General features: G+C 43.4%; 1 protein-coding gene across 5 annotated transcripts; it reads right to left on the reverse strand.

The window, feature by feature from the left end:
* Positions 1 to 462: 462 nt before the first annotated feature.
* On the reverse strand, positions 463 to 59,556 carry TCERG1 (transcription elongation regulator 1). Of its 5 annotated transcripts, none has more exons than XM_038740670.1 (22): positions 59,492 to 59,556; positions 47,635 to 47,860; positions 46,166 to 46,318; positions 45,000 to 45,279; positions 38,833 to 39,075; positions 34,090 to 34,152; positions 31,830 to 32,030; positions 27,715 to 27,827; positions 26,120 to 26,208; positions 22,517 to 22,677; positions 19,649 to 19,705; positions 19,419 to 19,485; positions 17,766 to 17,898; positions 16,793 to 16,882; positions 15,117 to 15,235; positions 11,208 to 11,358; positions 6,626 to 6,790; positions 4,955 to 5,137; positions 4,281 to 4,460; positions 3,482 to 3,565; positions 3,024 to 3,124; positions 463 to 1,651 (listed from the first exon to the last, which is right to left on the reverse strand). In XM_038740670.1, exons 1-22 carry the CDS (start codon positions 59,548 to 59,550, stop codon positions 1,450 to 1,452), a joined length of 3,120 nt encoding a protein of 1,039 aa, XP_038596598.1. In that variant the 5' UTR covers positions 59,551 to 59,556; the 3' UTR covers positions 463 to 1,449. The 5 variants fall into 5 exon arrangements, with proteins under 5 accessions (XP_038596598.1, XP_038596597.1, XP_038596595.1 ...); XM_038740669.1 differs by having other exon boundaries at positions 19,419 to 19,515; positions 22,460 to 22,677; XM_038740667.1 differs by having other exon boundaries at positions 19,419 to 19,515; positions 59,492 to 59,550.
* Between the last annotated feature and the right edge of the window lie 12,533 nt (positions 59,557 to 72,089).

Here is a 72,089-nt window from a genome sequence, read left to right on the forward strand (position 1 = left end):
TGCCCCACTGTTCAAAGCCAGGAACCCCTAAAAGAGGAAAGGGCATGCGGGAAGAGCTGAGCAGGGCTGAAGGGAGGAAACTGCCAGCCTCGGTCATATTGAGAATTATTAGCTTCTGGAAAAGGAAAAAAAACCCAGAAAGTGGGAGATCCTATCAGGAGAATAAGGTGCAGAGGGTGGAGAACTGAGTCCTGATGGGTGGAAGAGATGGGATAAATAGCAGGTAGGGTGAGTGGCCAGCAAAATGACAACAAGATGGTGACAAGAATGAGGATGCGCAGATGTAAAAAGGATTCTGCAGCACTCTCGGCTGAGTTCTTACAGGGGGCGGGGAAGCAATAAGGTGAATGCTGGAATCCCAGACGGCATGTTTTAAAAGCCCCTCTTTTTTTCCCCGTGGTAAACCATCCCTTATTACAGTCCCGCCCCGGAAAGAGCGGTACCAATAATTCTAAAGGCAACTTCGTTTGTGCAAGGTTTCATTTTCTACGAGTTTTAAAACAATTTTTACATGGTATTTAACATTAAGCATGTACAATCCACATATAAAAAGGGTCGGTTTATTGTAGTTCAAATACGGAAACTGAACAATTCCAACATGTCAAGATTAAACTTAGAAGCACAAGTTTAACATTCAAACAGGAGTATAGTTTACAAGGGTAACCCTGGAGGGTGATTTGCCGTCTAATCCAGAAATAGATAAGAGATCACTTTATGGTAAATAAAAATGTGTTTATACAACCATCCTCTTCCGGTAAGCATAGTTAAGTGACTGCAAGTCCAACTCTGAGAAGACTGACCAGACAAACCTCCACTTGGGCAAAGCAACGAGATGGGGCCTAAAAATCAGAAGGGATAATCAAACACCGCTGTGAACCGATTCCCAATTCACCTAAGTCAGACTCTGGGGATGTAGGACGAACACATTCACCGCCGCTTCTCGCGGGTGACACTTATAACTGTTTTCTCTTAACCCGATTATTATTGTTTTTTTTAAAAGGGAGTAAGTAGGTTTGTTTCCGAATGATTGAGCCATTTGTTAATTTCAATCACCAGCCCATTCCCAAGTCCCGCGTCTGTAACACTGCTAGGAAGAACGTTACCCCCCCCCCACGAGAAGAATTAAACGTGGAAAAAAAAATAATAATAATCTCTGACCTCCACATTTCATAGAAAGATGGTCTTTAGTTCTGAAACACTAGATGTGCTAGAGACGGTCTAGGTGGTTGAGTACGTATGTCAGTCATGCCACACAAAGAAAAGCCTAAGTATTTCCGAAGTGTTCTTTACTCGGCGGCTGTTGTTCGCGACGACGCCCGCTCCGGCCTCTGCTCCTCGGCTGGTTTCGCCGTCGGTTGGCTACCGCGGACGTGTCTGGAGAAACCTGACCGATGGCTCATGCAAGCACGCTGGGTTTTTCGCCACCCTGGGGCAGAGAGCCCCGGGGAGCTACTTTGTGGAGCGTCTCGTGGGCTCCGAAGCCGTGGGCGGGGGCGGCGGCCCTCTGCGGTCAAGGTCGTCCACATAGGCCACGATGAGTTTGCGCCTCTCTTCCGGCACACAGTCCAGTACCAGGTACCGCTTGTCGTTCTGCAGGATCTTCTCCACGTCCTTCAGGTGCTGATCCGATTCCTGGATTAGCTTTTTGGATCTGCAATGCGAATGGGAAACCCGGGCATCACTGACCGTTAAAGGCTGGCGAGCCTTGCAAAACGAGCTGGTGACTTCAGCCTAGCTCCTAATTTGTCTTTCCGTGGTTTTAAAAAAAAATTAAAAAAAAAAAAAAAATCAATCGATAAATAAATAAATTTAAAAAAAAAAAGAAAAAAATCTCATCACGGTCGTCACCTTTGTTGTTCCTCTCGGCAAAGACTCCAAGGAGTGAGAGGGCCTCAGAGGTTAAATTACCATCCCACCCCTACTGGTGGTTCCTCCAGATAAGCCTGAGGGGTGGGTGGGTGGGTAAATCTTGCCCGTGCTGTACCTGTTCTGTGGATGAACAGAGGACTTCAGTCTGCGGGGCTGCCAATCCCAGCATCTTTCCCAAGCTCTCACTTTCACATCATTCACTAAATTAACTATAAAAATGTAGAAAAAAGTCTTACTTCACATCTAATTTGAAAACCCAAGCTGATGCAAAACATTAAGCGGACCCTGACCAAAAACTCAAAGCCAAATCAAAGGACAGAACTCCTTAAAAAAAACCAAAAACAACAATGACAACAACGACAAAGAAAAAAACCCACCCCATCCTCAGCCGGGCCAGTCCTCCTGTGCCTGGGCACTCGACTCAGACATCCCAGGGTTTTAAGTAGCAGGGGACCAGAAGCAGAGGGCAAAATATGCTCCTCCATTCACTGGCTTGAATCATTTTTTAAACTGTTATTAAACTGGCTGTGATAATAAAAAAAAGTTCACTCTCCACATGTGCAAGACAAACCAAGTAGTGGCTTTTACACTCTTAAAATAGACTATACATCCATCTTTTTACGCTCAGAGTACTTTGTTTCCCCCCACCAAAAAAATAAGCCCTGTATGTATGGTCTTGTTGTTTTAAGGGTCTTGAATGGTTCAACCTTATTAAATGAAGAAGGAAAAGCCACTACCTACAATCATTGTTTGATTACATTAAAAAAATATATTATTTTTCCACTGGGATAGGATGTACCAGAAGCTTTATCAGGATTAAAAAAAAAACTGATAAAAATAAAGTACCTTAAAAACTACTGGGAAAGAAAAGATCCGAGCCCTTTCTTGGGGGAAAATTCCAAACTTCCCCGCTCCCTCAAAATAAGACAACGAAACAAAAAAAACCAAAACAAAACAAAAAGAGAAAAAAAAAACCCAACACCCACACCTCTGTGCTCGCCAAGATGGGGGAGAAGGCTCACTGCGGCTAGTAATTCCCCTGAACATCGGTAGATTAATTTCTCAGCCCACGTGTGATTGAAACAACAGATAAGGCCACTGGGATTAGGAGAGATAAGATGGATCACGAATGAGAATGATATTCCTGCACCCACCTGTATGTTATAAATTTGGTCTCTTTCAAAAGCGTTCTGAAGTCAGCTTTGGCAGTGATGTACTTGTCTCTTATGTATTCTTCGAATTCCCTTTGCTTTTTCTGCAGAAACAGAAGCACGGATATGAAAACACACACCTCTGGGCTTCAGAATTCTCCCGAGCGCTTAATGGGGTTAAGGGCTTTGTACGCCACGGCGATGCAAATCAGAGAGAGAAAAGAAAGACACAATCGTTTCTGGGAGCATCGAATGGGAAGCAAAATCCAGCCCGCGTAAACATTCAGATGTCACGCGTGGGCATTAGCAACTGGCTTCGGCAGAAGTTTCTGCAGCTTTGAACATCAGTGGCCGTGACAGTAATCGTCCCTTGTTACCATGGAGAACAAAGATCAGCGCTTGTCAGATGCTGAGAAATAGCCAAAGCCAAGCATTAAACATCACTCCCACAGGCCTCTTACCCTATCGCTGGAGGAGAACTTGATGCATCGAGGGTCTTCCTTGATTATTTTTTTGACTTCTTTCCATGTCGACGTTAGGGTAATCTTCCCAAAGAGACAAATGAACAGACATATAAGTGTGGCTTACTGCTATTTGAGGGCTCAAAGTGCAGCACAGATGGTACATAATATTACACACTGACCTGAGAGTTCCTGTAATGGCCCAAGCGTAACAGGACTAGTTAGGGGCAGGGAGACAGCGTTAATGCAATTTCTTTTTGTTGGCTTGCCACAACTGTAATTTTCATGGCCATACTTTCAAGGTGGCCTAAGGCATTTCACTGCAAACCCTGCATTTACATGGGCAAACATAACTTCTGAATAAACCATTCACCAAAAAGAGAAAAAGTTAGGCAGGAGCAAAACCTGGACAACAAAGCACACAAGTCCAGAAAAATGTGCCATGGAATTGATTCAAAAATGGACAGAAATGGAGCCGTCAAATCCCAACAGCAGGCTATTAATGACTGTATTAGAAAGGAGCAGATGCCGAAAACCACTGTGGGAATTATTTTATGTTAGCTGAGGAAAAAAAATGAGGAAGATTTTGCTCAAAAAAAAAAAAAAAAAAGAAAGAGGGGGAAGGGAGGGCAAACCCCAGAAAAGTGAAATAAGAAGCACTTTGGGAAGGGACAATGAATCTAAAGGCCGAGATCCACAAAACCAAACATATTCAGGTTTTTTGTTGTTTTTTAAATGTTACACTGCTGCCTAGTGAAATCGCTTAAAAGGGAAAGACATAAAAGCCTCTCTCTCTTACCGCTGAAGTTTCATCCAGAAGTTGCCTAAAGTGCTCCCTCTTCTTTTTGGTAAGTGCTTCGATGTGTTCGTTAAAAAGCTTCTCTTTCTCCTCCCTCTCAAGCAGGGAGCCGGATTCCCATCGATGATCTTTTCGGAGCGTCCTCCGCGTATCGGACCAGGAAACATCTGAAGAACGGACCTAAGGGAGGAGGTTTCATGAAGCACCGAGTCACTTGGGATTGTTTTCAAATATTCCGTCAGTGAGAGACTAGGAATATCGGTACTAGTAAAGTCAGACCCAGGGTGGTGAACGTTCCAGAATACTGCTTCCTGAAATTCACATCGTGTCTGGGACATTCCCCCCACCCCACTCAACTGCCTTTCAGTTGAATAAAGGCATTTATTCATTGCCTTTAAAACATTACTGCTTTCTTCACAGCTCCCCGTACGCTCCCCGAGAAGACACAGAGCTGAGAAGCAGACCTTAGTGTCTTGAAGGTAACAAATTAGCCAATCTTAGCCACACTAGAGTCAAGTTTTCTAAACTTAGAAATCAGAGTTGCCAGTGGAGGCTCTAATAACTCTCACTGCTCAAACGTAAAAGAGAATTACCAAGCACCTTCCAAATGGGCAAATGCGTTAACGAGTAAATTAATGTAGAGGAAGAAGAAGAAAAACCAATATAATAAACACCATATCAGACAGGAGAGCCTTGAAATTCTGGATGGCTTCTTCACGTTTGTGCTGCTCTCTTTCTCTGTCGATTTCTTTCGTTTGCTCAGACCGAGCTTTCTGCACCTCCCTTTCTCGTTCTCGTAGGCTTGCCTCGATGCGAGCTTGCCTTTCCAGCTCCTTTTCTTTCTCAGAGTCTAAATTCTGGGGGGGGGGGGGGGGGGGGGGGGGGGAGAAAGAAAAAAAATCAATTGAATTTTCCTTCTTCCAATCCTATTCCTGACTTTCCAAAAGTCACTGCCCATGTTACGTTAAAAATCTTAACTGAGCAAACCCATCCAAAATATGTACTTGGTAAGAATCTTTGGACTTTAACTCAGCTGGGAAGAGAACATCAGACCCAGTTTTATACAATTCTGAGTATTATCCGTCAGATGTACATCCATAAATATTATCCTACCAATCACTCACGGGTATTTATTGAGCACAGCGCACTGTTCTATGCTTATATGAACTTATCATGTAGTACCTGGACAATAGCTTCTTTCAGAACAAATATGTCCCTCAAAATTAGCGCGTTGTCAGAACATGGGCATTTCACTGTGCCACAGTGAATACCCTCAACAATGTGACCCCAAACACAGCGGCTCAGTGGAGAGAAGCAGCGTGGCTCAGTGAAAGAGCACGGCTTTGGAGTCAGAGGTCATGGGTTCAAATCCCGGCTCCGCCAATTGTCAGCTGTGTGACTGTGGGCAACTCACTTCACTTCTCTGAGCCTCAGTTCCCTCATCTGTAAAATGGGGATGAAGATTGTGAGCCCCACGTGGGACCTGATCACCTTGTATCCCCCAGCGCTTAGAACAGTGCTTTGCACATAGTAAGCGCTTAACAAATGCCATCATCATCATTATTATTATTATTATTATTATAGGAGGAGCATGGAGAACACTAGAAGCCCTGAAAACCGCTCTCCACAAAGGAGCTGAGGGCAAGTTTTGAAACGGTTAGGTGGACCACATCTAGTCTTGCGCTGGGCTCCCCAACATCTGAGACAGGTCTAATGAGGAATCTCCCTCATTGTCCCCTCCAGGAACTGAAAAATCTAGTAACATACAGAGGAACCAGAAAAAACAGGAAAAACAGTTGCAGGGTGGACTACGACTAGTGAAGGCTGCAGCCTTCTGGACTGCTCTATACTCCATCTTCTGTCCCTCCCTTTCTCTAATTTCTTCCAGGCACCCTTCTTTTTCACCCCTTTCCTCCAACATCTTCTTTCTCCTTTTCCCCTACACAAGGAAGCAAAGGGATATTAAAGAGGGCAACCATCACCCAATTCCTCCAAATACCCTGTTGCCACAGAATATCACTATTGCGACCACTGGCCTGACCCAGTAGAGACTTTTTTTAAAAAATATTCCGCAAAAGAAATGAGTAAAGGTAAAGAGAATGCAAAATATGTAAGGAAAAAGCTCTTATTAAGAAGTTCTACAACTTTCACACTACCCTGAATGCTTTTCGACTGTACTTTTTACGATGAGCATTTCTATATTTGCTCTATGGTGTATACCCCATGAAATGAGGAAGACAAAACAAAATGACTAGACAGCTATGCATGAAAAATCTCATTCTTCTTCATCTAAGGATACGCAGTGTTTCAAACAACAGTCACCAAGATGCAAAAACGAACTGTACCTTGACTATCTTCTCAACATATTGTTTAAAAAGGTCCTCCCTCATTGATGAACTGTCCACGGCTTTGTAACGAGGGTCACTTTCAACTTTGTCCTTTACTTTGCTCCAGCGAGACTGACTATCCAAATGATGATTAGACAGTAGTTCAAAGAAGTCCGATTTGATCTACATTTAACATAGGGAATGGGATAAAAGACAATAATAACACTATGAGAAATTAATTTCCAAAGCCTAAATGTTTGCTACTTGAAAAGAAAATGCTAACTTACCTCAGAGAAGAGAGCTACTGAAAAATGTTACAATACCCTAGGCTACAACACTAGATTAAATTTTAGGGATGGGGGAATCTAATTTCCATTTTTGAGAGTAATTTATAAGACCAACCAGATCTTAATGATGCCAAGGGTATGCCAAATTCAGGATGAATAGCATACTCCAAGTAAATAATTAATCTCTGCATTTAAGGAATATGAAGGTTATTTCTTGCATTGTCTTGAATTTAACACACAGAATGGCTAGACTTCCAGAAGTGTATAAGGTTTTTGGTTTTTTTTTTAATTTAGGACAGAATTTATCTACATTTTGGAGCTCTGGGTGAACGGGAAAATATTCCATTCAGGCACTAAGTGACCAATTTAAACTGGGGAAATGAATCGGGAAGCTAAAAGTACTCTAAGATTAGATAAACGTAAGAGCTCAAGGTCAGTTCTGTCATAGTGTTTTGAGGACAGCTATTCAATAAGATTATTTTGGGCTGCAAATTGGATTTTGGGGTGGGGGGATGAATATACTCAAAAGCAGTGCCAATGTATACTGGCATATTTGATATATGTTGCAATAAAATAATACGGGCATTTATACGCTGGTCCCAAAACAGAACACCAATACTTAAAATGTTTCTTCTGGAGTCCTGTGCTATTTACTATCCAGAAGGAGGTCTTACTTTTGTAATTAGATCCCAAATCGACAAGATTTAGGAGTTAATATAGAACATGAAAACTGAAGGCCCAAGTTTACAACTTATTGTCAGGGCCAACTACTGTGGGCAAGAAGCCTTCAGAGTGAAGGGGAGGGATGAGACATTTTCAAGTGTCTATAGGAACTTGAGTTTCCTCAACCTGGAAACCTCTGCTACGGGAAAAGTGGGAAGAGTCCTGTCGGCACCATGGTCTCCATTAGGTAAAGGGCAGAATGACTGACAGAAGGTACTCGCCTCCCCTAGGGATTAACCATGCAGCCATTCCCGGCATTCCCAGACCCCACTGGCCCCAAATCAGGTCTCATCCATTACACAACTGGAAAGAAGTGTGTGGGTGCAGATATACATTGGGCATTTTCTCTTCCCCATCCCAGTCACCTCAACCCCATCCCTTTCCCTCAATTTCCACAAAACGGATTTCTTTCTAAGCAAGTCTGTGCCTTTCTGAACTTAAATGAAAACTTAAAAATAACACTATGTTTGTGCAATAGAGTGAAACAGAATAGAATCAATCAGCTGTAGGTTTCACCACGACTGAACTTGACTCTTCAGAACGTTAGGTCAGTACAAACCATTAAGAAAGTCCCGTCCCCCCTCCATCCTCCCTTAAACACCCAAGAAAGATTAAGAAACCACATGCTGTCAGTGTGTAGCAAATCACTACTTTGCATCTAATCTACCTTATGGGTGTCTTGACAGTGAGTACTCAACCTTGAATTTATACTTCATAACATGAAAACTATCTTTCCAAAATTAAGTAAAACATGCAAGCATTTTTGAACGTGAATCTTTCTAAGCCATAGGATTTTGAATTCGCCCAACCTAAAGCAGTTATCGAATATCAAAGAGAAGCCTATAAAGTAAGGGTTATTTTTTTTTTAACCAGGCAGCGAGTAAATGTGAATAGAAAATGTCGTACGACAAATACCCAGCAATGGATGTGAAAGGCGGTGATTAGTCATATGGAAAAAAAAAATACCACAGGTCTGACCAACAGCTGGAGTTCAAGAGCAGCGCCTTGAAATCCCCATGTTTCACACCTGTTACACCATTCCTACATTCTTCCCCTTCCTTTCACAGTAACTAAGGTCTTTGACCCAGGAGATCCATATTCTCAGCTTCTGACTGTATTGTCACTATCAGCAGCAAGGCTGAAAAATCCAGAGCACCGAAATTTTGCTCACAAAAACCGAGATGCTATGTAGGCATGATATAATGATAAAACCTCTGCTGCTTCAACACCAACCTACAGTTTCCACTTGATTATGTCAAGGGATCAGAATCTTCCAAACAAGGCTTAAGAACCCACTCCCTGGCCAGTTTGGTCCCTTTCCTTATTGGTGACAATTTCAGGGTAGCTTTCAAGGCAGCATGGACGCAGTGAGGCAACTGCTTTGAAAATAATTTAATTAAACCAAGCACCCATTACTCTTTTGAAAGCTCACTCCCCAAAGGAGAAACTGGCTTTCAAAAACTATGAGAATTGGATTTGAACTTAGTTGTTTCTGAGCTGGCTGTACCTTTCTGGCAGCTGAATGTCCCTTAAAACCAGCCACCTCGTAACTGGTATCCGGCCACAATCTGCTGGATTCATCGTAAAAGGGGCTACCTTTTCAATATATTACTACTTTGAAGGTTAAAGTATATACATAGAAGCGGTTAAAAAATAGTTTTCAGCTATCATGTCAGGCATCTTAATGCGACAGATGGCCCAAGAGGTTTAAGATGAAGCAAAGCTAAGGGCCCACCCAAATCATGTTGTGCATTCGGATCATGTCAGCGCTATCCGTCTCATTCAAAAATTCGCATTGTTTTCTCCAAAGAAGAGGGAAGAGCGATGTTACAAAAAATTCTCAGCCAAAGCAGCTAAGAATAATGGCATACTGACCAAGAAAGTCTCAAAAAAAAAAAACAGAAAATGAAATGAGTTTTAATTTTAGCCCTTACTTTACAGATTTCTGTGAGGAATCCAGTTTATAAATTGACGTTTCCTTTTTAATATTGGCTGAGAAAGCTTCACTTCATAATTTGTTGCCTTATTTTTTTTTTTTTAAGTTTAATAAGAATTGCAATTTTGAGCCGCAAAAGAAAATAAGGCTTAAAACCGTTTCGGTGTATTTAGATGTAATGTCTTTTTTGAATTTTGTTTTTCCAGTTCACACATTCTGGGCACAACTCTCATCACTTCACAAGGAAAAAAACTATAAAAATGTAAAGTACCGGAACTGCGGGAGGCTAAAGTCACCACACAGAGAGATACCAATTCTTTCCTCACTAGGGAATCCCACAATACTCTGCGTGTCAGTGATTGACAGCTGTCAGACTGAACTGATTGACAGGCCGCACAGCACAAAACTGTAAAGTCTATCCACTTGTTATAAAACAGAATACATAAAATGGTTATACAAGGTTTTTTAGAAAAAGAACATCAGTTTCAAAATGCAGAGAAACAGTCAAATTATCTATGAACGAATCATGCAGCATCAAAATCTTAAGTATTTCACTTTCCTTTCAATATTAATGAGAGCTAAGCTGCCAGAAATTTAAGAGTTCCATAGGCATGATAAAAAAATTTGTTATATAAATATTTAGGTAGCATTTAATTTTACATCATTCCTCTGAGGAGCATAATCATCTATGGAAAATGACAACTGAAAAGTCACTTTGACGGAAATCCAATATAGCAGCCAATTAGGAAGATTCAAGCATTTGTGATGAGAGTCAAACCTCTCACACTGCCGGTTTAATTATGAGTGTCTGACTATTTGCGCTGTCTCATACAGTCCGCGTCCAAGAAAGATTTTCTTCTTAGAAGGGCAATGGATTTTCCTGTCATTCTTTCTTAGAAAGAAACATACAGAATAAATGTCTGTGGTTGAAAATGCCAAGAATGATTAGGCTCCCGAGGTCACTTTCCTTCAATCGCACAGCATACAGGGACATTAAGGAGAGTGGCCGCGGCTTTCGACGGTAGTAATATCGAGGCCACCTCCCTTCCAGCTTGCCTCCTCAGTGGTGGGCTCTTGCTCTGTTCCTGCCATTACTGCCAAATGACATTTGGAACTCATTAATCTTTCATAGCTGACCTTTAATTCTGACAAGCAGTAATTCATATGGAAGATATGTTTATTGAAAGATTAGACGGTTGGCTAAAAATGCTACCTCTGAGGGGCAAACCAAGGTTTTAAGAATCCCTTTGCCCCTTAACGCCGGACTTCGGAAAGACTTCTGAAATTGGGATTGCTTCTACTGAGGACGCGGGTTTGGAGAGGCCAGTTTTAGGTTTCCTAAGCAAATGGGGTGGTCTTTGCATCACCTTTCAAAAACGGCACTTTCCCCTTATAAAAGCTGGGTAGCCTTTCAGATAAAAGCAGTACAACATGGCTGGAAGATGGAGCTAGTCAGTAAAACAATGAACGTGGGGAAAGTGACGACGCGCACTGGCAGACGCTCAAGATTAGCCGTGATTGTAAATACAAGGGGCACCGTTGGCCAGACTAAACTACAAGTGGGGAAGTAGAAACCCAGCACCGGCTTTTAAGTCCCCACCCAAGCAAGCAACCAAGCTCACCGCTCGCACCACCGGAACAAAAACCACCTTACCTTCTCACCTCTGGTCTTCGAGTCTTCTTTCTCTTTCTTTCTGGCAGCTGTGACAAACTCATTAAACAAGGCTTCGCGATCTTTCATCTTTTCAATTGCTTTGAATCTCGAGTCTTTAGCATGTTTGGCTGCAAATTCACTAAAAGTAGCTCTGTAACAAAATGGCAAGTGTGCTAATTTGGTAGAGCGGATTTTGCTAGTAGGAGGTGTAGCTGAAAACCCCATCGAGCCTGTGGTACCATATGCCTGAAAATCCGGGGCCTCAGCAAAGCCTAACAAGAAGTAAATCAGTGAACACTGAGCTACAGAAAGAAGAAGTAATCAATGAAAAATGGGGTTAGAGAAGTCTTATTCTCCAGAGTAATAAGGAGGGGAGGGAATCAAAGCACACCGTGGCAGCTACCAGCCTGCAACATTCAGTACAGTGACAGAAAAGGGAATGCCCTAAAATGAAATGTCATTTTGGTCACTTTAATATAGTTAGGAAAATGTGAAATAGCCCAAAGCCTTCATCTAGCAGCCAAAAACACCTCAGGAATCATGAACAATAACCATCCCATCCTGGTAATAGTCATGGGAAATTCAACTAACATTAGCCTAATGAAAGTAATCAATTGCAATTCCTATTATTAGCCAATTCAAATATAGTAATATTAATAATGATGTTGCTACTGATAATAATTCATTTTTGATAAGTGATTACTCTGTGCCAAGCACTGTACTAAGCGATGAAGTGGATACCAAATAATCAGGTTCCAAATGGGGCCCACAGTCTAAATAGGAGGAAGAACGGGTATTGAATCTCCATTTTGCAGGTGCGGGAACTGAGGCACAAAGAAGTTAAGTGACTTGCCCAAGGTCACATAATAGAAATATGATGGAGCCAGGATTAGAATCCAGGTCTTCTGACTCCTAGGCCTGTGCTCTTTCCATTAGGCCACACTGCATTTTATGTTACCCCAGGCAACACAAAAAACTTCATAGTTTTTTCTGCCTGATATCAAGAATTTAAATTTTCAAATCTGAATGGATCATAAACCCCCTCCGTTATCTTCCGGTCTTTGTTCAAAACCAAATCAGATTCTTATCTTTTGTGGGGACTTTCTCCACGAGATATAAAAACCAAATTCCACACTCCAACCTGTCGGTCCCAGGAATAGGGTACAATCCTTAAGATGCTTTAATAACCATATTTCAGTAAGTTTTCAATACACCAAAAAATAGCTGTTTCAGAGAATCCTCACCTTCCAGCACTGTAGGGCAAGTTAAAAACAAAAGATGTGGCTCCTGCTCGGAAAGATTAGAAAATGAATGACAAGCATTACTAGATTTAAAAATACACTACCGAGGACAAAGTCATTCGCACCGAGTGGGGAAAGAGAACTCAAGATATCTAAATGCTTTAACTTGAGACATGCCATTTTCAAAACGAAGGACCATTTCTCCCAGTAGACTTTATCCTTTCGTCACCTCGCCAAAAAAGTTACTCTTCAGGAGATAAGAAAAGTATTACTAACCTTTAAGTCTAAAAAGGATTTGCATCAGGGTAAGTGGCTAAGGCAGCGGGGATATTTCTACGATTTCACTGATAATACATGAACACACGAAGGATGTCCAGAGCCACCAGATGCAAAGGAAGCGTCTTCCTTGTACTCTTTTCCAGGCCCGGCCCAGCCTGGCTGAATCTATTACTCTGAATGGGCTGGTGCCGGGAGGGAAGGTCAATACTACTCAGTCAATCATATTTATTACGCGCCTACTGTGTGCAGAGTACTGTACTAAACTCTTGGGAGCAACAATATAACAGACACATTCCCAACGAGCTTATAGTCTAGAGGGGGAGGCAGACATTAATATATGTAGATAAATTACAGATATGTATCTAAATGCTGTGGAGCTGGGGGATGAATAAAGGGAGCAATTCAGGACAACACAGAAGGGATTACCACAGATCATCAAGTAGAGGCCCAAGTTTAAGATCTAACCCAGTTCATCTACGGCCCAATGGACCCTGTAAAATTTCAGACCATTACAACTTCTGACCTAGAAATTAAAAACTAAAAATTGAAAAAAGTCCAAGCAAAGCTGATGTTTTGAGACGAACACAGCCCCTTTAAATTGTCCTTCTACGATAAAAAAAATACAAAAACTCTTCGCCCACATCCTGTCCTGCAACTTCCCTTGATTTGGAAGATTGGGTGTCCAAGAATGCACCGTGAGGTTCCCATCTGGAAAACTGCACGTCAGAATCAGTCCCAACTCAGCTGGGTTTTTCCTTGGGATCCCAAGACTGTTCAGGGCCCAAGAAGGAAGGTCTACTGGGATGATCCATTCCAGCGGGCCTGTTTGGATTCTGACCGTCTCCAGCATGGCCCCTTCAAAGCTGCTGCTGCCCCGCATCATCAGAGGAGCTGAGGCAGTGTCGGAGAAACGGCAGACCAACGACTAGCGCGTGGTTTATTTCTGGTCTTGCTGTTTTCAAAGATCCCACAGAGGAGCAAGGTTCTTGCTGGTTTCTGGCCACTGCTTTTCTCCCAGCAACACCATTCCATACAGTCTCCTGCCCTATCCTTCTAAAGACCCTGAAACAATCAGTGGGCCCCAAATGTAGGGACTCGGATGGGGCTGGGACTGTGGGAAGCTCTAGGGCTGGGGGAGAAGGAGAAGCCTCCGGCAATGGTGCCAAAGAGAAAAGTCTGTCCTGACAACCTTTTAATTGCCTGTCTCCCCCTCTACACTGTAAGCTCACTGTGGGCGGGGAACATGTCTACCGTAAACTCTGTTATACTGTACTCTCAGGTGCACTTAGTACAGCGCTCTCCAGCCAGTAAACACTCAGTAAAACGACTGACTGACTGATTGGCGGACCAGCTGAGAGTAGCGAAAGGGACTCCACTGTCCCAGCTCCTAGGGTCTCCATTACCACCCCTGGAAATCCCTTTTTAAGGCTGAGGCACTTTAAGCTAGCAAGCTCCTCTCGACTCGCTCCCTGGTCGCCTGCCCCGACCAAATCCACCCAGGCTAAGTCCATTCCTCACCACTCCAGGCCTCCTCTGGTGCTACTAAGATTTTTGGCCTTTCCACCTGTCTTAAGCAGCAGGGACATTGATAATAATGATGGTGTTTGTTAAGTGCTTACTATTTGCCAAGCGCTGTACTAAGCGCTGGGGTAGATACAAGGTTATCAGTCTGGATGCAGTCCCAGTCCCACATGGGGGCTCACTTCTTAATCCCCATGTTACAGAGGAGGCAACTGAGGCACAGAAAAGTGAAGTGACTTGCCCAAGGTCACACAGCAGATAAGAGGTATTATCAGGATTAGAACCCAGGCCCTTCTGGCTTCCAGGCCCGAGCTCTATCCACTAGGCCACAGATTACTTTGTCAGCAGGTTCGGCTGTGGGTGGTTAGGATCATTAACACGGCAGAGGAAAGGAGACCGTCAAGCTGATCTGTAAACTGTCTTCAGAGAATAGCCCAGGTTGCTAATCTCTCTTTCTGCCCTCACTAAACTTAACTTAGATCGGACAAATGCATTCCTCAAAACAAATTGTTTCCCGCACCAAAATTTAAAGTGAATAGACCATGCCCCTAATTTTAAGAGTAATTTTTATTACTCTTTTTATTTTTGGTATTGGACTCAAAGTTTTTAAAACGGTTCTATAACACCATATCTGCAAATACTTTAGAAGGTTCTGTCATGCAATACCCACCACTCGGAATGTCCCTGCACTTCCAAGCAAATTCATTAAAAATGAAGAACAACAATGTCAAGGGATGGAAATATTTATGTCTCCTAGAGAGTCATCGTTCTGTAACTTCATGTTCACTCTGCATTTTAAAAAGGGCTGGAGGCAGAAATTAAGTATTTTGGTAAGTTTTTCACTGGTTTCAAGGAATGAACCACATACCTTGGATTAAACTTTGCTTCCTCCATCATTTTCTTGAAATCTTCCTTGGCCTGCATTATTTTGTTTTTCTTTTCCTTGCGTTCCTCCTCTGCCCTGGTCTTCACATACTGATCAAAAACCTGTTAGGATATCAAGCAACTTTACAACTAAGACACACATATCATTCAATAATATTTGCTGAGCACTTATTAAGTGTCTGTGAGTGTATAACACAACGGAGATGATAGCCACATTTCCTCCCCTGGAGCTTACAGTCTCGAAGGTAAATTATTAAAGAAGCATCTGAGTCACTGAGCGCATCTATCATTCCCAACACTTCCAATGAATACATTTCACTTGCTCATAGATCAAAGTCTGAGCACCCTGAAAAGTAATAGATGTGTTTATTTAGGACCATGAGAGAGAAAGCCATTCCAAAAGATGAGAAAGTCTCAACTATTTTAAACCTTGGAAGGATTATGTTAAACAGAATTTGTTCTTCAAAATGCTTTTCATTTCATAACTACAGGAAAACAGACGAAGGGTTTAAAACCCAAACGTTCTCAGAACTCCAATAACGCAGGGTGCAACGATTTGTCTGTTTCACTGTCACTATCACGTTCTCCCCAGAGAGATGCATCTTGACCGAAGAACGTTTGTTAATCCTATAGCACATAGGATGCTAGAGCTAGGCTTATAACACACGATCCATTCAGTTCCCATTCGTCAGCAGTATGACCATACACTTCAGGTGATGAGGGTTTTCTGAAGTAAATATCAAGTAGGCAGTCAAAACTGCAATCAAGTGAATCATCCTTGAACAAATCCACTTGCTTTCCAAACCAGCTAACGCAGCATCGGTAAAAGGACACTTGGCTCCTCTAGCACCAACCTGCTCACTGTACCTCAATCTCACCTATCTTGCTGTCGATCCATTACCCATTGTCCCCACTCTGGCTTCCAACTCCCTTCCCCTTCATACACACCGGACCAACCTCCCACACACCCTGAAAGCCTAATTAAAATCACATCTCCTGCAAGAGGCCTTTTCTTCCGACTAAGCCCTTACACTTCCCTCCTCCCTCTCCCATCTGTCACCTATGCAGTTGGATCTGTACCCTTTAAGCAATTAACCTTTCACCCCACCCTAAGTCCCAAAGCACCTGTGTACATTTAAGGTAATTTATTTTAATGTCTCCCCTTCAGATCCATAAGCTCCGGGGATGTATCGACCAATTCTGCTGTATGGACTCTCCCAAACGCTAAGTACAGTGCTTTGCACACGGTAAGCGCTCAACAAATACCATTGACAGACATGAGCTGAATCGAGTTGGACACAGACCCTGTCCCTCTTTGGGTTCAGAGTCTCAATCCCCATTTTACAGACGAGGGAACTGAAGCACAGAGAAGTGAAGTGACCTGTCCTAGGTCACACAGCAGACAAGCGGCAGAGCCCCACATGGGACAACCCGATTACCTTGTATCTACCCTAGCACTTAGAACAGTGCTTGGCACATAGTAAGCACTTAAATTCTGACATATACCATCGTTATTATTAAGTGGCGAAGCCAGGAATAGAATCCAGGTCCTTCTGACTCCATTTGGCCATGCTGCTTCTCTCCATTTGATAGGTGACACCATCAATTTCTATTCCACATAAAGATATCCCTCTCAAAGGAAGTGTATATTTGGTTTACCTGTTTCCTTTCTTTAGGATTGAGAAGTAAATATCGAGGATCGAAAACTATCTTGTGGAGTTCTTTCTCCCATGTTGAAAAGGCAGAAACCTTTAAGATGAAAAAAAAATGGATCGCCTGGTAATTAAACTTGCCTCAGAAATACAAAGCCTTTATAATTTTGCTTGAAATCTACAGGACATCTGCTGAAAAAAGGAGACATGACAGAAAGCCATGCTGAAGTATCCATCACTAATAAATGATGAGCAGTGGGAGGTTAGCATGGCAAATTTCCACACTAATTGGCTCTGAACATTGCCATATAATTATAGAGGTAACACCACCTAATTACTCATTAAAATAACCACTACTGAGTGACATTTAAAAAGCAGTACATCAGAAAAGAGCCTTGAAGATTTGCCTTTTGATTTCTCGAGCTCGTGCCACTCCTTTTCACAATTCCACTGCTTGAAGGTGAACAATATCAATTATACTAGATCCAGAAGACTGAGATCCCCTCTTGGGAGAACTTTGTGGACAATACTTCAAAGCATCAAAATCAGGGCTCAAACCAGAAGCCATTCTGAAGCCAGGAAGCCACCCTTATTACCACTATCTAGTTTGCCTCTCTGAATCAATCAATCGTATTTATTGAGCGCTTACTGTGTGCAGAGCACTGTACTAAGCGCTTGGGAAGTACAAGTCGGCAACACATAGAGATAGTCCCTACCCAACAGCGGGCTCACAGTCTAGAAATATGAATGACTGAAATAGGAGTAGGTACTAGAAAGCTCTTCTACTTAACAGGGCGGCAATGAGGCATTTAAACCCAATACCCTCCGTATAAGACAAGGCAGTTTCGAACAAGTAATCGGTACTCTCCCCTTCTCCCTCCTTTAAGCTGATTACTAACCTTTGGGTCGACCTTTTAGCAAGACATACTTATACTACTTATACAAAACAGAAAAATCTCCCCCAAAGATTGTTTTCTGACCCCTCTCTCTAGCAGCATGTCCTTGAACTGCTTCATTCGGGCCTCCAGAGGGACAATGGCTCTTTCTCGAGCAGCTTTAATTTCAGCTTCCATGGCAGCCTCTTTCTCTGAATCCATGTCTTTATCATCTTTCCTGGGGAAATGAAAAGAAGCGTTGACTGAAGCAGATAACTTCGAGGCCTGGACTAGGCAGCCATTTCCCACTAAGAGTGGAAACACAATCTTTTCCAAGATTTCCCATTTTCCTCAGAGAGGCACCCTCCTGTGAACCAATTAATACAAGTATTATTAATACTAATAATAATAGTAATGGCATTTATTAAGTGCTTACTATGTGCAAAGCACTGCTTTAAGCACTGGGGTAGATACAAGGTAATCAGGTTGTCCCCTGTGGGGCTCACAGTCTTAGTCCCCACTTTGCAGATGAGGTAACAGGCTCAGAGAAGTTAAGTGACTTGCCCGAAGTCACACAGCTGACAACTGGCAGAGCCGGGATTTGAACCCATGACCTCTGACTCCAAAGCCCATGCTCTTTCCACTGAGCCACGCTGCTTCTCAAGCAGCGTGAAGGGAAACAAGCCTGGTCTAGTGCTCCCACTCATGGTGCTCACAGAGGCTGGCATGAAGGGTGGAGCCACCAATCCTGGGCAGTAGAGGAAAAGCCCTGGGAAGAGCCGAAAGAATCAATTCGTTCGTTATTTCTGAGTTTCAGAATTCAGTGGCTCCCTTCTCCCTCCCACCCGCCCGGCCTCGAGTCTCTTCCCGTAGATTATCAGTCCCTTGACAGTCAGGCTTGACGTCCGAACTAACGTCCACATATCCTTCCTTTCCAGAACACAGTCTACCGTTCCAGCCCATCTAAGCACTTAATTAAATGTCGCAACTGACTGCCTTCCATGAAGGAGAGAGGGTGGCTCGGTATTTCCAAACTACAAATGATAAAAGGATAAAGATATTCAAATTACAATTTTCAAAAACTCCAGCAAGTCTCTAGAAATCCTGAAATCAAAAAATGATGACAGGGCGATGCCCGATCGTAACCCGGCTTACGGCAACCCCCGCAATTCGTGCAACCCGGAGCTGTCTCACGATACTGCCGAAACGCATAGAGCGGCATCTTGTAAACCCCAAGGTAAGTCTGCCACCGTGAAAAGGCTTTCCTCCCCAACACCATCAAGAGTCTTGGGGGGCAAGGGGCAGGTAACAGGGTCAAACAGTTGCATTTTAATAGTCTGACTCGGCCTCCAGACCCTGCTGCCGTGGTTACAGGAGTACTGATGTCAGAAGGCACCAATCAATCCATCAGTGGATTGATGGAATTTATTGAGTGCCTACTGTATGCAAAGCACTTGGGGAAGTACGATACAACAAGAACTGGTCCAAGTCCATCTCACCCACAAGGAGCTTACAGTCCTACCCCCAATCTGGTTACAGAAAATCTTTCTATAACAGAACACCGGAACTCAAGCAGACTGCAGGTTCCCAAGCGATCAATCTTAAAGACAACCCTTTTACAGACTATGTTGTGTAGTTTTTGCTGAACAACAGCTTTATCCCTACATAGAGTCACTTTGCCCGGCCATTCTGTGATTCAACATTCTAAACAAATCACATATAGAACAGATTACTCCCTTTAGCCCACAATTAACTTACTTTCGCTTTTTTGCTTTAATAGGCTCATCTTCATTTGTCTCTTCTGTTGATTCTTGCTCTTCTTTTACTGTAAGATAAGGTTTTATTAAACTTCTTGCTGGAATGAAAATAAACAAGCGACAAGTGAAATGTTAAGTTGTGAGGTCTCCGGCTCAACAGAATCATAATATTTTGCTTTAATTTTCAATCAAAAATCAAAACAGAGAAGCTTCAAGGAACAGTTCACTCACTTGCATTCATAGAGAATTGCCACTTTTGGAGGGACAGCATCGTCGGAGTCTGGTGCCCTGGCAAAAACAATTCAGAAACTATCACAGGTGTTATCTGTACACGTACACAAATTATTACTTACATTTAACTGCTACTACTATTCTAAATCCCATCCCATCTTTCCCAACTAATTATTCAGAGAATTAAACTGCTGAACCTCTACTACACCACGTTCTCTTTCCACATTCAATTTTCCCTGTTTTTTGGGAGCGTTTGGTTCACCGAAGCTCAAACTGTTAAGTTTCCAATGAGAACGCTTTGGGATTTGAGGAGGTATTTTTACAGGGTGTTGATTTTTTCACGATTATGCTGGCCTCAAATTTAATTTAAGGTTGAATGGGGATTATAATCCAACCAAACCTCTGCAACCAAATGCATCACAACAGGAGAATACTTTGCATATTATTGGCAATTATTAATCAACCAATGGTATTTATTGAGTCATTACTGTGGGCAGAGCATTGATCTGAATCAAGCACTTGGGAGAATACAGTACAACAGAGTTGATACACATGATTCCACCCGCAAAGAGTTGACACAAATTCAGTGATTCTCTCCAGGATCAGTAATACTGATCTAATAAATATATGCAAATGTATACAATACTAATAAATGTACATATTCTAATGATATTTATAACAGACATCAAGCAAGGGAAACTACATAAATCTTAAAGTGCAAACAGCAGGAGACAAGTTCAAAAAATGACTAAGGAAAATTTTTAGGCAAGAAATTATCTCTATAAACTCCTTTCTAATCCATAAAAACGTCTCCAACCTCATGATATAAATTGTTTTTGCAATAATTAAATGATCTGCCAAACACCCAGGCCATAATTCCAGATTAGATTTTGGTGTCATCACAAATTAACCGTGGAGAGACTAAAATTGAAAATTTTGTGTACATGCATCTGCATTTTACAATCTATTTGTAAGAACATTAGACTGTGATCCTCATTGTGGGACAGGAACTGCGTCCAAACGGATTAATTTATATCTACTCCAATGCTTACAACAATGCTTGACATGTTAAGAGCTTGATGAATACCATAATAATAATAACAATAACATTAATTATCAGCATATAAAATGCTTCAGGTTTGGTGACACACCAATTTGGAACTGAACATGAAAGGAATCATGATTGTTTTTTCCTAAATTTTTCATTTCAAAACCTCAGTGAGTCTTACTGTCCCGTATGCTAATCGCAGGGACCCTCTGAGAAAGGGAAGAAGAGAAACAAGATTGGGAAGGAAGTTAGAGGAGGAAGAAGGTTTTGGACTGTAAGCCCAGTGTTGACAGGGATTGTCTCTTTATTGCTGAATTGTACTTTCCAAGCCCTTAGTACAGTGCTCTGCACACAGAAAGCGCTCAATAAATATGACAATGGACTGAACAAAGGAGAGATCACAGTTCCTAGTTCCACAATCAAGTTGACATCAGGTTTAAAGTGCCCCCTCTTCCTCTAAAATCTGATGCTTCAGAATACAGAAACAATTCAGCCCTTCATTCACACTGTCCCTCACCTGTGTCATTTGTCTTTTTCCTGAGGGCCACTTCCCTAAGTCTTTTTTTTAATAAGATCTTACACTTAAAAAAATAAACTAACAGTAGTTTAAAACCCAATCAGAAGATGCCTTAGAGGCTTTGGTTTAAAGAGGCACCAAGAGATGATGAAATCTACCAATGTCCAAATAGAGAACGTAGACTAGTTCTGTTTGTTTCCACAGACTTTCTGCCATGGGCCCCTCTCCTCCTTCCAGGAGGCATTTGTAGGGAAGAAGAATGGTAGTAAAAGGGACTTGAGTGCAGGTTTTGTTTGCCTTTGCTGGTTTTTTTTTTTTTTAAAAGAGGGGCTTAAAGTAACCGTTATCATCAATGGTATTTATCGAGTGCTTACTGTGTGGCTGTGTGCAGAACACTGTACTAAGTGCTTAGGGGAGTACAATACAAGAGTTGGGAGACACGTTCCCTGCCCATAACAAGCTAAGAAGCCACAGAAGGGGAGGAGAAAGGGAAGGGGGAGTGGGGGAGAGGGAGAGAAAGAGAGAGACAGAGACAGACAGAGACAGAGAGAGAGACAGAGAGAATGAGAGACAGGGAGAGAGAGACACAGAGAGAGACAGAGAGAGTATGCAGGCGCTAACAAGAGCAAAAAGAAGCAGAGAGGGGACAGGAACGGGGAGATTAACCTGGACTCAAAACACGGGCCATGGGAAGAAGGAATATTTATTTTTTTCCCCTTTAGGTACTTGTAAAGGCTCTGGAAATTTTATTGTACTTCAGCCCTCTCGTGGCAGAGTGGCAGGCTGCCGCTGGAGCAGCCTCCCATTTATCTGTCCCAAACAACCAAAGTTTCAAGGCCATTTTTCAAACCCGCCTCCAGATGTAATTTAAACTTTTCTTCACAGTAAAAACACAGATTAACATTCGTCTTTCTCCACATAAAGGTTACCGTTTGCATACATTCCATTTAGCATTAACTGGCTTCTTTTTTAGACATTAGACCCAAAGCACGTTAGAGATCATCTAATAAAAGGTTCTCAACTGATATTCCCAGTCAAAAGTAACATCATTTGAATCCTCCTTGAACAATAGTAGGTTCTTAACAGTACAAGCTGATCTACTCAACGAAACTCAATACAATACTGACTTGTCTTTTCAGACCAGATTTTATTAAAGATTGTCCGCTAAAACGATCATCTGATGCATAATGGCATCCTCAATATCCACTTGCAACTGATCCAAATGCATTGAAAAAATGAAGCTTACATGGAAAACGGTCACAGCACATTAGGGATGAATAAAATCTTCTGACTTTGCACTCACTCATTTTCTTCCCTTCATCCATTCCTTTTTTGTGAGGAGGTTCCTGAATAATTTTGTCAACATCAGCTCTTCCAATTAAATCATCTGGTTTGTCCCACATTGACAAGCGAGTGGTAGGGTTATAAAAGAAAACCCGTTCATCCCCAGTCCACACCACACACCTATGAAGCCAATTTAGAGATGATCAGTACCTTTCAATGCACACATTTTCGTTTTTTAATCAATCAAAAATGATATTATTAGGTGTGTACTATGGGCGGGAAAACTGTACTAAGTACTTGGGGAATGATAAGAGGTGACAGACACGGTCCCTACCCTTAAGGAGCTTACAGTCATAAGCAGCCGCTTGCAAAGATGGAAGGGTTTCTTCGTGCCAGGATGAAAATGAAAGCCTAGCATTTAGGGAGAAGGTGGTCTCTGCAAGGTAAGGATTAGGGCCAATTCTAAAACTCTTGGGGGGGCTTGGAGCGGTGGAATCTAGGGTTAAAATCGGTTCTTCCTCCTCATATTCCCTAGAGCGCATGCCCTTCCTAGGCTCTCTGGGCAACTTACTTTCCTCAAGACTGCCCTGGCTAGTTCTATGGGAATGAAATAACACTAGGTTTTAAAGAAAGGGGAAGAAGCTGATGAGCCAGAGGACCTGGGCTTTAATGCCAGCTCTGCCATTTGCTTCACTTTTCTGGGCCTCAGTTTCCCCCATCTGTAAAACAGGATTAAATATCTGTCCTCCCTCCCCCTTATACGTGAGCCCCGAATTGGAACGGGGTCTGTACCTGACCTGATTACCGTGCATCTATCCCCGCACTCAGAACACTGCTTGACGCATAAAAAGTGCTTAATGATACAATTATAATAATAATAATTACATGGGAAGTCAAGCACTTAGTACAGTGTTCTGCACACAGTCAGTGTTTAATAAATACTAGTGACTCTGAGGACTCTGTAGGACTCTGAAGTCAAGGGAGTTAAAATCAAATCAATGGTATTTATTGAGTGTTTCCGGTGTGCAGAGCATTGTACTAAGTACTTGGGAAAGTACTTAGGAGAAGCAGCATGGCTCAGTGGAAATAGCACGGGCTTTGGAGTCAGAGATCATAGGTTCAAATCCCGGCTCCACCAACTGTCAGCTGTGTGACTTTGGGCAAGTCACTTCACTCCTCTGTGCCTCAGTTCCCTCAACTGGAAAATGGGGATTTAAGACCGTGAGCCCCACGTGGGACAACCTGATCACCTTGTAACCTCCCCAGCGCTTAGAACAGTGCTTTGCACATAGTAAGCGCTTAATAAATGCCATCATTATTATTATCACTACTACAATACAACAGTGTTGGTAGACATGCTCCCTTGCTTGTGTGTTGACAATAAAATTGCCCAGGCAATCTTCCGGAAATGAACTTGTACAACTTTCCAAATGAGAGAACTGAGCTCCGAAGAAGCCCCATCCTTCCAAACTCAAGACTGTTCAGGTTAGCACTGTTTCTGCAAATGTACAAGTGGTAGGGAGACAGGAGCGAAAGCAAAAATCAGAATAACTCAGTTGCTCTCTGGGACCACACCCATGTTATAATTCTTTTTTTCCCCCCTCTAACAGAGGAAAAAATCGCATTCTAATATTTCCCATTCAGCTACTCAATTTATGGCTTCCTATTGTAGGGAGATAATTTGTTAAAGGATCTGACTGTGAATTTTATGCAAATTTAGATTGCATTCTGTTATTAACTTACTGATCTTTTAAACTTCCATGAAGAAAACTTAAACCTGATTGTTGTCTTCTCAGATTGTGAAAACTTCAAGTTCCTTTTGCCTGACTGCAATGCTTCCATCGGCACACACTAGGTCAAGGTTATTTTCTACCAATACACTGAGATATAGAGCATGTTGCTAATGGGGCCGAGAGATTTCTCCTCCAAGTAACCTGGGGGCAAATGTGGAATGACTGTGGAGTTCTCTAGAGGTGATGACCAGAAAACCCTTAACAGGATTCTAGAGAATAGTATTTTGCATGGTATCTGGTTCTAGAGAAATAAAAACAGGGACAAAGTTAAAGGGGATTTGTGGAAGGTAAGGATCACCCAGAGCAGTCTGGACTCTTCTTCATGAAAACTGTATGTGAATCATGAGTTAGGACAGTTTTGTGACCTGAAGAAAATAATCTTCCATCCACTGAGTTTCTTTGGATTGGAGTTTTCAATTCTAAACTCTTTCCAGTATTATCTAGACATGCACATTTACCAACCTGTTACTCCATTTTGTCACAGAGTGATACACCACTCATTACACAAAACAAAATTGTGGCCAGTCCACAGAGTGAGGTAAACATTCAAATGGCAAATCTGTGTGAAACTACCTCTTCTAGGTACTTATTACTGCTTTTCTGACCACATGAAAAAGCTCTTCAGACTCCACAGGGCATACTTTACCTAACCACCACAATGATTTCTTGAGGGTCTTTTGATAACTGGGGTTCTTGGACAGGAAGAAAATCAGACTCGAGCTTTCATTTTGATCATAGGGAAGACTGTAGGGTGCAGGGGCAAGGGAGTAGGGCTTCGGGAGGAAAGCTCTGGATAGGGGAAGGGAAGGAACAAACAAGGGAGGAGTTAAGGGAGAAATGGGAAAGGGAGTGGAAGATACGGAGGGGAACGGAAGATGCCGCGCCGTCTCCTCTTCTTCTGTTGCCGCCATGGCCTGGTGGCAGGGGCTCTGGCACTAGACCAGAGCAGGCAGATCGAGCCAGGGTCCCCAAGCCACAGGTACCAACAGCGACAGGCATGTCTGAGCTTGGGAGCAGGACTTCAGCTCTACTGGTCCAGGGGATTTACACAACTGCTGCAGGGGCTCCTGAACCCAACACCCACCGGGTCCCCCAAGTGTCTCCCCAGCCTGTCAGGATGGGCCAGGGAGGAAGTGGGCGAGGGAGCTGGACAGCTCATCCTCACTGGGCTCCGAACCAGAAGGGACAGGAGCCTCTGCCTTATCAATAGCAATAATAAGATTTGTTAAGTGCTTACTATGTGCCAGGCCCTGCATTAAGCGCTGGGGTGCAAACAAGCAAATCGGGTTGGACACAGTCCCTGTCCCGCATGGGGCTCACAGTCTTAATCCCCATTTTACAGGCCCAGAGAAGTGAAGTGACTCGCTCAAGGTCACACACCAGGCAAGCGGCGGAGCCAGGATTAGAACCTGGGTCCTTCTGACTCCTGGGCCTGTGCTCTAATGCTAGGCCACACTGTTTTTCCCCACCACAGAGCCGGGGGAGGGCAAGGGAAACCATTTCCACAGGTCCCGGAGAGAGCTGGGAAACTGCAGTCCCGCTGGTGAAGTCGCGGACTGGGGCCCAGATGTCGGCTCCACTTCTGACCCCTTTTCTGCTCTGAGAGGTGAGGCAGACTAGCTACGTTCATCTATCTGACTGCCAAAAACCTGCGTGTGGCCAAAGCTAATGGCTTCATCTCCTCAGGGTCAGTCTCACGGGGGCAGTGGGCTCCGGCCCCCTTCTCACTCCCACGGAGCTAGGGGGCCCGACTCGAGACTATTCAAGAGGGAAAGAACAAAAAAAATCATACCGGAAAGCATCACTCGGTGGCAGTGAAAAAGACATACCATGGAGTGCCTGGAATGGGGGCAGTAGCCACTGGCTTGGCTTTTTGGGCAGCCTTCTCCTCTTCTGTCATTTCTTCTTCTTTGGGTTCCTAGGAGGAAAAAAAAAAAATGACTTGCAGCTGAATTCTACTTTGTCTTCACTCTGATTTCAGTCACAATGTCTTATCAAAAGCATGTACTGAGTACTTACTGTGTGCAAAACATTACACTAGGGGCTTGGGAAGCACGAAAAGGAAGCAAGACACGGTCCCTACCAAATGAAGAGTGAACTGCTGAGAGGTCAAATATACAGCAGATTAAAGAAAATAGGCATCCGAACAGAAAATAAACATATGCTAGTGCCAAAGTGGCTAAGACCTAAGGTGGGATGGCATAACCAGGAAGTGGAGGACTGATGGAGGAGCATTCCTTGGCAGAAATGACATTCCTGTAGGGCTTCGGAGGAGGGCCGGGGTGTGGCAGAGTAAGCGGGAAGAGTGGTCCATTTGGGAAGAGAGGAGAGCAATACAGAATCCAAACCACAATGACCCTTCATTAACACCCCCAAATTATAACTCTCCTCAGGACTGCTACTGGAGTTGCCAGAGAGTGATAAGATTCATCCCCCTAAAACTCACCTCCACATTTTGGGAAGAGAGCTTGTTGTGGGCAGGGAACAGACCTACCAACTCTGTTGCACTGTATTCTTTCAAGCGCTTAGTACAGTGCTCTCCAAAGTGTAATCACTCAAATATAATTTGATGATGCGAGCTCCAATTTTCCTCTTGGATGGAATTCGCCTCAGAAACAGCCCCAGCAAACTGGCTGAAATCTTTCTTCTAGTGGCTTCATCACCCCCAAACTACTTGAGAAACAGTTCATCAGTTACAGAACAGAGGAGCTATGTATATTCTGGGGAAAAGACTGAAATTATTTCCTTGCCCTAAGCCAAAATTTTAATTTTAATCAATCAATCATAGGTATTTATTGAGTGCTTACTGTGTGCACAGCAATGCACTAAGTGCTGGGGCAGCGGGGGTGGGGGTACAATATAGCAGAATCTGACACTGTCCCTACTTACAAAGAGCTCACAGTCTAGAAGGAGCCAAACATACAAAATTGATGGGAAGGAGACTCTGTGAACTGCCACAGGTGGGAAGAAAGGCGTTTCACAGGTCAGGACTCTTCTTGTGGTCCTATTAAATATACAAATATACACACACACCAACATATATGTAAAAATTTGCACTGTGTGTGCGTGCACGACCATACACATAGCAGTACACAAAAAGGAAAAGGACCCACAAGCCCAACAACACTGACACTCTTTTTGCTTTTGTCTCCTTGCCTCGCAGTCCTCACGGTGCGTCTGTTTAGAACAGTATTTGGCACATAGTAAGCGCTTAACAAATACCATAGCTATCACTATTCTGCTCCAACAGAGCCACGCCTTGCCTCATTGCAATATCCCATGCCCATCTCTCCCTGTAGTAATTGTGTCCCTGCTTTCAGCTGGGATTGCAGCATTCCAACGTAGAACAATCTCTCTGAAGGCCCAAACGATGATTCTAAAAAGGGAGACCAGCACTTAATTTGATTCAAATGTTTGCCCGTACCTCCTTTATCTCTTTTATGGGTTCTTCTTTGGGCTCCTCTTCCTCTGTCTCCATTGGTAAAGGTTCCTCAGGCGGTTCTTTGATTGGCTCCTTAATCTTCTCTTCTAACTTTTCTATTTAAAAAACCATCATTTTAACATTTAGACACGATGAAATATTTATTTTCAAATAAGCATTGATGCATTAGCCCTCTTACAAGTGGAAAAAAAAGACGCTTGAAGCCAGTGACTGCCCACATCCAAGGGGCATCTTTGCTGGGAGAGGAATCTAGTTAAGTGTTTTCTCATGCTATCAAATACATGCTTGGGTTGAGGACAGCATTTAAATTTGTGATATTAACCTCTAGTTCTGCAATTTAACCGTATAGAGGACAATCCAGTTTAAATGCTAAATTCCCATCAGTATTCCAATATCTTTAGATGTCAAATACAAACCACTGTCATTCCATTATATGGGGTCGGAAGGGGTGGGTACGTTCTAAGGATGGACTTCCTGATATGGGAAAGCAGTGAGAAAACAAGAGAAATGCACTTTGGAGCTTGGGAGAAGCGGTATAACTGTTCCTACCTAAATCTACAACTGTTTGGCTTCTTTATCTTCTCCTCTGCACCACCTCTCCTTTACATTTCCTCTACCACTGGTCTTTGAGGGTGGAAAGAGTTACCTGCACTCTGAATCTCCAGGCGTTAATGACATTGGTGGTGGGTGGGGTTATAGAAGAGGTTCTTTAGAACTTTATCCCATATTTTAAGTGACTTCTTTGGATTTTTCCCCACAGAAGCTCCTTCTACACTGTTACTTCCCCTTTCTGTGATTTATTTTCATGTCTATCTTCCCAATTAGATTTGTAGACTCCTTGAGGGTGGGGATCGAGTCTGCCAACTATTGTATTATACTCCCCCAGGCACTTTGTACATGAGCTACACGGAGTTAAGTGCTCAACAAACACTGTGGATTGAAAAATGCACCTAGTTCACTTTCCATTTCCCCAACTCATCAGACACCATTTTCTCTGACATACACCCAATCTCCCATAGCCGGAATTTTCGCTCTGCACTTTGGATAGAAGGCTGTTAGGGAATTGGGCACTACATGTCTATTCGGATAGACTGCAACGGTCAATGATATTTCTTGAGCACATACTGTGAACGGCGCCCTGAGCTAAGCGCTTGGGAAAGAACAAGAGGACAGAGCTGGTATGCGGGAACCCTGCCCTGCCTACAGGAGGTGACAGGCCTTAAAATAAATTATAGATAGGGGAGCAACAGATGCATATCTACCCAGAATAGCTCTCTCCAGCTTCAGACTTCTCCTTCAGGAAGTCTCACCCAAGTGATTCCCAACAACCCACACGTCCCAGCCCAGCAGGCAAGCTTAGCACCTATGTGCTCTACCCAGCCTCAGCATTTGTTCAAGTCTTTATTCAGCTATCTCGCCTTGACATGTACATGCTACTATCCTCCCCCTGCTCCCACTAGGTAAAAATAACTTCTGTCGGCCCCTCTCCTCGATTAGATTTTAAATTCTTAGATGGCACGAACTGGGTGTTTTTTTGCTACTGGCCTACTCTCTCGAGCGCTTATTCAAGTGCTCTGCACACCATAAGAGCTCTTTAAATACCAGTCCTTGATGAAAGAGTTGTGGGCAGGCACACAGCACCAGTCAAGGCAAAAACCACACTAAAGCATGAGTTTTCCTTAAAAACAGGGTTGTCAGGAATATAAGCCCACATTTTAGAACTGACTGCACATTTGCCCAGTCACTCTTTCTGTGGATCCCTTGCCCTCAAACTTTGTTCTCTCCTTTTTCTTGCTCCTTTGATGCCTCTTTTCATCCTTTTGATCTTCTTACTCACATTTTCACTTATGTCTTGTCCTCCTTTTCCCTGACTCCCATTCTTATGCATATTTCCTGTGGTCCTGTCTGCCTTTTAACTGATGCCTTCCCCTTTGTTGTTTGTTCTCCTTCTTGTTCTTTCCCCTTTCCCTCCTCATTATTTTTCTTTCCCACCCCTCTTGTTTTTTTTCCCTTCTGACCTGAAGGTCTCTGCCCTCCCCTGACCCATTATCTGTGAAACTGCTGCCACTCTCAACTCAAGGCCAATCTCTGGACCTCCTAAATTCCTGAAAGTGAACTGGACAAGGGGAGGAGAGTTTGCATTGTGTTATCCCCCCCAGGGACAACACAAAAGTCAGGAACTTCCGGGGAGTAAAAAGAGAGCTCATAAACCCTACCCCCAGTGACCTGGAGTATTATTATTAATATTAATAATAATAACTAGCATTCATTAAGCACTTACTATGTGCAAGCACTGTACTAAGCACTGGGGCAGATACATGAACCAGGTCAGACACAGTCCTGTCCCACATGTGGCTTACTCTAAGGGGTGGGGAAAAGTTACTGAATCACCATCTTACAGATGAGGAAACTGAGCAAAAGAAGCTAAGTGACTTTCCCAAGGCCACCTAGCAGGCAAGTGGAAGCGAGGATTAGAAATCAGTTCCTCTGACTCTCAGATCTATGCTCTTTTCCACTAGGCCATACTGCTTCTATAATAATAATAATAATAATAATAATAATAATACTAGTAATAGTAGTACAGAAGCAGCGTGGCTCAGTGGAAAGAGCTCGGGCTTTGGAGTCAAAGGTCATGGGTTCAAATCCCAGCTCCGCCAATTGTCAGCTGTGTGACTTTGGGCAAGTCGCTTCACTTCTCTGTGCCTCAGTTACCTCATCCGTAAAACGGGGATTAACACTGTAAGCCCCCCGTGGGACAACCTGATCACCTTGTAACCTCCCCAGCGCTTAGAACAGTGCTTTGCACATAGTAAGCACTTAATAAATGCCATCATGATGGTGATTTGTTACGTGCTTACCATATGCCAAACAGTGTACTAAGTGCTGGGGTAGATAAAGAATAATCAGGTCCCATATGGAGCTCACAGAGTAAGCAGGAACAGGTACTGAATCCCCATTTTGCAGAGAAGGGAGCTGAGGCACAGAGAAGTGAAGTGACTTTCCCAAGATCACACAGCAGGTAAGTGGTGGAGCGAAGACTAGAATCCAGGGCCTCTGACTCGTAGGCCCGGGTGCTTTCCACTAGACCAAGCTGCTTCTCAAGGGTTAAGCTAAGCCCACCCTCACAGCCACAGCGTCATGCTCTCGGGAGCATTGGGAACAGACAGTAGGATGATTTTTTTTTTATCTCCTCCCTACCTCTGAAACCCTTTCCTCTTCTCATTCCCAGTCAGAATTAGCTAAACTGAAGCGCTTGCAACGTGCCAGGTCCTGCGCCGAACACTGGGCCGCGGGGCTCACGATCAAAAACTTCACCTTTCCCTAGCACATCACACTGAGCTTCACACACTCTTCCTCTCGGGAGCACTGGGAACAGACGGCAGGATGGCTTTTTATCTCCTCAGTACCTCTGAAACCCTTTCCTCTTCTCATTCCCAGTCAGAATTAGCTAAACTGAAGCGCTTGCAACATGCCAGGTCCTGTGCTGAACACTGGGCTGCGGGGGCTCACGATCAAAAACTTCACCTTTCCCCAGCACATCACACTGAGCTTCACACACTCTTCCTCTCGGACTACTGCCCATTTCCAGACTTTGAAATAGGCAAGGCGGTGACTGGAAAAAAAGGCCCCACAGCTATTCCTGGTAATAAAAGGGTCACCTCGGTTTTGGTTATATACAGTAAAGTATCTCTAAGGAAACTGAAGGGAGCCCTGTTATGAAAAGGATTTTATGGAAGCTACAACTTTTCCAAATGGGCAAAGGAATGCCCACCCTACAGCGTATCATGCTTTGAACAGACCTCTTTAAACCAATTTAAGATAGGATTTTATGGAAACTACAACTTTTCCAAATGGGCAAAGGAATGCCCACCCTACAGCGTATCATGCTTTGAACAGACCTCTTTAAACCAATTTAAGATACCAGTTCACCAAAAGAAGCATGAACATCCCCTTCGTAATCCCAAACTTGAACACTCTGTTGAATTCTTTAAAAGACGGTATTAAGGAATTCGGGCTCAGGATGTCAAAAAAAACAAAAACAAAAAAACCCACTCAGGCCATAAAGCCAAACGTGGCAATCTGACAGACCACTGTACCTTTTTCCTTTAGTTCTTGAGGTTTTTCCCAGGTGGATTCTAATGTTCGATTGTTATAATAATAAGTCTTCCCATCTGCGGTTTTATATTCTGTCCATTCAGAGACTGTCGTTGCTCCTGCCAAGGTAGCAGGGGAAGCGGCAATAGCCACCTGGGGGTGTATCATGGGTACGATAGGAGGAGCCATCCCTGGTAAGACACCTAAATGAAAAGTAATGAAAAGCAAACAAGAAAATATCAGACATTGCTTCAGAATGAGGAAAGGGAGTACAAAACTCCAATCACCTCTGTACAAATGCTCAATATGCAACTTCAACTACTTCATAACACGTACCACATGCTGAATTAAGCCTCTTTTTCTTAAAATGAATCCATACTCCCTTGGAAGTACTACTGCCCATACCGAAACGGGTACTGAATGAAGCACAACAATGAGCGTGTCTGCACAGTAGATCATGTTGGCCCTTGACTGGAATTTACAGTCAGAATGGTATGTTTACAACTGAGTTCAACACGGTACGGCCACAAGAGCAAACCACAGTCCACATGGTTGCATCGCACCTTTCTGACCAGAAATTAAAGTTCCAAGTAGTAATATGGTCACTCACGCACAGTACTGTAAGTCCTTTAAGAACTGCTAGGAGTTAAAGGCCAACGGGGTCAAGAGTGATCGTATTACTTTGAATAATGATGAGGTCAAATTGTAATTCTCAAAACACGTTTGGAATGCTCCCAAACCAAACGTGGATATTTAAAAGAACCCACTAAAGCCTGACACTTCAGAATAGAAAATTAATTTTTCATAGCAAATCAGGTTATTTCTTTCAATTTAGTCAACTGTAATTATAATAATAGCGATAAGATGGGACGAGGCTTGCTCAGATTCACTTATTCGCACATTCGTGATCACACACCCTTTCGAATTCCTGTGCCACTCATATTCCAAAGGGGGTACCTTGGATCATACCTTTGCCCAGAAGGGCACTTGAGCAGGCAGTCCCACTAGTCCTAAAAGTGCACAGAACAGACACACATTCACAACAATCCCCACAAGCCACAGCAACCACCACAGGCAAAGAAACCCTCAGGGGAACAAGCCACACTACATAAACTTCTACTGACATAAACCCCCCAACACATTCAACCGAACTCCTCGGGGCCCCCAATCACAACCACAAGCCGTACAATTGCCTGATGGCCCTCTCCACCCACCCACCCAAACCCCTTCTGGACTGGGATACCTAAGGAAAGAGGCAAACGCACCTAAGAGGGCATAGCAGCCATCAAGTTTGTCTACTTTAATTGGGACTGGGTGTAGAAAAGGGAGTTCATGAATAGGGCTATTTTAAAATACATCACTTCTATTAACATCAAATTAGGGAGAAAACTCTTCTCAGAGTAAAAAATACCCTTTACTTTGAGACAGCGTTAAAATCTCATTAAAACTAAAGACTGATTCTTTACATTTCCTCAATCTAATTTCCACTCTGACAAAGATATTATTTGGTTAGCCAATAAATTACAAATCTGTTACGGAATGGCTGAGGCCATCAAGTCTACGTCTCTCATCACCTGCCTTTATGGACTGGTTGTACCCTTCAGGTCCTCTCCCAAAATAAATCTGGTTTAGTAACAAGGCAAACCTGGTAATGGCTGCCCAAGATTTCACTTTGTAAACCAGTTAGAGTAATAGTGAAATGAGAATAACAGCATACCCCCAGTGTGCTACAAAGAGAATCATTTAAAAGAAGTTTAGCACAAGCAAGTCACAAACCAGACTATTAAATGGAAAAGGACCTGCAGTTGTGAATTCCCATTTGGACACCACCATTAAGTTGGACCACACATAAGAAACAATCACACATCCACATCCACTGGGAACACAAGCATATTCACATCATTTTACACATGGAAGGGACTGCTTAAAGCCTCCCCCAAAAGTAAAAATAAGTGTTTTTCATACATATGTATTTATACATATATATGTATATGTATTTATACATATATATGAAGATGAAGTAGTTCACACAACATAAATTTTCAACTAGTATGAACTTATCCACTGCTTTTATGAACAAAAGAAGCTAACACTTGGGAAAATTGTGTTTGTCAAATGACATCTGCATTTATACGCTATTTAGAAAGAAAAATCTAAAAATCCATTCAATTTTGTGGGGCGGGGGGGAAAAGGATAAACAACAACATTCACTACCATGCCAAACAAAACAACAAAACAAACTAAGATGGTTTTAAAAATTACCGGTCTTGGTGGTAGCGACTGTCTTTACATACGGGCAGCTGACTATTTGCATCATTGCTACACCTGTAAAATGGATAAGCAAGCATGTTGGAAAGCTGCCATTATATGTCGGCTACCACTGGGAGTCAGGATAATTTAATACCACTACAACTTTAAAATGCCCTTTCTATTAGAAAAGAAAGACCACAAGAAAGAGGGGTGAATTTTTTTTTTGCTGATTTAACATTTTGTGATATTAAACTGTCTTGAATTCTCTTAATTTCAGCAACAGTTACCTCTATATTGAACCAGCTATTGAAATAACATTTGAAGGGGGCTCAGAGATTTAAATTCATAATACGTCAATTTCACGCAGATCCACGTATAATTAAGATTCCTATAAGGGGCCTCTACTTCCGGGATTTCAGACTCACATTGCTGTGGTTTTGATATCAGTGAAAATGCAGCAAGAATGAGAGAAGGCACCTAGCTGATTCACTTTGCAGCTAGTGAAAAGCTTTGCACAGTTAGCTGAGGCATAGGGACATTTGTGCAGGGAAAGAGGAACAGAAAAATGAGTGGGTCAAAGGGGCAGAAGTGCGAGAGGTGCTCTGGGACGGACCAAGACGGTGACAAAAACTTCACTTCTACAGGGATCTCTAAAGTTAAAACATCCAGAAAAGGAGCAAGGCAAGTAAATCTTCGGATTTACAAAGGCCGAGAATTCTTTGGAGATGTTTTCAATCACGGGATAATAGGCCCCTCTTGAGTGGCCTGAAAGACTAGGCAAACTATAAAAGCAATTCTTATTTACTCTCTAGCAGCTTGACACCAAAATGGAAATTGGTGTTTCTTAAGGAAGTTTTCAGAAGGAAGAGTCAGCATGACACAGCTAGGGAGTGGGCAGTAAGGAAAAATCGGAAGTCAAAATCAGAAATTGGACATTTTCATTGGGAAAGAAAGGAATTGATAATGAAAGGGAAAGCAGAAGAGGCAGGGACAAGAAAAGACTATCAAGCCCCACATTTTTTTGGTGGAGGGGCAGGGAGGACTAAAAACCAGAATGAAGATTGTGAGGCAGAAAAATTAAGCTGCGTTGAAAATATTTCTAGAATAAATTGAACCTCCACATCTGGAAAGTAACATACCCCAAAATAGACCCATAAGAATTTACCGCCAATTAAGATTAGAATCTGAGTGTGTTAGTAAAGATTTTAATTCAGAATGTTGGAGCTCCATTTGATACAGACTGGTAGAAGCAGAAACATTTGATTATTAACCTATTACTGAAGTGTATGATTTACTTAATGCACAGCAAGATTTTTAATATTAAAGACATTACAGGCTGCATTAAAAAGGAAGAGTAAACAGTGCCATCTGCAGGAAATTGAGACCACCAAGCTAAAGTCGTCAATGGACACAGCAAATCAGAGTAGTTTTCCCAAGGTTTTTGCTCCCATTCAACTAGATTTAAGGTTACAAAGCATATGAAAGTGAAACCAGACTTAATTACTCTTTCACATTATTAAATCAATTATTAAATTGAATTAAATCAGTTAGGTCAACACTTGACATTTCTGTTTTAAAAAGTCAACATACAACATACTCAATCCCTCATATGTCCCTCCCCATCCTGAGTGCTAAAAACAATTGCGAAAAAGTGAAATCAGTGGTCAAAATACGATCCTGGATTTATTCAGCATCTTCCATCAGAAGAATTCAAGTTAACAGCTACAGATCTAAATTCGAATAATCTCAAAGGAAGTTTTTCAGCTTTGAAAGCTATGCCTCCTCAAATCATGTTTTTGGAACAAAAATGTGTTTTATTATTTATGAATGACCTTACTGGGAGTTTCTATTTTTCCACTCTAGAAAAAAAATGGAAAATTCTATTATTCAATTCAAGGTTAAAGGTATAACTTTCAGATTTCCAAGTAATACATTAGTATTTAAATGGGAAGGGTCTTACTCCTTCATCCTCTCATTTGTATGCCCGGCTGCCTTTCATCTTTTCTAACATTTCCTTGGTCCTTGTCTCTTCTTTTCCCATGTGTCTACCTCTCTGCCTTCCTAACCCATTACAGCCTCACTGTTACCGCCAGAAAAAGGCAACAGCCCCCTGGCTTATTCCCACCCCATCCTGATGATGGGTGGCTTCCAAAGAGAGGAGCGGGAAGAGAGAGGGGGAGTTGCTCTGAATCCAAATAATGAAGGTCTCCCAGTTTTACTGAAGCCTAGCCGTGTCATCTTTTTAATCTGAGGATGGGACAAAAGGTACGAGAATGATTCTGGATGGGGCTAAGGTTCGTGAGGAGATAAGCTTATAATAATAATAATAATTAGTAATAATAATGCTATTTGTTAAGCACTTTCTATGTGCCAAGCACAGCACTAAGTGCTGGGAAAGATACGAAATAACCAGGCCCCCCATGAGGTTCACAAACCTAAGAGACAGAAAAGATATTGAATCCCCATTTGGCAGACAAAGGAACTGAGGAACGTAAAAGTTAAATGACTTGCTCACGGTCACAAAGCAGGTGCGTGGCAGAGCCTAGGTCCTCTGACTCAAAGGCCTTCGCTCTTTCCAATAGGCCGCACTGCTTCTCAGCATTAATAATGCCAAAAGCCATCATGTTGGGGTCTTTTCAGTCTGGAGTGGAAACTCTTGGGTCTTTTAGGAGACTGGGCTTAAGAAAGTCTGGGAATCCAGCTCAGAAAAATGTGTGGGGGTGATCATCCCAGTTCTCACCCTGGAGTGGAGCATCTGGATTAAAGTCCACCCAAGGAGCCCAAGGCACGCGCCATTGACCTGTCTTCACTCTCTCTCACTTTCCAAAGAGGAAGGAGGCTCTTCTGCTTCAGAGGTTTTTCCCCCAAAGCAGTAAAACAGTAGCCTGACATTCAGTTAGTGAATCAAAACAAAAGTTTTAATGACAGACGGCCACATGACCGTCTTTGGCTTTTATTTCTACAGGGGAATTTGTCTCAGAAAAAAATGTATCAAATGTTCCTTTAAAAGGTGTTCAGAAGTTGAAGGATGAATCCACAGAGATGGCTGCATCTTTCTAAAGGAAACGCCTGCATCCCTGAGCAAAAGTGAGGGCCATTTTAAGGATCTTTCACGGCTTTTCGGAACAAGGACAGTCTCTCATTGATATTTGGGAACTATTTAATACACTGGTTATATTCATGTTGAGTTAGGGTTTCTGGAAATGCAGTTCAAAACCATACAAATGGTTTGTAACATTACATTTTTTCACTCTATTTATATAAAGCACATCTGTTAAAAAATAAAGATTTACTTAAATCCTGCTGCTCACCTCTTTAACTATGTCCCATTTTACTCAGTTTTAGCCCTGCCATGGCAAGATTTGAAACCACAAGGAGTCTCCTTTCCAAGCACATGGAACAATCCTAAAAAATCCTATAGGGACATCGACGTCTAACACAACTTGATTTCAGGAACTCGAGATATTTCTCTTTTTAGCCCAAGACACTAGCGTTCATTTTTATCATGAAAGGAGAACGTATCTGAAGTTGAATTTAAATTGCTTCTCTTTTACAATTTCCTGCTTAAAAATTTCAGGCTCACTTTATACTTCACTATTTCTATTTTGTTTTGAATCTCTACCGCTGCTCTCTTCCAAAACTTTCTTCAGTACTTCCTTTGAAAGCTTTCAGAATAAGCAAACTCATCTGACTAGGACAGGCCAGCAAACCAACGATTCTAGATTCTACTTCAGATTTATTTTGACATCTGCCAGTAACGTCCGAATGAACACTGGGCTAGGATCTCGTTGGTTCCAATCTCAAAATCCTTCTTTAATTTAGGAAAGTGTACCAGTTAACCACCATGATAAATAATGTCATGGTGACATTATGATTGCTACACTTTTGGTTTAATTTATCTTCTTCCTCTGAGAAACTTCAGAAACAGTTCAAGGAGAAGAAGACTCGTGTTGCCTTGAATTCCCTGATGGAGACTCATAAATGACTTAATTGGTCCAAACTTAAGCCTGATGGATCATCAAACTCCAACCTTCTAAAAAATTCCACAGATTAAGTCAAGACTAAAGCACACAAGACAGGAGTCGTCTCAGCACTCTCAATCTCAAAGCATTAATTTGGTTATCTTGGCTCATTAGAGTCTATCATTCTTTGGACTTCATCCCTTCCATCTCCTACTTTATTTGCAGAACTACAGGACCTTTTGAGGATGCAGAGAAGTAAAAACAAGTTGGGCACTTTCCTAAAATATTCACCTTTCTTTTAGTCTACTCCCTAGTTTTGCTAAATTTCCTAACAAAGATGATAATTTACACTCAAGAAACTGGCATCCCTGTTTAAATTGTATCTTGATTTTGTTGGGAGCTATTCTTTTACGCATTTCTATTTGAGAAGAACAGCCTTTATGAATAGGCGTCCTTTACGCAGTCGACCAGAAAAATTGTTCTCTTTGCTACTTACTCCAGAATCCTAGGCTTGGCCCCTTAGAAAAATCACGTTTAAAACAGAGAATACACCAATCAAGTGCTCTGGACTAATATTCAGACAAGTATGAGGTTTGGGGGTGAAAATGAAAAGACGACATCGATCAATAACTAGGACAGAGACAAAATACTGCGGTTAGCCCTGAATGTGTTTGCTACAAACATCTATAGGAGGGCAATTCAAGGCTAACTCCGATATGCAACAGGCAAATGAAAACAAACCGATCGAAACTATGGAGGGTGTAGCTAAAACAAAGAGAACAGGCTCGTTTACCTGGAAGTGGTATAGGCATGCCAGGAAGGGGGACACGAAACGGAGGTACCATTACTGGTGGGAAAGCAGGTATTGCAGCTGTTGGCTGAGGAACTGAATGAGGAACGGCGGCTGGCAGCGTCTGGGGGTGTGGCTGGGGGACAGTCTGCACAGGTGTGGCCGTAGGAGCGGCAGTTGAAACGCTAACTGAAGGTGTGGCAACTGAAACGGCAGAGCTTGGGGTCTGGTCTTGCGTTGTGGGGGCTGATTAAGAAAAAAGAGAGAGAGAGACACACACAAAAAACATGCTTCCTTCAAACGGATGTACACGGAAACATCAAGAGTTCTGAAAAAACCATGTTGGTTAAATCGCCTACGTCCTAAACATCTACTCCTAAAATACTCCACATGTATCACCACAGTGCTACCGAAGTACCACTCGTACAGGTTCGGAGCAAAATACCGCTTTGTGTTTCGGTTCGGCTGTCTGGAAGCTTACCTTCACGCAAGGAACTTCGCAAACTGCTTTCATTGGACCAAAAACTTGAATGAAGAGAAGAGTTGATACTTCCGACAAGACTTTAGACCGCAACGATCCAGAATTTAGACCTAGTCTACACAACAGATGAAACCGTGAATCCCAACTGACCCCAAACTGAACATTTAATTTGGAAACTCACAGCCGTTGGCCGGACGTCCTGGGAGCTGAGGGGTTTGGGGCGGCCGGCTGGCACCTGCTCGGCTGCTGGTGACCAAATTCACGGCCGAGGGCAGGGGCCGGAGTCCCGTATTGCCTCTACACTGTAAGCTCGTTACGGGCAGGGAATGGGTCTGTTTATTGTTAGACTGTACTTTCCTAAGTGCTTAGTACAGTGCTCTGCCAGTAAGCGCTCAACAAATACAACTGATGACTGACTCAGCCAGGAATATGGCCCCAGGCAACTACCAATAGGTGAAATCGTCCTCCCCACAAAGCAGTGAATGCCAGTAGACTACTGTACAAAGAAAAGCAACACTTTTGGTTTAAAATAACCACGGATTTAGACGTTTTAAGAATCACAACTGATAAAAAAATTTGCCCAGGCTTCACTGACCAATGGGGTGTGGTGAGATAACATCATCATCATTCACATATGGTAATGAAAAGATGTACTTAGGCTACACAGACAGCAGCAAGATTCATCAATAATATTTTACTGAGCGCTTACTCCGCGCAGAGAATCGTACTAAGTGGATGCCCTTAAGGGCCCAGGTTATAAACTATTTTCCGAGAATAGATCCAGCTCCAGTTGGGGGGGTGGGGGTGTTCTGAGATCATTTTATAATACAATAGTTTTATTAGACCTTTTATAATAGTATGACAAACTGTGAATATAAACACTGTCAATCATTAATAATAATAGTAATAATATAATGGTGTTTGTCACTTACTATGTGCAAAGCACTGTTCTAAGCACTGGTGGGGGGGATACAAAGTGATCAGATTGTCCCACGTGGGGCTCAGTCTTAACCCCCATTTTCCAGATGAGGTTACTGAGGCACAGAGAAGTGACTTACCCAAAGTCACACAGCTGACAAGTGGCAGAGCCTGGATTAGATAGAACTCATGACCTCTGACTCCCAATCCCACACTGCACATCATTTTCCTAAAACAAAGGGTTGCATCCTCACAAGACCCCCCGCCCCCGCCATGTTACGGAAAACTCACTGCTGTAGTCAACGTATCCAACGCCACACACGTGAGCACAAGTTGTTTTTCTTCTGACACCGAGGGGTCCTGTATCCAAACAGGCTCATGCTGTTGGGTGACGTTCCCTGATTCCCAGCTCTAGCCATAGTTTAGTGAAAACACAAATTCCGGCAGAATTGGGTGGTCCTTAACAAGCGGGATGTGTTTGAAAAGTAGAATTACTGCTCCTCAAAACTTCCTAGAGAAGTAGGCTAGTTAGGCGACTACATGCATTCCCTGGGTTCCAAATACTCCACGATAAGCAAAATCTAGCACTACATTAGGAATTGCTTCTGTACCCCAAGATTTGCAATGCCCACCCGTGATGCTGTGGCTGATTGCTACAGGGAAGTCTATTTAAACTAAGGGGACAGGCGGTGCCGCTGCCACGACCACTGGTCTCAGCGGGGGGGTTCGTAGAAAAGGAGCTGGGCTATGCATCCAGGCGCGCTGGCCACATTGGCAGCCACAGCTGTTGCTTTGAACAAAGTTCACGAATAAGATAGTGGAGTGTGAGGGTGGAGAGACAGGAGGAGGGGGCGAAAGGCCCGGGACAGAGAGCCTAAAAACAGAGGAGGGGAATAAATCTAGGGAGAGGGGCAGCAGCAAGCGATTAACGGTTTAATTTCCACTTACCTGAAGGACTCTGACCAGTTCCAGAAGAGAACCTAACAAACTGCATGGAATCTATGGGGAAACGTACCCCGAGATACAGCCATTCCCAGTAAATCAGCAATTTCAAAGAACACATTACGGGGGCACCGTGAGGTACATTTCCAAGGTCATTTAATGAATCAATCACTCCTCTGGTTCCAGGTCCCATATTTTAGCCACTGGTCCATGCTCATCGGATCATTTAGTCTTTCTGTAAATCTGTCTTAGGCTGAGGGCGGGGGGTAAAAATGTATAGGTTGCCTTCCTGGCGTGAGACTGGGGTAAGCTAGTTACCCATTTTTATCAACTACCAGGAGCTGAGTTCAAAATGCAGATTGCCACTGGTTACCATGAAGTACAGCTTAACAGCTGAAGAGTAGCTTTTTATGGCTTTTTATGCAAGCCTAAGGCCCCAGAACCCCAGGCATAAACAAAAATCCCTCTAATGTCTTGAGCAGTAAAACCCCTGGTGAAAGTCTGGAGAATCCAGGATTCCTTTCCAGGAACAAGCAGAATGTCTACTCTTTACTTGCATTTCCCCACCTTTCAACACCTGCCGAGATGAGTAATCATATTTATTAATGGCTGTGTGCAAAGCACTATACATAATCTGATTTTAGAAACCCCATATGGCTGCAAGCATTCAACTGAAATCTAAGAACAGAATTTGATTTACTCCCAGAATAGCATTTCCCCTGGGAAGGGGCAGGTATTTTGATCTCCACACAAGGGTTCACTGTGGCTCAATCCCAGGTCTGTGGGCCTTCAACTCTCTGACTCCCAATGACTTCGCAAGCTATTTCGCCAACAGGATCGAACTCCCAAGAGCCTCTCTACCTCAATACCTTCTTCTCCTTACATTCATATTCTTCTCCCCAAATGACATGGGAAGTTCTGCGGGCAACCGTGATGTCTGACTCCTGCCTTTTGATTCTCACATTCGGCCCGTCACTAAATCTTTTGTCCTCTTCACAGTATTTGCCTCTCCACAACTTTCCAAGTACACCCCTTCCTCTCGACTCAAAATGGCTACCTCTCTGGTTTAAGTTCTCATCTCCCAATCTCCCAACTGCAGCATATTCCTCATTGGCCTCCCTGACTCAAAACATCGTCCCTCTTCAATCAGTACCGCCCGGATCACCTCTCAACAGCACCGTCTGATACACATCTCTTCACTCCTTAAATATCTGCAATAACTACATACTTCCCAAAACATCAAGCAGAAACTCACACCCACTAGCTTCAAGGCTCTCCAGCTGTCTTCTACCAATCAATTTGCTCTCTTCACCGGCTATCCCCCAGCTCATCGTCTCCATTTCTCCCAAATCAAACCACATTCTTGATTCTCCTATCTGTGAGCCCCTTTTTCCTGCCCTGTTCACTCTCTGGAACTTCCTCCCTTGTCAACATGACAGGTTACAGTTTTCCCCCATCTTCAAAGTCCTCCTAAAACACTGCCTTCTCCAGGTAACGTTCTTTGATCAATTCCCAGGATGTCATCAGCTCCCCTCAGTACTTACCTACATATAGCCACCCTTAACACTGGTGAATATATTGATCTACATATTCTATTGACTTGTTCATCATCCCACACTCGCCATTACCAGCAATCTCTTTGGTTTTCCTCCTTCTACTATTTACAAGTTGCATAAGCACAAATGAGATGAGGGGCTGTACAACTTTTGCTTCTACTGTATTCTCCCAAGTGTTCATTCAAAGCTCTGCTGACAGTGGATGCTCGAAATACACTAGCGATTGCCTGATCAGAAGAAAAACTTTCTGGCTAAGAGATCTAGTCTTCTTACAGAACCCACATGCAGCTTCTTGAGGACCCTGACCAGCGTCTGCTAGGAACCACAGTAAACCTCAAATGATGGGGCGAGATTCCAGCAATAAGATCCTGGAAGGAAGTCAGCTCATCAGCATAAAAAACAATACTCAGCAACTCAGCTCCAGACCGAACACAAGAGAAAGAATGGATGGCAGCAGGACACACAAGCAGCTCAGACCATAGCTGCAGCCAGACCAGCTTGATGAGCAGCCACTGAGAAAGGAGTTTCTTTCCTCAAACAAAGGCTTGGTAGAGCTCAAGTTTCCAAGAGACAGGCCCAGAAATAAAGACCGGCCCTGTATGGGACAAACCCATCAAAAAAAAAAAGGATCTAGCTCTAAGTGCAAATAATGTACAGCCACACTTGCGGCTATGGGTATCCCTATCAGAGACATTCTCTTAAGAAACAAAGAACAATCTCCCCATATGGAGCAACATATATCATGCACATAGACATACAGTACAAAAACCAGCAGCAACAAGGTAAGGGAAGTTCCCATCAGATAGGAAGTGGGGGTGTCAAATTGCGCTAAACAAAATCAAAGTCCAGAATAATTACAAAAATCAACAGTCAAATGAGTCTGTTGGAGCTCGGCTTTTGAACTGGAAGTGGACCCTGGCAGTCAGATCTCATGGTCAAGTCTGACATTCACTTGAGGTGGATTTCCTTCTGTCTTTTGAGTATATGCTCAGTACAGTCATTTCCGTGCGGTAGCTGGGCCCTTGGACGACCCCAGGTTACTGGAAAAATCATGCTATAATTACGACTGATTCAATGGGAATTCACGGTTTACAGAGAACAGCATGGCTGCTGAATTGTTTCTATAAAAACGCTCTATTACTTTTGGCATTATTAAAACACACTATGCCAAAAAAAACACAAAGAGAACTCCAAACACGGTCCAGTACAGGTGTCAACATTACAGTCCTCTGAGACAGGAGCTGGGAAGACCAACCGGTTCACACCATGACTCTTGTAGCACGCAATGCGCATGACTTCCTACACCGAATCTCTTTGAGCCATAACGTGGATCGTGTTAAACCCAAAACGGAATGATGCTAACGGAAGAATACCCCCTAATTCTTCCACTGGGTGATAGCCATACTGAGAAAGGAAAACACCGATTTTTAGATCTGACTGTACGTGGATGTCTAGGGGTATGTTCCCTCTCCTAATGGGATTTAGTGTCTTACCTGGAAAGGTAACCACTAAATTTTCTCAACTTCTCAGAAAGACAATTACGTAGCCTGGGTCCACATGGAGGCAAGAAGTTAGACCAAACGATTCCTCAAAATCCCTCCCAGCCTCATTTATGGCTCGACGGCTTGTTTAAATCAACATCCTCTATCGTAGAAGGCAGGAGTAATAATAGTAATAAAATAATATTAATGGTTTTTGTTAAGAGCTTACTATGTGCAAAGCACTGTTCTAAGTGCTGGAGAGGATTCAAGGTGATCAGGTTGTCCCATGAGGGGCTCACAGTCTTAATCCCCATTTTACAGATGAGGTAACTGAGGCCCAGAGAAGGGACATGCCCAAAGTCACATAGTGAGCACTTAGCAAATGCAACAACAACAACAGACTTAGAAATTCTTGCACATTCTTGTGATTATAGTGACTGGTTCAACTCTAGGGGAAAAATCTACATAGAATATCTTTCTCCTTTAATACAAGTTTGCCCTTTCCGTAGTATTAAAGATGGGGTATTTTTTTTAAGTGCTTATTACGAGCCAAAACACTTTGCTAAACACTGGGGTGAATACAACAATCAAAAAATCCTAAAAAAAGGAATCATTTAAGTAAATTATGAGAGTAGGTGAAAGTTATGTGACAGATCAATAAGCAGTAGAGGACATTTACGATACAGTAATTTTGTATTTTTTTTTGCCCACACTTTACTGATTGACCTGATTGATTGCCGAGGGAAAAAAAAATGCACACACACACACATACGCGCGCACACTGGTACTCACTGGAGACTGTCTGGGACACGGACGTTGCCGTTGTTGTAGTAGAAGTGGTAGAGGATTGAGTAGTTGACGACGTTGAAGTAGATATTGCTGATGCAGGGCTACTGGTTGTAGGCGTGGAAGGGCCAACAGCCTGGGCCTGAGCTTGGGCCTGGGCTTGGGCCTGGGCCTGAGCTTGTGCCTGGGCAGCTAACATTGGAGTCAGTTCAGATTGCTGAATAACTTTCACTCCATCTGGTTTGGTCCAGGCAGACTCTCGAGTTCGAGCATTATAGTAATAAACCTGAAGAGAAGTAATTAAAAACCCCATTATTTCTAACTGCCAATAAAAATAAAACCATAAAAAAGAATTACGGGGGAGAGGGAGGGAAGGCCAAGGACAATCCCCGCTTCGACCTATGTCCGCACTGGCAGCCCAATTTCAGCACTTTACCCCAGAGCACCCCCCTCTCTCCCCCAACCCAAGGGGCACAGGTCCCCCCGCACTTTTAGTTTCTACACCATTCATCAGCTAGGCCTGAGGGACCTGGGACGTTCAACGATGGGTTTGGAAAAACTCTATCTTCAATTGAAATGTTGTAAATAGGAAGCTATTTTCTCACAGGAACAATGTTATAAATGGGGGATTGGTTCCTGAACCAAGGCTGGACACCCTATTTTTAACCCAAACTACCCAGAGCCTGTACTCAACCCATCCGTTAGAAATGAGTGCTACAGCTCCATTCTTTATTTATTAGATTAACTCAGAGACATGTTGCTTGACAACAGCAGCCTGTTTTCACTTCACTGGGGAAGTAAAATGGCAGGGTCATCCTTCCCTCATGACTCCCACTCTCCCAAGTCCCCTACGACTCTCCTCCTCCTCTCTCCCCACCCTCTTTAAGTGATTTCGTCGTTTTCCCTGCTCAACACCGATGATAAATGGGTTCCCCAGTTCCTTGAGAGCCCCAAATCCGCAGCTACCTACATCCCCACATCTGTGTCAAAAAATGAGGCTGGTGTTGCATAGTCAAAGCCAGTGTGTTGTAAAGCTGAAACAGAGTGTTTCAAACACTTCAAACATAGGTACCATTCACTTGAACCCAAAATATCTCAATCAATGGTATTTAGTGCTACCTTGAGGCTGTCTGTACACCGAGCTAATTCTTGTTGTACAATCAAGGGCTTACCTTGCCGTCTGGAGTTTTGTTTTCCACCCATATTTCTTCAGTGGGAGGTAATGTTGGTGTTCCAGGAGCACTAACTGGAGGCAGACCGGGTGGAAACATCATACCAGGAGGTGGTGGCATGGTTCCCATGGGCGGAGGCATAAATGGGGGTCTCTGTAAACGCATGACAGCAACAGTAACCTATCAAAAACTCTCCCAAGCGCTTAGTACAGTGCTCTGCACACAGTAAGCACTCAATAAATGCAACTGAATGAATGCCAAACTCTTTTCCAATATCTAGCATATTCTTTTTCCAGGTGGGTGGGAAATGCACCTGACTGGGAATTGGGAGAGCCGGGCTTCAATCCCAGTTCTACCTCTGCCACCAGGGGTAAAGGTTTCTGACTCCAAAACCACCTAGGGCACTCGGGGAGGGGGATAAGTCCGGCAGGAATCCTGAAAAACAGCTGGCAAACGTGGGTGGCAAAGATGGCACGGCTTACCGACGCAACTGCCCACCGGGCCGTGGCACTCTAGCAGGGCAGTGGCACTAAGCTAAGGTTACTGCGGCCTTAGATGGGTTAGGCATGGAAACAACAGAGACCGGTGGAGGGGAACGCTACAGCAGAACTGGCTGTACTTTACTTAGCACTCTTTCATTTAATACCATTTTCATGGAACCTATTAAGGGTGCTCCAAGTCCCTGCTCTGTGATTTTTCTGAAGATTTTTTAACTGTCATTTTTTGGGGGTACTGTACCTATCAATTTTATTTTTCCATAGTGTGAACAGTTGAGTAAAAAGGGTGCAGGACTAAAATAACTGTTGGGTAGGGACTGTCTCTATATGTTGCCAACTTGTACTTCCCAAGCGCTTAGTACAGTGCTCTGCACACAGTAAGCGCTCAATAAATACGATTGATGAATGGCATTCGTTAAGCACTTAATCTGTGTCAAGCACTCTTCTAAGAGCTGGGATAGTTACGAGTTAACCAGGTTGGACACCATCTCTGTGAGGGGCTCAAAGACTAACACAGAACTGAGAATTCACCACTCTGTCCTCCTAACAGACGATACATAACAGCAATGACTCACTCAACTGTAAAATCATTTTTTTCTGTCACATTACACTCATTTTGGGTTGTTATCACTATCAATTGTATTTATTGAGCGCTTACTGTGTGCAGAGCAGACTGTGTACAGAGCGCTTACTGTGTGCACAGTAAGCGTGACATATTACTATGTCAAGTACCTAGATCCAGTTTTATCACCACCCTAACTTTGGGGAAAAAACCCACACCAAGTGTTCATTTCCTTAGCAGACCTTTTGGACATATGTCTGGAGTCAGTCTTGGCATGAAACTTTCTAGAAGGCTGAAACCTTGCCTGATGTAGTCTCAACCAACAAGTGTGTGCCCAACAGGTGAAGAACCAACACAAATCATTCTGACGAGAAGCAATCATTAGTGGGTTTTTTTGTTTGTTTCTTTACCTGCAGGTGGGGAGGGCCCATGGGTGGAGGAATCCCTCCGGGAGGAGGCATTGGCGGCATATTAGGGTCGAAAGGTGGGCGTCCAAAGGGGGGCCGAGGTGGCGGAGGGGGACCTCTCATCATGCCAAAGGGTGGAGGTGGACGCATGAGGGGCGGTGGGCCTCGCATAACCGCGTTGGGCGGGGGAGCTGGACCCCGGAACCGCAGGGTCTGCTGCTGAGCCATTCTGTGTGGGAAGACAAACATTCAGAAGTTCTTCCAAGCTGGAAATCACAATGCTTCGTTGAATCACGGAGCCCTAAGCCGCGGGGAGAATCCTGAGGGGTCATTAGGCTTGCCTTCCCCTCCATCTGGTGAGGACGGCCTTGAAATCATCCTGGAGAGAGGACTTGTATTCTACCCGCTCAAAGGTTTGCCCACCCTGGGGTGGAGGGGGGAGGAGGTTATCGCTCCCTAATCTAAATCCTACTGGTTGCAGTAGAAGCCTCCACCACGGACATCAATAGTAGACACCGCCATCTTCCTTCCCAGTCTTGAACACATCAGGACAATTATGAACAGATAAATCAGCAGAGGCAAAACGAATCTGGACATATAAAAACTTCATACAGTCAATCAATCGATCAATGGTATTTATTAAGTGCTTACTGCGCGCAGAGTGCCGTCCTAAGCACGTGGGAGAACACAATGCAGTTGGTACATGCAACCCCTGCCCACCAGCTTACAGTGTGCAGGGGGAGACAGACATTACAATAAATTACAGCCAGTGATAAGGATATATACGTAAGTGCTGTGGGGCTTGGGTGAGTAATCCATGTGCTGAAGGGATACACAGCAAAGTGCACAGTCAACACAGAGGGGAGGGGAAATGGGGAAAATGAGGGTTGAGTGATTTTAGGATTACAGTCACTGCCAGGTCACCCACAAACCAACCCTCTAACCATCCCCCATTCGAATCACTTCGCCCAGCTCCAAAACCAACTCTAAACCATAAAGTCCTCTCCTTCCCCCACGCACGAAGTGCAAAAGACACGTCCAAGTCCGAGATTAATTTTTTAATTGCTCTGCACACTGAGCTGGAAGTGAGAGCTGGGGTATCGGGGGCCACCAACAGCAGGTGTCTGCCATAAATAATCTAGATAAATCAGAGACCCAAGGATGCCAGGATCAGGCAGGTGAAGCTGCACTCTATTACTTCATCCCCAACTTCAACATTACCAATTTTCCAGGATAAATAATCCCTAGAGCACTAGAGCACTGAGCCTAACAGGATCAATCTATCAATCAGTGGAATTTATTGAAGGCTCGCTGTGTGTAGAGCACTGTTCTGAGCATTTGGGAGACTACAATACAACAGAGTTGGACATGCTCCCTGCCCACAAGGAGCTCATTATCTAGACAGTGAGGCAAACATTAAAATATAGAAAGGTATGTACATACATGCTGTGGGGCTGAGATTGGGGTTAACATCGAGGGCTTCAAGGGTACAGATCTAAGGACATATGTGACAAAGAAGGGAATGGGAGATGGGGAAATGGGGGCTTTGTCGGGGACGGCGTCTTGGAGGAGATATGTGTGCGCCGTGTTGTAACAGAAAATCGGCACAGCAAGATGGGACGGGGCAAGATGATGGATGCCTATGCTCAGTTTTGCTAAATCTAGTATTTTATTATCCAATTTATCCACTCTCCTCATAAAATTATCAATTTCAGAGGGGAAGCACTATGTGAAACCATTCTTCCCTGAATTGTAAGTTACCGCTCTTTTCTCTACAGTGCTCTGCACACAGTAAGTGCTCAATAAATAGGAGACTGACTGACCTTTTATTTTCAAAGGAAGATGTCTCTACAATTCTTTTTCACCCACAGGGTATTTCATTCTATACTGTGCCCTCCCCTGGCCGCTTCAGATGTGCCAAGCCACATCTATCCCAGATTCTGAGCCCTCCTGAAGCCTCGCTCCCTTCCAAAGCCTCTCTCCGATTCATTTTCTTCTCCCCAGGCCCCACTTGCCGCAACACTTCTATACAGATCATTTTACATTCTCTAGTTAAAGTACTTATTCATCTTTCTCTAGTCTTTTTGTTCCCCTCCTAATCGTAAACAATTTTATTATGTCTCTCACCCTCCCTTCCCCATCAGACTGTGAACTGCATGGTGGCATGGACTGGATTGTGTCTTTTACTTCAAGCCCTTACACCAGCAGGTCTCTGCAAGCAGGTCTCTAAAAACACTAAGGACAAACCATTGCTGCTTCGGGCTACTATTGTGGATGCACTTGTCTACTCACAACCACTCATGGCACTTTGGCACATATCAACTTACACAAACACTGACTTATAGTCATATAGCTGCTTCTTTTTCCTATCCGGAAATGATGTCGGTGTCTGTCTGCTCCCTTTAGAATGTAAGCTCCCTGAGGGCAGGGATCTTGCCTAACTTGATTGTATTTCCCAAGCACTTAGTACACAGTACAGCTGTCTGCACACCCGGTGGGAGGGAGGAACTCAATAAACACAACTGATTGCTAATCAAGTTGGAAACAACAAAATTTAAAATAAAAACTTTCAAAATAGGGTCAATCTGCTTTACTGCAATTATAAATCGGCAAAGTGCTTTTCACTTTCTCTTTCTAGAATCTAATTTCTCCAGACCTGCCACTGCCTTCACACCTGCAGAATGACACTTGCCTAAAGACATTTAATTTCTTGATGAAAACTGAATTGACATCTCAGTTTTCTGAAACCTTCCAAATCACCCCGTGAAACTAAGGAAGAAGGATGGGCTATTTAGGCTCCTTCTTCAAATCCCCTCTCCAAGATAACAAGTCAGTCAGGCGCAGTCAACAGTAGGAAAAGTGGCAGTCATTGTAGGTGCTCTGCAGGTTACCCAATGAAAATATGGCACGGTTCCTGCCCTCAAGGAGCTGACAATTTAATGGGGGACAAACACAAATTTACAAGTAGGAAAAAAGTTTGCATAAGCCACAAGACAGGCATAAAGATAAAAAAAAGAAACGTAAACCCACAATTTGCAGGGGTGTTAGTAAGTAGCTGACATGATTGGAAACACCAATAGTATTTACTGAGCGCTTACTATGGGTGAAGCACTGTCCTAAGCACTTGGGAGAGTACAATATAACAGAATTAGCAGATATGTTCCCTGCCCCTAACCAGCTTAAAGTCTAGAGGACACCAGTCTCTCGGGACTAACCTCGACAGTATTCTTTGTGTACGTAGGTCTTTAAACAGTTTTGAAGACTTTCATTATTTCAGTCATGTTTACTGAGACCTTACTGTGTGCACAGCACTGTACTGAGCGCTTGGAGACATCATTTGGTGAAAGCAAACCTTCTCTTATGCAATAGCAGGGGAGTAAAAATACAAGACAGAGTTAATAGGAATACTTTCAAAACCAAACCTAACCATGAACTGGATCTCTGAAGAGATGTCAGTGGTGCCAACTGCTTATAAGTAACAGGAACACTTAACAAGCCTAATTAGCTCAGTACAGTGCTCTGCATACAGTAAGCACTCAATAAATTTGACTGATTGGAAGTTGTAGACACAGAAAGTGCTCAATAAATAAGATGGACTGATTGGAGGTAAAAATCCACGTCGGTGGCCTACTGTGACACCTATTAATCTCCAAAGATTTGCTAAATGAGAAAGGTTAACCTTTGAAATAAAATGCATTTCACAGTGCAGCAAACAACCATATTAAGTGCCAACTACCTCCAGTGCTCGGTCCTAAGTGCTTGGGAGAGTAGACTAGAGGATGCAAACTAAAATGGTTACAATCAAATGAGGAGACAATGACACTTGGGAAAAACAGAGGAATGGGATGTCAGAAGGACTTTGAAGATAGGGAGATCTGTGGTCCGGCAGACTTGAGGGGGAAAGGAGTTTCCGACAAGAAGAAGGGCACAAGCAAGGAGTCAGAGGTAGCAGAGTGATGGTTAGCTTGGGAGGAATGAAGGGGGCAGGATGAGGGTACAGCAGGAGAAGACAGTGGATGGGCAAGGAGGAGAGAGAAAGAGAGCTGATGAAATGCCTTAAAGCTCAGGGAAGCATTTGTGTTTGTTGCAGAGGGGATTAGGTAAACATTGGAGGTCTTTGAGAAGTGGGGAGTCCTGGGCAGAATGATTTTTTTTTTTTAAAGAAAAATGATCCTAGCAGCAGAAAGGGCAGAGGATGAAGGCAGGGTGGCCAGTGACAAACTTCACACAGTAATCAAGCTGGAATAATGCAAGTGCCCCGACCAAGGTGGTAGCCATTTAGCTGGAGAGCAGAGCACATATGTGGTGACAATAATAATAATAATAGTGGTATGTTAGCCCTTTTAAGGCACTGTACTAAGCACTGAGTAGACACAATTCAATTTTAGATCACTGTCCCTGTCCCACCTGGGGCTCAGTCTGAGGGGACCAGAGAACAGATACTTAAACCCCATTTTACAGATGAAGGCACTGAAGTGCCCAGCTCAGTGACTTGCCCAATCACACAGCAGGCAAGTAGCAGAGCCAGGATTAGAACTCAATGGGCCATGTTAGTGAATGAATGTGAATTCGTCCATTCAACTTGATCGTATTTATTGAGCGCTTGCTGTATGCGGAGCACTGTACTAAGCACTTGGGAGAGTACAACATAACAGTAAACAGACACTTCCCCCGCTCCTTTGTGCGATGGCAAAGAGTCAGGAATGGGTATGGAGGATAGTGGTATTGTCGACCTTCAGGAAGAAAGGTGGCCGTAGAATTGATCTGCGAGGGTACATGAGTTCGGTTATAGGCTGACTGGGTTTGAGATGCTGCTGAAATACTCCTTGGGCTTCTAGACTGTGAGCCCGTTATTAGGTAGGGACCGTCTCTACATGTTGCCAACTTGTACTTCCCAAGCGCTTAGTACGGTGCTCTGCACACAGTAAGCGCTCAATAAATACGACTGAATGAATGAATGACCCAGAAGGAAAATACAGGATTGCGGGAGAGGTGGGAGGTCTGGACTAGAAAGACAGACAGAAAGATATTTGGGAATCACTCCTGTAGCTGAAGCCATGGCGGCGGCGGAGGCCCTCAAGCAATTGAAATGATGAAAGCAGGGACCCAAAGTCTTGTAGGACAACCAAAGTGACTTTGACCCTTCATCATGGGTAGCTAACAGTAAAGGTATGTTTCCACTGGGTGCAAAGCACTGTACCAGGCGCTTACAACCGAACCATGAGACACGTTTCCTGCCCAGTTCTTTCACAGCTCAGCATTTGCACTAGACGGAAATGGCCTCCTCATCAATCCTGGGAATGACGACAGGCCTTCCTATGTTTCACCCGTCTTTGATGCCTCATCACGGGTACACGCAAGGTACCAGTAAAGGTACCTTACCACTGGGTGCGAATCACTGTTCTGTACGCTTAGAAGGTACCAGAAGAGGTGCAAGGCACTGTTCTAAGCATTAGGAAGGTGGGATACGTTTCCTGGCCGATTCATTCCCAGCTCAGCGTTTGCCCAACTAATCAGAAACCATCTTCCAAGTGCCTAGTCCAGTGCTTTTCACCCAGGAAGCGCTCAATAAATACGAAAATGCATCAACTAACCTGGGAACGATGACAGGCCATACTGTGTTTCACCCCTCTGACGCCTCGACTTGGGTACACCCAAGGTACCAGTAAAGGTATCTTACCACTGGGTCTCCATCCCCCGCATCTTACCTCCTTCCCTTCCCCACAGCACCCGTATAGATGTATATATGTTTGCACATATTTATTACTCTATTTATTTATTTTACTTGTACCTATCTATTCTATTTTATTTTGTTAGTATGTTTGGTTTTGTTCTCTGTCTCCCCCTTCTAGACTGTGAGCCCACTGTTGGGTAGGGACCGTCTCTATATGTTGCCAGCTTGCACTTCCCAAGCGCTTAGTACAGTGCTCTGCACACAGTAAGCGCTCAATAAATACGATCGATTGATTGGGTGCAAATCACTGTTCTAAGCGCTAGAAAGGTACCAGAAATGTGCAACATGTTTCCTGCCCGATTCATACTCAGCTCAGCATTTGCACTAGTCAGAAACTAAGTATTTAGTACACTGGTTTGCACCCCTCTTTGACACCTCATCACGGGTACATGCAAGATACCAGTAAAGGTATTTTACCACTGGGTGCGAATCACTGTTCTAAGCGCTAGGAAGGTACCAGAGAAGCATGCGACGTTTCATTCCCAGCTCAGTTGGAAACCATCTTCCAAGCACTTAGTGTGGCGCTTTTCCCACAGGAAGCACTCAATAAATACAACTTACTGAACCATGGTGGAGACGATGACATTTACTGACACCTGTCTATTTGTTTTGTTGTCTGTATCCCCCTTCTAGACTATGAGCCCCCTGTTGGGTAGGGACTATTGCTATCTGTTCCCAAATTGTACTTTCCAAGCGCTTAGTGACTTTGGGCAAGTCACTTCACTTCTCTGTGCCTCAGCTGCCTCATCTGTAAAATGGGGATTTAAGACTGTGAGCCCCACATGGGAGAACCTGATCACCTTGTATCTCCCGCAGCGATTAGAACAGTGCTTGGCCCATAACAAGCGCTTAATTCATTCATTCAATCGTATTTCATTCATTCAATTCAATCGTATTGTTTAAGGGCTTACTGTGTGCACAGCACCTTAGGCTTGGAAAGTACAAGTCAGCAACATAGAGAGATGGTCCCTACCCAACAACAGGCTCACAGTCTAGAAGGGGGAGACAGACAACGAAACAAAACGAGTAGACAGGTGTCAATATCATCAGAATAGAATTATAGCCATATATATATATATATATATATATATATATACACACACACACACATAATAAAATTAGTAAATATGTACAAATAAAATAGAGGAATAAATATGTACAAATATATACAAGTGCTGTGGGGAGGGAAAGGGGGTAGGGCAGAGGGAGGGAGGGAGGGAGGGCAATGGTGGAGGGAGAGAAGAGGGGAAAAAAGGGGGGCTCAGTCAGGGAAGGCCTCCTAGAGGAGGTGAGCTTTGAAGGGAGGAAGAGAGCTAGCTTGGCGGATGTGCGGAGGGAGGGCATTCCAGGCCAGGGGAAGGACGTGGGCCGGGGGTCGACGGCGGGATGGGCAAGAACGAGGCCCAGTGAGGAAGCTAGCGGCGACAGAGGAGTGGAGGGTGCGGGCTGGACTGGAGAAGGACAGAAGGGAGGTGAGGTAGGAGGGGGCGAGGGGATGGACAGCCTTGAACCTGAGAGCGAGGAGCTTTTGCTTGATTAACAAATACCACCATTAGGTTCTAATCCCGCCTCCGCCCTTGTCTGCTGTGCGACCTTGGGCAAGCCACTTTACTTCTCTGGGCCTCAGTCCCCTCATCTGTACAGTGGGGATGAAGTCTGTGAGCCCCACGTGGGGCAACCTGATCACCCTGCATCTCCCCCTAGTGCTTAGAAAAGTGCTTGGCACATAGTAAGCGCTTAAGAAATGCCACCATTATTATTATTACTAAAATGGGGATTTAAGACTGCCCCACGGGGGGCAAACTGATCACCCTGTATGTACCCCATCATCATCGTCATCAATCGTATTTATTGAGCGCTTACTGCGTGCAGAGCACCGTACTAAGCGCTTGGGAAGTACAAATTGGCAACATATAGAGAGAGTCCCTGCCCAACAGTGGGCTCACAGTCTAAAAGGGGGAGGGGGAAGACAGAGAACAAAACCAAACATACTAACAAAATAAAATAAATAGAATAGACATGTACAAATAAAATATAAATAAATAGAGTAATAAATATGTACAAACATATATATATATATACAGGTGCTGTGCGGAAGGGAAGGAGGTAAGATGGGGGGATGGAGAAGGGGACGAGGGGGAGAGGAGGGAAGGGGCTCCGTCTGGGAAGGCCTCCTGGAGGAGGTGAGCTCTCAGTAGGGCCTTGAAGGGAGGAAGAGAGCTAGCTTGGCGGATGGGCAGAGGGAGGGCATTCCAGGCCCGGGGGATGACGTGGGCCGGGGGTCGATGGCGGGACAGGCGAGAACGAGGTACGGTGAGGAGATTAGCGGCAGAGGAGCGGAGGGTGAGCCCCACCCCAGCGCTTAGAATGGTGCTTGGCACATAGTAAGCGCTTAACAAATGCCACCATTATTATTATTACTAAAATGGGGATTTAAGACTGCCCCACAGGGGACAATCTGATCACCCTGTATCTCCCCCTGCGCTTAGAACAGTGCTTGGCACATAGTAAGCGCTTAACAAATGCCACCATTACTATTATTACTAAAATGGGGATTTAAGACTGTGCCACGGGGGGCAAACTGATCGCCCTGTACCCCCCCACCCCCCAGCACTTAGAACAGTGCTTGGCACACAGTAAGCGCTTAACAAATGCCACCATTATTATTATTACTAAAATGGGGATTTAAGACTGCCCCACGGGGGGCAAACTGATCACCCTGTGTGTACCCCAGAGCTTAGAACGGTGCTTGGCACATAGTAAGCGCTTAACAAATGACACCATTATTATTATTACTAAAATGGGGATTTAAGACTGTCCCTCGGGGGGCAAACTGATCGCCCTGTGTGTACCCCAGCGCTTAGAACAGTGCTTGGCACATAGTAAGCACTTAAATGCCACCATTACTATTATTACTAAAATGGGGATTTAAGACTGCCCCACGGGGGGCAATCTGATCGCCCTGTGTGTACCCCAGCACTTAGAACAGTGCTTGGCACACAGTAAGCGCTTAACAAATGCCACCATTATTATTATTACTAAAATGGGCATTTAAGACTGCCCCACGGGGGGCAAACTGATCGCCCTGTGTGTACCCCAGCGCTTAGAACGGTGCTTGGCACATAGTAAGCGCTTAACAAACGCCACCATTATTATTATTACTAAAATAGGGATTTAAGACTGCCCCATGAGGGGCGAACTGATGGCCCTGTATGTACCCCAGCGCTTAGAACAGTGCTAGGCACAGAGTAAGCGCTTAACAAATGCCATCATTATTATTATTACTAAAATGGGGATTTAAGACTGCCCCACAGGGGACAATCTGATCACCCTATATGTACCCCAGCGCTTAGAACAGTGCTTGGCACATAGTAAGCGCTTAACAAATGCCACCATTATTATTATTGCTAAAATGGGCATTTAAGACTGCCCCATGGGGGGCAAAATGATCGCCCTGTATGCACCCCAGCGCTTAGCACATAGTAAGCCCTTAACAAATGCCACCATTAATATCATTACTAAAATGGGGATTTAAGACTGCCCCACGGGGGGCAAACTGATCGCCCTGTATGTACCCCAGCGCTTAGAACAGTGCTTGGCACATAGTAAGCGCCTCACAAGTACTTCCCAAGTGCTTAGTACAGTGCTCTGAACACAGTAAGCGCTCAATAAATATGATTGATGATGATTACTACTAAAATGGGGATTTAAGACTGTCCCACGGGGGGCAATCTGATCGCCCTGTGTGTACCCCAGCACTTAGAACAGTGCTTGGCACATAGTAAGCGCTTAACAAATGCCACCACTATTATTATTACTAAAATGGGGATTTAAGACTGCCCCACGGGGGGCAAACCGATCGCCCTGTGTGTACCCCAGCGCTCAGAACAGTGCTTGGCACATAGTAAGGGCTTAACAAATGCCACCATTATTATTATTACTAAAATGGGGATTTAAGACTGCCCCACGGGGGGCAAACTGATCGCCCTGTGTGTACCCCAGAGCTTAGAACGGTGCTTGGCACATAGTAAGCGCTTAAAAATGCCACCTGTGTATATGGATATATGTTTGTACATATTTATTACTCTATTTATTTTACTTGTACCTATCTATTCTATTTATTTTATTTTGTCAGTATGTTTGGTTTTGTTCTCTGTCTCCCCCTTTTAGACTGTGAGCCCACTGTTGGGTAGGGACTGCCTCTATGTGTTGCCAATTTGTACTTCCCAAGCGCTTAGTACAGTGCTCTGCACACCGTAAGCGCTCAATAAATACGATTGATGATGATGATGATTAATATTACTACAAAAATGGGGATTTAAGACAGCCCCACGGGGGGCAAACTGATCGCCCTGTGTGTACCCCAGCGCTTAGACCAGTGCTTGGCACGTAGTAAGCGCCTCACAAGTACCCCATCGCTACTTTTATTACTAGTCCGGTGCTCTGCCCGCAGTGGGCGCTCAGTAAATACGACTGAATGAATGAATGACAGGACCTACTGTGTGTGGCCCGTCGGGTCGGGGTCGATCCCGCAGGAAGCCTGGTGCCTGGAAAAGGAAAAGTTTCTCCTCCCGAAACTTTCCCGACGGGAAAACCGGGAAAATCCCCGAAGGAAGGGAGGGATGGGGAGGCGAGGGGGCCCTGAGGGGGCCTCGGCCCTCATGGCCCTCAGCATGAGGCGAGCGACAAGCCACCGTGGGGGGGCGACGTAACGTGACGTAACGTGACGTAACGTGACGTAAGGGCCCTGGGAGGGGGGGCTGCCCACCCCAACGGCTCGTGCTGGGGGGGGGGGCGACGTAACGTAACGTAAAGTGACGTAAGCGCTTCGGGGGGGCTGCCCACCCCAACAGCTCGTGCTGAGGGGGGCGACGTAACGTAAAGTGACGTAAACGCCCGGGGGGGTGCCCACCCCAACGGCTCGTGCTAGGGGGGTGACGTGACGTAATGTAAAGTGACGTAAGCGCCCGGGGGGGCCCACCCCAACAGCTCGACGTAACGTAACGTGTGGTAAAGTGACGTCAGCGTCCTGGGGGGTGCCCACCCCAATGGCTCGTGCTGCGAAGGGGGGCGACCTAACGTGTGGTGAAGTGACGTAAACGCCCTGGGGGGGGGGTGCCCACCCCAACGGCTCGTGCTGAGGGGGGGCGACGTGACGTGACGTAAAGCGACGTAAGCGCCCGGGGGGGTGGTGTCCATCCCAACGGCTCGTGCTGAGGGGGCGACGTGACGTAACGTAAAGCGACGTAAGCGCCCTGGGGGGGCGACGTGACGTAACGTAAAGCGACGTAAGCGCCCGGGGGGGGGGTGTCCATCCCAACGGCTCGTACTGAGGGGGCGACGTGACGTAACGTAAAGCGACGTAAGCGCCCTGGGAGGGGGGTGTCCACCCCAACGGCTCGTGCTGAGGGGGCGACGTGACGTAAAGCGACGTAAGCGCCCTGGGGGGGGGGGTCCATCCCAACGGCTCGTGCCGGGGGGGGCGACGTAACGTGACGTAAGCGCCTCTGGTGAGGGGGAACCCGCCCCAAGCTTGATGGAGGGTGGGGGGCAACGTAACGCAAAGTGACGTAAATGCTTCTGGGGAGAGGTGGAGGCGACGTGACGTAAAGTGACGTAAACGCCTCTTGTGGGCGGGCACCCCAACGGCTCGTGCTGCGGGGGGGGGGGCGACGTGACGTAAAGGGACGTAAGGGGTTCTGGGGGGGGTGCCCACCCCAACCGCTCGCGCTGTGGGGGGGGGGGCGACGTAACATAACGTGACGTAAAGTGACGTAAGGGCTTCGGTGGGGGGGCGCCCATTCCAACGGCTCGCGCTGGGGGGGGCGACGTAACGTAACATAACGTGACGTAAAGCGACGTAAGGGCTTCGGGGGGGGGGGCGCCCATCCCAACGGCTCATGCTGGGAGGGGGAAGGGTGATGGAGAGTGGAAGGAAGAGGCGCAGATCGGGTGAGGGGACGGGGAGGGGAGAACGGGGGGACGCGGGGAGGCAGCACAGGCCCAAGCTCGGGCCTCCCCCATTGACGGCCTCCAGTCCCTCCCCTCGCGGCCCCCGCCCGCCCCGCGGCCCCCTCAGCTCCGGCCCCGCCCGCGGAGCGAGGCAGGGAGAACGGCGGACCTCACCTGAGCTCGCCGGGGTTGAAGCGCTCGCCGTCCCCCCCGTCCCCGCCGCGCTCCGCCATTACACGGGGCCTCGCTCCCCGCCCCCTCCCTGCCCGCGCCGCGCCGCCGCGCCCTATTGGCCGGCCGGGCTGTCAATCTCCCGCGGGGCGCCGGAAGTCCACCCGTCCCTCGATCCCATTGGCCGGGGCCGCTGGAGGCCCGCCCCCCCGGGGGAGGGACCCGCCTCCTCATTGAACAACGGGCCCGCCGGCTTTAAAAGCGAGGAGAGGCCGGCTCCTGATTGGCCGCTCCGCGACTCTATGGTCGGGGCCGCGGGGGGGCGGCCGCGCGCCGCTTAGCGCCCTCTGGCGGCTCCCGGCAGCCCCAGCCACGTGTCTCCCGGACGCGGAAGAACCAATCACGTCGGCGCATGCGCGGCCTACCGAGGGACCGTTCTTTCATTCATTCATTCATTCATTCATTCATTCATTCATTCGATCGTATTTATTCATCACAATAATTATAATCATAATCACGATGATGATGGTATCTGTTAAGCCCTTACTAAGTGCCAGGCACTTTTCTAAAAGCAGAATAATTATTAGTAGGAATAACGATATTATTATTGTAATAATAATAATGGTTAATTATTAGTAGTAATAAAAATATTACTAAATGATAATAATGGCATTTGCTAAGCGCTTACTATGTGCTAGGCCTATTCTAAGCGCAGAATAATTATTAGTAGGAATAACAATATTACTAAATAATAATGAGGGCATTTGCTAAGCGCTTACTATGTGCCATGCACTGTTCTACGCACTGAATAATTATTATTAGTAATAATAATATTACTAAATGATGATAATGGCATTTGCTAAGCGCTTACTATGTGCTAGGCCTGTTCTAAGCGCCGAATAATTGTTAGTAGGAATAACAATATTACTAAATAATAATGAGGGCATTTGCTAAGCGCTTACTATGTGCCAGGCACTGTTCTAAGAACTGAATAATTATTATTAGTAATAATAATATTACTGAATAATAATAATGGCATCTGCTAAGCGCTTCCTATGTGCTGGGCCTGTTCTAAGCGCAGAATAATTATTAGTAGGAATAACAATATTACTAAATAATAATGAGGGCATTTGCTAAGCACTTCGTATGTGCCAGGCACTGTTCTAAGCACTCAATAATTATTATTAGTGATAATATTACTAAATGATAATAATGGCATCTGCTAAGCGCTTCCTATGTGCTAGGCCTGTTCTAAGCACAGAATAATTATTAGAAGGAATAACAATATTACTAAATAATAATGAGGGCATTTGCTAAGTGCTTACTATGATCCAGGCACTGTTCTAAGCACTGAATAATTATCATTAGTAATAATAATATTACTGAATAATAATAATAATGGCATCTGCTAAGCGCTTCCTATGTGCCAGGCCTGTTCTAAGCGCAGAATAATTATTAGTAGGAATAACAATATCACTAAATAATAATGAGGGCATTTGCTAAGCGCTTCCTATGTGCCAGGCACTGTTCTAAGCGCTGAATGACTATTATTAGTAATAATAATATTACTAAATGATAATAATGGCATCTGCTAAGCGCTTCCTATGTGCTAGGCCTGTTCTAAGTGCAGAATAATTATTAGAAGGAATAACAATATTACTAAATAATAATGAGGGCATTTGCTAAGCTCTTACTATGTGCCAGGCACTGTTCTAAGCACTGAATAATTATTATTAGTGATAATAATATTACTAAATGATAATACTGGCATGTGCTAATCACTTACTATGTGCTAGGCCTGTTCTAAGTGCAGAAAAATTATTAGTAGGAATAATATTACTAAATCATAATGAAGGCATTTGCTAAGCGCTTACTATGTTCCAGGCATTCTTCTAAGCGCTGAATAATTGTTAGTAGTAATAATAATATTACTAAATGATAATAATGGCATCTGCTAAGCACTTACTATGTGCCAGGCCTTCTCTAAGCGCAGAATAATTATTAGTAGGAATAACAATATTACTAAATAATAATGAGGGCATTTGCTAAGCGCTTACTATGTGCCAGGCACTGTTCTAAGCGCTGAATAATTATTATTAGTGATAATAATATTACTAAATGATAATACTGGCATGTGCTAATCACTTACTATGTGCTAGGCCTGTTCTAAGTGCAGAAAAATTATTAGTAGTAAAAACAATATTACTAAATGATAACGAGGGCATTTGATAAGTGCTTACTAAGTGCCAGGCCCTATTCTAAGTGCTGAATAATTATTAGTAGTAATAATAATATTACTAAATGATGATAATGGCATTTACTAAGCGCTTACTATGTGCTAGGCCTGTTCTAAGCACAGAATAGTTATTAGTAGTAATAACAATATTACTAAATAATAACGAGGGCATTTGCTAAGCGCTTACTAAGTGCCAGGCCCTGTTCTAAGCACTGAATAATTATTGGTAGTAATAATAATATTACTAAATGATGATAATGGCATTCGCTAATGCTTACTGTGTGCTAGGCCTGTTCTAAGCGCAGAATAGTTATTAGTAGTAATAACAATATTACTAAATAATAACGAGGGCACTTGCTAAGCGCTTACTAAGTGCCAGGCACTGTTCTAAGCGCTGAATAATTATTGGTAGTAATAATAATATTACTAAATGATAATAATGGCATTTACTAAGCGCTTACTATGTGCTAGGCCTGTTCTAAGCGCAGAATAGTTATTAGTAGTAATAACAATATTACTAAATAATAACGAGGGCATTTGCTAAGCGCTTACTAAGTGCCAGGCCCTGTTCTAAGCGCTGAATAATTATTGGTAGTAATAATAATATTACTAAATGATGATAATGGCATTCGCTAATGCTTACTGTGTGCTAGGCCTGTTCTAAGCGCAGAATAGTTATTAGTAGTAATAACAATATTACTAAATAATAACGAGGGCATTTGCTAAGCGCTTACTAAGTGCCAGGCCCTGTTCTAAGTGCTGAATAATTATTGGTAGTAATAATAATATTACTAAATGATAATAATGGCATATGCTAAGCGCTTACTATGTGCTAGGCCTGTTCTAAGCGCGGAATAGTTATTAATAGTAATAACAATTTTACTAAATAATAACGAGGGCATTTGATAAGTGCTTACTAAGTGCCAGGCCCTGTTCTAAGCGCTGAATAATTATTGGTAGTAATAATAATATTACTAAATGATGATAATGGCATTTGCTAAGCGATTACTATGTGCTAGGCCTGCTCTAAGCGCAGAATAATTATTAGTAGGAATAACAGAAGCAGCGTGGCTCAGTGGAAAGAGCATGAGCTTTGGAGTCATGGGTTCGAATTCCAACCCCCGCCACATCTGCTGTGTGACCTTGGGCAAGTCACTTAACTTCTCTGAGCCTCAGTTACCTCATCTGTAAAATGGGGATTAAGACTGTGAGCCCCACGTGGGACAACCTGATCACCTTGTAACCTCCCCAGCGCTTAGAACAGTGCTTTGCACATAGTGCTTAATAAATAGCATTAAAAAAAATCACTAAATAATAATGATGGCATTTGCTAAGCGCTTACTATGTGCTAGGCCTGTTCTAAGCGTGGAATAATTATTAGTAGTAATAATAATATTACAAAATGATAATAATGGCATTTGCTAAGCACTTCCTATGTGCTAGGCCTGTTCTAAGCGCAGAATAATTATTAGTAGGAATAACAATATTACTAAATAATAATGAGGACATTTGCTAAGCGCTTACTATGTGCCAGGCACTGTTCTAAGCGCTGAATAATTGTTAGTAGTAATAATAATATTACTAAATGATAATAATGGCATTTGCTAAGTGCTTACTATGTGCCAGGCCTGCTCTAAGTGCAGAATCATTATTAGTAGGAATAACAATATTACTAAATAATAATAATGGCATTTGCTAAGCGCTTACTATGTGCTAGGCCTGTTCTAAGCTCAGAATAATTATTAGTAGGAATAACAATATTACTAAATGATAATGATGGCATTTGCTAAGCGCTTACTATGTGCCAGGCACTGTTCTAAAAGCTGAATAATTATTATTAGTAGTAATAATATTACTAAATGATAATAATGGCATCTGCTAAGCGCTTACTATGTGCCAGGCCTGTTCTAAGTGCAGAATCATTATTAGTAGGAATAACAATATTACTAAATAATAATGGTGGCATTTGCTAAGTGCTTACTAAGTGCCAGGCACTGTTCTAAAAGCTGAATAATTATTAGTAGTAATAATAATATTACTAAATGATAATAATGGCATTTGCTAAGCGCTTACTGTGTGCTAGGCCTGTTCTAAGCGCAGAATAATTATTAGTAGTAATAACAATATTATTAAATAATAATGATGGCATGTGCTAAGCGCTTACTATATGCCAGGCACTGTTCTAAGCGCTGAATAATGATTAGTAGTAATAACAATATTACTAAATAATAATGATGGCATTTGCTAAGCACTTACTATGTGCCAGGCACTGTTCTAAGTGCAGAATAATTATTAGTAGTAATAACAATATTACTAAATGATAATAATGGCATTTGCTAAGCGCTTACTATGTGCTAGGCCTGCTCTAAGCGCAAAATAATTATTAGTAGTAATAACAATATTACTAAATAATAATGATGGCATTTGTTAAGTGCTTACTATGTGCCAGGCACTGTTCTAAGCGCTGAATAATTATTAGTAGTAATAATAATATTACTAAAAGATAATAATGGCATTTGCTAAGCACTTATTATGTGCTAGGCCTGTTATAAGCACAGAATAATTATTAGTAGGAATAACAATATTACTAAATAATAATGATGGCATTTGCTAAGTGCTATGTGCCAGGCACTGTTCTGAGCGCTGAATAATTATTAGTAGTAATAATAATATTACTAAATGATAATAATGACATTTGCTAAGCGCAGAATAATTATTAGTAGTAATAACAATATTACTAAATAATAATGGTGGAATTTGCTAAGCGCTTCCTATGTGCCAGGCACTGTTCTAAGTGCAAAATAATTATTAGTAGTAATAACAATATTACTAAATAATAATGGTGGCATTTGCTAAGTGCTTCCTATATGCCAGGCACTGTTCTAAGTGCAGAATGATTGTTATTAGTAATAATAATATTACTAAGTGATAATAATGGCATTTGCTAAGCGCTTACTATGTGCCAGGCCTGTTCTAAGCGCGGAATAATTATTAGTAGGAATAACAATACTAATAAATAATAATGATGGCGTTTGTTAAGTGCTTACTATGTGCCAGGCACTGTTCTAAGCGCTGAATAATTATTAGTAGTAATAATAATATTACTAAAAGATAATAATGGCATTTGCTAAGCGCTTATTATGTGCTAGGCCTGTTCTAAGCACAGAATAATTATTAGTAGGAATAACAATATTACTAAATAATAATGATGGCATTTGCTAAGTGCTATGTGCCAGGCACTGTTCTGAGCGCTGAATAATTATTAATAGTAATAATAATATTACTAAATGATAATAATGGCATTTGCTAAGCGCAGAATAATTATTAGTAGTAATAACAATATTACTAAATAATAATGGTGGAATTTGCTAAGCGCTTCCTATGTGCCAGGCACTGTTCTAAGTGCAAAATAATTATTAGTAGTAATAACAATATTACTAAATAATAATGGTGGCATTTGCTAAGCGCTTCCTATATGCCAGGCACTGTTCTAAGTGCAGAATGATTGTTATTAGTAATAATAATATTACTAAGTGATAATAATGGCATTTGCTAAGCGCTTACTATGTGCCAGGCCTGTTCTAAGCGCGGAATAATTATTAGTAGGAATAACAATACTAATAAATAATAATGATGGCATTTGTTAAGCGCTTACCATGTGCCAGGCACTGCTCTAAGCACTGAATAATAATTATTAGAAATAATAATAATGTTACTAAATAATAATGACATGTGTTAATAATAATAATAATAATAAAGGCATTTATTAAGCGCTTACTTTGCGCAAAGTACTGTTCTGAGCGCTGGGGCGGTTACAAGGTGATCAGGTTGTCCCGTGTGCGGCTCACAGTGTCCATCCCCATTTTACAGATGAGGGAACTGAGGCACAGAGGAGTTGTGACTTGCCCAAAGTCACACAGCTGACAGTTGGAGGAGCCGGGATTTGAACCCATGACTTCTGACTCCAAAGCCCGGGCTCTTTCCACTGAGCCACGAGCGCTTACTATGTGCCAGGCACTGTTCTAAACGCTAAATTATTATTAGCAATAATAATAATATTACTAAATAATCACAATAATGGCATTTGTTAAGTACTTACTATGTCTATGTGCTGAATAATTACTGTTAGTGATAATACTACTACTAAATAATCATAATGATAATGGCATTTGTTAAGCGCTTACTATGTGCCAGGCACTGTTCTAAGCCCTGAGGCACTGTTCTAAGCGCTGAGTGATTATTATTAGTAATAATAATAGTACTAAATAATAATAACAACAATGGCATTTGTTAAACGCTTACTATGTGCCAGGCACTGTTCTAAGCGCTGAGGCACTGTTCTAAGCGCTGAGTGATTATTATTAGTAATAATAATATTACTAAATAATAATAACAATGGCATTTGTTAAGCGCTTACTATGTGCCAAGCACTGTTCTAAGCGCTGAGTGATTATTATTAGTAATAATAATATTACTAAATAATAATAACAACAATGGCATTTGTTAAGCGCTTACTATGTGCCAAGCACTGTTCTAAGCACTGGGGAAAATAGAAACTAATCAGATTGTCCCACGTGGGGCTCACAGTCTTAACCCCCATTTTGCAGATGAGAGAACTGAGGCCCAGGGAAGTGAAGTGACTTGCCCAAAGTCACACAGCTAATAAGTGGCAGAGGCGGGATTAGAACCCACGACCTCTGACTCCCAAGCCCGGGTTCTTTCCACTGAGCCACACTGCTTCACTATCTATTAATTGTCACTCTTACTATAATTGCTGTTAATATTACTAGTAATGTTCATTCATGCATTCAGTCGTATTTATTGAGCACTTGCTGTATGCAGAGCACTGTACTAAGCGCTTGGGAAGTACAAGTTGGCAACAATATTAGTAATCATTCATTCAATCGCATTTATTTATTCACTCAATCGTATTTACTGAGCACTTACTGTGTGCAGAGCACTGTACTAAGCGCTTGGCAACAATATATAACATTAGTAATCATTTATTCAATCGTATTTATTTATTCACTCAATCATATTTACTGAGCACTTACTGTATGCAGAGCACTGTACTAAGCGCTTGGCAGCAATATATACCATTAGTAATCATTCATTCAATCGTATTTATTTATTCACCCAATCGTATTTACTGAGCACTTACTGCGTGCAGAGCACTGTACTAAGCGCTTGGCAACAATATATACCATTAGTAATCATTCATTCAATCGTATTTATTCACCCAATCGTATTTACTGAGCACTTACTGTGTGCAAAGCACTGTACTAAGCGCTTGGCAACAATATATAACTAGTAATCATTCATTCAATCGTATTTATTCACTCAATCGTATTTACTGAGCACTTACTGTGTGCAGAGCACTGTACTAAGCGCTTGGCAACAATATATACCATTAGTAATCATTCATTCAATCGTATGTATTTATTCACCCAATCGTATTTACTGAGCACTTACTGTGTGCAGAGCACTGTGCTAAGCGCTTGGCAGCAATATATAACATTAGTAATCATTCATTCAATCGTATTTATTTATTCACCCAATCGTATTTACTGAGCACTTACTGTGTTCGGAGCACTGTAGTAAGCGCTTGGCAACAATATATACCATTAGTAATCATTCATTCAATCGTATTTATTTATTCACCCAATCGTATTTACTGAGCACTTACTGTGTGCAGAGCACTGTACTAAGCGCTTGGCAACAATATATACCGTTAGTAATCATTCATTCAATCGTATTTATTTATTCACTCAATTGTATTTACTGAGCACTTACTGCGTGCAGAGCACTGTACTAAGCGCTTGGCAACAATATATAACAGTAATCATTCATTCAATCGTATTTATTCACTCAATCGTATTTACTGAGCACTTACTGTGTGCAGAGCACTGTACTAAGCGCTTGGCAGCAATAAATACCATTAGTAATCATTCATTCCATCGTATTTATTTATTCACTCAATCGTATTTACTGAGCACTTACTGTGTGCAGAGCACTGTACTAAGCGCTTGGCAGCAATATATAACATTAGTAATCATTCATTCAATCGTATTTATTCACTCAATCATAGTTACTGAGCACTTACTGTGTGCAGAGCACTGTACTAAGCGCTTGGCAACAATATATAACATTAGTAATCATTCATTCAATCGTATTTATTTATTCACTCAATCGTATTTGCTGAGCACTTACTGTGTGCAGAGCACTGTGCTAAGCGCTTGGAAAGAACAATTCAGCAACAGAGACAATTCCTGCCCACAGCGGGCTCACAGTCTAGAAGAGGGGGAGGCAGACATAATAATAATAATAATAATGATGGCATTGGTTAAGCGCTTACTATGTGCAAAACACTGTTCTAAGCGCTGGGGGGGATACAAGGTGATCAGGTTGTCCCGCGTGGGGCTCACAGTCATCATCCCCATTTTACAGATGAGGGAACTGAGGCTCAGAGAAGTGAAGTGACTTGCCCAAGGTCACACAGCAGACTTGCGGGGGAGGCGGGATTCGAACCCATGACCCCTGACTCCAAAGCCCGGGCTCTTTTCCACTGAGCCACACTGCTTCCCCCAAAGCATTTTTCTATCTTTTCTAGACTGTGAGCCCACTGTTGGGAAGGGACCGTCTCTATATGTTGCCGACTTGGACTTCCCAAGCGCTTAGTACAGTGCTCTGTGCACAGTAAGCGCTCAGTAAATACGATGGAATGAATGAAGGGAACGGGAGGCAGGATAGCTTAGTGAATAAAACACGTTCAGAGGGCGGTTTTACTCATACTCTCCTCCAGATTCACCGTAACACGTTTTAAAAACAGGCTTTCACATTGGTAATCATTCATTCATTCAATCGTATTTATTGAGCGCTAACTATGTGCAGAGCACTGTACTAAGCGCTTGGGAAGTACAAGGGAAGCAGCGTGGCTCAGTGGAAAGAGCCCGGGCTTTGGAGTCAGAGGTCATGGCTTCAAATCCCGGCTCCGCCAATTGTCAGCTGTGTGACTCTGGGCAAGTCACTTCTCTTCTCTGGGCCTCAGTGACCTCATCTGTAAGATCATCATCATCAATCGTATTTATTGAGCGCTTACTGTGTGCAGAGCACTGTACTAAGCGCTTGGGAAGTACAAGTCGGCAACATATAGAGACGGTCCCTACCCAACAGTGGGCTCACAGTCTAGAAAAGATAGAAAAATGCTCAATCAATCAATCGTATTTATTGAGCGTTTACTGTGTGCAGAGCACTGTACTAAGCGCTTGGGAAGTACAAGTTGGCAACATATAGAGACAGTCCCTACCCAACAGTGGGCTCACAGTCTAAAATTAAGACTGTGAGCCCACCGTGGCACAACCTGATCACCTTGTAACGTCCCCAGCGCTTAGAACAGGGCTTTGCACATAGTAAGCGCTTAATAAATGCCATTATTATTATTATTATTATGGGGATTAAGACTGTGAGCCCCCCGTGGGACAACCTGATCACCTTGTATTCTCCCCAGCGCTTAGAACAGTGCATTGCACATAGTAAGCGCTTAATAAATGCCATCATCATTATTATTATTATTATTATGGGGATTAAGACTGTGAGCCCCCCGTGGGACAACCTGATCACCTTGTAACCTCCCCAGCGCTTAGAACAGTGCTTTGCACATAGCAAGCGCTTAATAAATGCCATCATTATTCTTATTATTATTATGGGGATTAAGACTGTGAGCCCCCCGTGGGGCAACCTGTTCACCTTGTAACCTCCCCAGCGCTTAGAACAGTGCTTTGCACATAGTAAGTGCTTAATAAATGCCATTATTATTATTATTATTATTATTATTATTATTATTATTATTATTATTATTACGGGGATTAAGACTGTGAGCCCCCGTGGGACAACCTGATCACCTTGTAACCTCCCCAGCGCTTAGAACAGTGCTTTGCACTAGTAAGTGCTTAATAAATGCTATTTATTATTATTATTATTATTATTATTATTATTATTATTACAAGTGAGCAACATATAGAGAGGGTCCCTACCCAACAATGGATTGAGAAGCAGCATTTCCTTAGTGGAGAGAGCATAGGCCTGAGAGCCAGAGGATTCAGGTTTTATTCTGGGCTCCATCACTTGCCCGTGTGTGATCTTGGTCAAGTCATTTAAATCGCTTCACTTCTCTGTGCCTCAGTTCCCTCAACTGTAAAATGGGGATTAAGACTGGGACGCGGGACAACCTGATTACCTTGTATCTAACCCCAGCGCTTAGAAGAGTGCTTGGCACCTAGCGAACACTTAACAAATACCGTTATTATGATATTATTATTTAACTTCTTTATGCCTCAGGTTCCTGAACCATAAAATGGGGGTTCAGTACCTGTCCCACCTGATTAACTTGTTCTATCACGTAGTAGGTGCTTAACAAATACCATAAAACGTGTTTTTAGACTGTGAGCCCACTGTTGGGTAGGGACCGTCTCTATATGTTGCGAACTTGTACTTCCCAAGCGCTTAGTACAGTGCTCTGCACATAGTAAGCGCTCAATAAATACGATTGATTGATTGATTGATAAAAGGTGTCTACTAATTTTATTGTAGTGTTCTCTCCCAAGCACTTAATACAGCGCTCTGCGGACAGAAAGCGCTCAATAAACACAACTGATGGACTGATTAATGAAAAAGGGAGGGAGTTCCAGGCCAGAGGGAGGACAAGGGCAAGGTCTGTGATTATTATCACTTTTTAATTTTTAATTCACACCCCAATTCTACACCTATTATTGATTCATATTATTATTTTTAATGGTATGTGTTAAGCACACATTAGGTGCCAGGCACTATACTAAGTACTGGGGTAGATGCTCGCTTTACTTTATCCTTCCTTCCTCCCTCCTTTCCCATCTCCTTCCCTCCTCCTTTCCCATCTCCTTCCCTCCTCCTTTCCTTTCTCCTTCCTTCCTCCTTTCCCTTCTCCTTTCCTCCTTTCCCATCTCCTTCCCTCCTCCTTTCCTTTCTCCTTCCTTCCTCCTTTCCCTTCTCCTTTCCTCCTTTCCCATCTCCTTCCCTTCTCCTTTCCTCCTCCTTCCCCTTCTCCTTTCCCATCTCCTTCCCTCCTCCTTTCCCATCTCCTTCCCTCCTCCTTTCCTTTCTCCTTCCTTCCTCCTTTCCCTTCTCCTTTCCTCCTTTCCCATCTCCTTCCCTTCTCCTTTCCTCCTCCTTCCCCTTCTCCTTTCCCATCTCCTTCCCTCCTCCTTTCCTCCTCCCCTCCTCCTTTCCCATCTCCTTTTCCATCTCTTTTAGACTGTGAGCCCACTGTTGGGTAGGGACCGCCTCTATATGTTGCCAACTTGTACTTCCCAAGCGCTTAGTACAGTGCTCTGCACACAGTAAGCGCTCAGTAAATGTGATTGATGATGATGATGATGATGATACTTGCTAATAAGGTCGAACCCAGTCCGTGGCTCATGTGGGGCTCACAGTCCTAATCCCCGTTTTACAGATGAAGTAACGGGCCCAGAGAAGTGAAGTGACTTGCAGACAAGTGGTGGAGGCAGAATTAGAACTCAGGTCTTCCATCTCCCAGGCCCAAGCTCATCCCACTAAGGCCACGCTGCTTCTCGGTTATTACCTGGGAGAAATTCGGTTTTTAAAATGTGGGATGTTGAAGCTGGGGGAGGAGATGAGTAAAACCGTCCTCTGAAAGCCTCTTCCAAAGCATTTTGTAAAACTTAACTGAAGCTTAATTTACCAAAGAGTTGGACTTGGGTTCACAAAACCTTATTAAGCGAAGTAGAAATACGTGAAGGCGGAGAGTAAACAGATTATTAAACGGAGACAAAGAAAGAGTGCAGGCAATAAAAATCCAGCTATTGAGAATGTGCAGGATTGAAGTCACTCAGGATATGGTAGTATTCTAGATAGCCAAATTTTTCTATTGTCTTTTATCATCCGTGTTATTTCAATCAATCAATCAATCAATTGTATTTACGGAGCGCTTACTGTGTGCAGAGCACTGGACTAAGCACTTGGGAAGTACAAGTTGGCAACGTGCCAGGCACTGGACTAAGCACCGGGATAGGTACGTGGCTCAGTGGAAAGAGCCCGGGCTTTGGAGTCCGAGGTCATGGGTTTGAATTCCAGCTCCGCCACATGTCTGCTGTGTGACCTTGGGCAAGTCACTTAACTTCTCTGTGCCTCAGTTACCTCATCTGTAAAATGGGAATTAAAACTGTGAGCCCCCTGTGGGACAACCTCATCACCTTGTAACCTCCCCAGTGCTTAAAACAGTGTTTTGCACATAGTAAGCGCTTAACAAATGCCTTAAAAAAGTCCCTTAACTTCGCTGAGCCTCAGTTCCCTCATCTGTAAAATGGGAAT

This window comes from Tachyglossus aculeatus, chromosome X1, assembly GCF_015852505.1.
Source record: "Tachyglossus aculeatus isolate mTacAcu1 chromosome X1, mTacAcu1.pri, whole genome shotgun sequence".
NCBI classification, from domain to species: Eukaryota; Metazoa; Chordata; class Mammalia; order Monotremata; family Tachyglossidae; genus Tachyglossus; species Tachyglossus aculeatus.

Coding starts and splice junctions, on each gene's coding strand:
- TCERG1 (XM_038740669.1), bottom strand. CDS start 59,550: ATGGCGGAGCGCGGCGGGGACGGGGGGGACGGCGAGCGCTTCAACCCC. Junction 47,861..59,491: donor TTCAACCCCGGCGAGCTCAG/GTGAGGTCCGCC, acceptor CTTCCCACACAG/AATGGCTCAGCAGCAGACCC. Junction 19,516..19,648: donor GCAATTCTCTATGAATGCAA/GTGAGTGAACTG, acceptor TTTTCATTCCAG/CAAGAAGTTTAATAAAACCT.